Source organism: Coptis chinensis, chromosome 4, assembly GCF_015680905.1.
Source record: "Coptis chinensis isolate HL-2020 chromosome 4, ASM1568090v1, whole genome shotgun sequence".
Lineage (NCBI taxonomy): Eukaryota > Viridiplantae > Streptophyta > Magnoliopsida > Ranunculales > Ranunculaceae > Coptis > Coptis chinensis.
The window spans coordinates 24,285,988-24,358,076 of record NC_141459.1 but is presented as its reverse complement, the minus strand read 5'-3'; the positions used below and the strand labels follow the sequence as shown (position 1 = coordinate 24,358,076).

Below are 72,089 nucleotides of genomic sequence, written 5' to 3'. Positions count from 1 at the left end.
GCGGGATGCCGCACACCAGGTAAATCCTCACACGGAAGCCATTATGTAAGTAATGCCACTATTCGGCATAAAATATCATAGCGTCATCGTTCTATTTTGCGAACGGAATAATCAAGCCACTATTTATTCGCCCGGCCAGAGGCCATTCAGCCTTTTATTGAAACGCCGGGGAGGGCTAATCACATTACTTTACGCCGAAGGCCATTGGATTAACTCAAACGCCGGAAGGGCCAATCACATTACTTACGCCCGAAGGCCATTCGGATTAATCAAACGCCCGGAAAGGGCCAATCACATGAGTTGTGGTAGCTAGGTTTTAGGATTTTCGTTACGTAATTTATTCAAGTGTCATACATCTATGACTCATAATCATTCCACTATATCACGTGCAGGTCAATTACCTTATTGCACTAAGCCACAATATTCAGAAAACATCTCAATTATATCTCATAACTACTTTCATTCTGTCACGTGCCAATATATTATTGCACTAAGCCATAATCTCGTGGGAAAATATCCACACATATTATACTATCTCATAGTAACATCTCACATATAAAATAATGGAGCGTTTATATAAATCTATGTCTCCAAAACTATTGCATTCAATATATATATCCCACATATTACATAGTGTCACAATATCCACGTCAAATCTTAATTAGATAAATGATAACCAAATTTATACAAGCTTTCACAGCATTTTAGCATTGGATTTGTCCATACAATTTACAACATAAAATGTAGTACAATTAAACAATCCACAGTCCACAATCAAAGCCCAATATATATATATGTTTTACACACTACTCACGTCAAATCATAATTAGATAATGACAAACAACGTTATATAATGTTCGACAATATTTTATTACTATATTTGTCCATATTCTTAAATATGAGAAAAACTGAAAAAAAAAGTCAACATTCTACATTCTACAGTCAATGGTCAAAGTAAAAGTAAAAGTCAACATGTCATGGTCAAAGTCAACGGTCAATGGTCAAAGTCAACACATCATAGTCGAAGTCAACATGTAATGGTCAAAGTCAACATGCCATGGTCAAAGTCAAACTGTCGTTTCCATGTTCGACAGGTTCAGGGTCATAGCCATGGTTCATGGCTAAGGGCAAAGGTGCATGGCTCATGGGCTCATGACCAAGGTCATAGTTCGGACCCAACTGGCCAAGCCCAAACCTTAGAACCCGAAAGTCTAAAACCAACTCATTTATTCCACGACCCCATTGGGATCTATATTAAGTCCTATGGATCGCCCTAAGCAATATTAGAAACCGCCCAAAAAGGTTAAAGTGGGTTCGGTCCAAAATTGAACTCAAACCGCCCAAAACTTTAAATTAAACTGGTCCATAAATTAAACAAAACAAATAGAAAAGGGCCCAAACAAAACCAAAAAGAACTGGCCCAAAACTTAATATAAAAAAACCGGCCCAAACTAAAATAGATTTTTGGGCCCAACCAAACAAATTATACCGGCCCAAAAACTGAAACCGACTCAGGCCCAAGCCCAAGCCCAAGCCGTCATCTTCTCCAACTGTTTCTCTCCTCCACCACCAGCACCAAACCGACCACCACACCTACTACACGACCACCCAATTAAACTAAGCGGTTTTACTCCAAATGAAAATCCCCACATCTTTAATTCATGGCAAAGTCGAGTTCCTCTCCCTCTCACCAGCGCACCAGCGCGACTTCAAGCCAAATCGCGCCGCCATTGATGGCTTCAACCACCTCCGACAGCCCTCACACAAATCCAACCTTTAATCCGACACCACAACCTAACCTCAACCCAACCAAGCAAAACAACACAACCAATTAAACCAAACACAGCCCAACCACCGGCGCCATTAACGCCTCCCACCAAGCTTTGGCAGTTCAAAAGCACAATATCACAGTATTACAGTACAACATAATAATAAAGGTTTAAATAGAAATACTGGCGATTTCTTGCTGTTGAACTCGCGACTCCGCCATTGACGAATTTTTCCGAGTTCCAACAGTTCGGACAGTTTCAATATAAAAAATTCAGAGTTTTCAAGCTTTAACAACACGACAGAAAAATAGACAGTAACAAGGATTTTATAAAATAAAAATCTATACAATATCTACTCACTTGACGTAACCGCTCGACGAATCCTCCGAGTCCGAGTCGTCGCGCTCCAACGCTCTAGCCTCCATTTTTAATATTTTATTTTTCTTAGAACCCTATTCTCCAGAACAATATGTTTATATACTTGGGTCTGAAACCCAAGCCCAACACATACTCGGGCCCATAAATCCAGCCCGCGTATCCGAAATCCAATCCAGCCGATTTTTAAATAAATAATTAAATTAATTAATTAATAAATAAATAAATCCGTATTTTAAATAGGGGCGTTACAATTATGCTTGTACAAAATTTGGTTGGATGTATTAGGCATTGTGAGGGAGTAATATTCACATCCAATGAATATCACACACGTGTCCAATATATCCAAAACTACCAACCAACCTAGTATCCTCGTCCTCAGAGCTCGCTTTATAGTGACTCCACTCAAGCAAGTAACTTATTCAACTCGCACCCAGAGCAATATCACCACCAACCGATCTCACGTACTCGACCTGTGAGCTCGCTTCAAAGTGACTCAAGTCAAGTAGACGATCTCACCCCGAAGCGACCTCCATAGCGCTCATTCCTCTCGTTCCATAACGGCTGGTAACGTATGTCTTTATTACAACCATCAAAACCGAAGTTTCAAGCCCGCAGCTCATTGATTCTTCATAACTCGCCATCATGACTCATAAGTGACCTGAAGACCTGGATTTGACCTGAAGCAAGAAAGCAGAGGTGCGGGATCCTTGCCTATATAAAGAGGATGAGGAACTACGTCTTACCTGATTCAAGTACCCCCCCCCCCTAAGAGAGAGAACTTGATACGTAGGTAGTTCGTCCATACGAACTCAGTCAAACCTAATTAACCAGTCTATCTTATCCGAATTACCCACACCTGTAAGGTTAGCCGAAATATAACCTTTACATTGGCGCCGTCTGTGGCTTGATTTCTTGAGTTCACAAACCTTTAAACAAAAAACTTTTGAGCAAAATCTCAAGCCCACGAAGCATGGAAAACCTACAAGGTCAACTGAAGGCTATGGCTACCCAGATGGAAGCCATGAACGGTATCATCACCCAACTCCGATAGGAGAACGGCGCTCTCAAAACCTAGGTCAAATCCCAGAGCCCGAACAGGGTTGCCACTGAGGATGGGATCAATGAAGTTAACCGGCTGACCTCTCCCAAATGGATCTAACAGAAAGACCGGGAAGAAGGACGCTTTACCGTGTCGATCCACAAGATCTTCGAAGACGATCGGGCATCACCTTTCATGCTCAAAGTACTAAATAAATCCTCCCCTTAAGATTTCATTCAGCCTCGATTCTCAATGTACGATGGCAGCATGTGCCCTAGTCAGCACGTAGCTCGCTACATTCAGAGCCTTGCACTCTACAATGAGCAGGAGTTCAACCACTTGCAATATCGCTTGTTCCCAGCAAGCTTAAAAGACGGAGCTCTCGACTGGTTCTACTCGCTAGGACCAAACTCAATCAACAGCTTCGAAAAGCTCACTGACCAGTTTGCCAGCCAGTACGTCCACAACAGACGTAAGATAGCCGACCTCAATTCACTCTTCCAATTATCTCAAAAGAGTGACGAACCAATTCGCACCTTCCTGGGACGTTTCAAGACAGAGCTACTGTCCATGGAGAGCGGCCTCAAAGAGTCGTTCGCCACAGTGGCCTTCTCCAATGCGATCCGGAAAAACACTGACATATCCAGGTCACTCATGAAAGAGCACCCTGAAACACTGGCTAAACTATATGTACGCGTAGAGAAGTACATCAAGCTTACGGAAGGCATCGAAAAAGAAAGGCTGAAGGCAGCAGGCGAGGTCGCTGCAATCTCAGATAACGCCCCGTCCTCTAATAAGCGACCCAGGCAATAGGGTCAGCAGACCAGCAACCAAAACCAAACCAAAAGAGAGTTCACTGTGCTTACAAGGTCTCCAAGTTACATACTGGAGAAAATAAAAAACACGACCTATTACCAACCTGAGGTAAAACGGCCAGAGGACACATCAGGAAAGTCGTACTGCACTTTCCATAAAGCAAAGTGCCATGAGACCGACGAATGCCGGGGGCTCAAGTACTACCTTCAATACCTCATCGAGGTAGGGCATATCAAACGCTACACTGATATACCTGATGGCGACCTACGCCATAAACTCATGGCTAGTAGAGAGCGGAGCCGAACTCCACCGCGAACAAGCACCAGAGCTCGCTCTCACGCTAGAGGACGTTCAAACGAGCAATCGCATCACGAGCGTCGCTAGCACTCCTCTGACAGAGACACCAACAGAACCATCAACATGATCTCCTTCCAGGACGACTCGGTCACGTCCTCCAGAGAGAAAAGGAGACGAGTAGGTGCCCTCCAGGAAGTCTAACAGTTCTCCTCACAAGCGGCTCTCATCCTACGCATAAATGGACGTAACTTAGGAGATATCACCTTCACTGAGGCTGACCTCAACAAGGTGTGCCTCCCACATAATGATGCCTTGGTCGTCCACGTCAAAATCAGCGACTAGACTGTCAAACACGTCCTGATCGACCCAGGTAGTTCATGCGATATCTTATTCTATCAAACACTGAAGGAGATGAATATGCCCAAGTCAGTCATGGTAGATCCAATAGCCCCCCTCTATGGCTTTAACGGCTCACGAGCCGATCTAATAGGTGACATAATTCTACCTGTCTCAATGGGATCACACGAAGACAAGGTCAACATCAACACACGCTTCAGCGTTCTGGATGTCAACTCGTCCTACACTACTATACTAGGATGTCGTTGGATCCACAAGATGCAAGCAGTCCCATTAACACTTCAACAAGTGTTGCATTTCCCCAGCCCCAGAGGCATGATGGAGCTCCGAAGCAACCAGCTCGACGCTCACAACTATAATCAAGTCCACTCAATTAGCAAGCCCGCTGGGGCTTCACACAAAAATAAAGAAGAGATCACCAAAACCAAGCTGGCAGAAGACTTCATTTCTAAGGTCAAGACCTCGACCAATACCCCTCGTAGCGAGCTCTCTAAAGATAATATTGGGGGATTGGTCAAAAGTGTCCCTTCAAAATTCCAGGACCCAGAGGTCGCCCCACCTTTCCAAGCGAAAGAGACACCACAATAGACCAAGACCCCATAGGTTGCTCACCCCACTAATTAAGATGGCTACTCAAACCGAGATGAAGGAAAATGTCAACCTAGGAACTGAAGATGACCCCAAGTTCGTTTATATAGGAGCTAACCTTGATCCTACTCTCAAGGCATAACTTGTAAGCTTTTTATCATTAAGTAAAGATGTTTTTACTTGGTTGTATATTGATGTGCCTGGAATTGATCTCAATATTATATGCCATAAGTTAAACGTTAACCCTAATGCTAAGCTAGTTCGCCAACGATCTAGGAAACTATCTCTTAGGTTCATAAAAGCAATAAACGACGAGATCGACAATCTTAAAAAAGTAGGCTTCATTACAGAGGTGGAGTACCCTGAATGGATTGCCAACATAGTAACAGTTCGCCAACAACCTAGGAAACTATCTCTTAGCTTCATAAAAGCAATAAACGACGAGATCGAAAATCTTAAAAAAGTAGGCTTCATTAGAGAGGTGGAATACCCTGAATGGATTGCCAACATAGTAGCACTACCAAAAAAGAATGGCACAGTTTGCCTATGTGTCGACTTCACCAATGTCAACCAAGAAACCTCTAAAGATGACTTCCCCTTACCAAGAATCGACCAACTCGTAGACCAAACCGCTGGCCACGAACTGATATTATTCATGGACACCTACAGTGGCTACAACCAGATCCCACTAGCCGAAGAAGACCAAGAGAAAACATCGTTTGTAATATACCAAGGCATCTATTGTTACAACGTCTTCCCGTTCGGCCTAATTGCTAGAGCGACCTACCAACAATCGATCACCGAAATGTTCCAGGACATGTTAGGAGACACCATGGAAGGCTACATAGACAACATGGTTGTAAAAAGCAAGAAATCTGGATATCACTTAGATCATCTCGAACAAGTGTTCTCCAGACTCAGGCGAACTCAGATGAAGCTTCACCCAGAGAAATGCCTCTTCGGCGTCTCCTCTGGGAAATTTTGGGGTATCAAGTATCTCAGCGAGGGATAGAAGCGAACCCAGATCAGATTCGAGTGTTCTTGGATATGCCAGAAACTATCAGGAATGGTGGCAGCTCTAAACCGATTCATATCGAGAGCGTCAGGCAAATGCCGACCCTTCCTACAGATTCTCAAGAAGGGCGAACAGTTCTCATGGAATGAATAATTCCACCAGGCATTCTCTACCCTCAAAGACTACCTCACAACACCACCTGTGATGGCAAAACCAATTAATGGTGAAACGTTGGGGCTGTACCTAGCTGTTTCTGAGTTCGTTATTAGTTCAGTTCTCTTCAAAGAGGAACGGAACGCAGAGAAACCGATCTACTTCACCAGCAAAATGCTATTGCCAGCCGAGAAGAACTACTCACATATTGAAAAAATAGTACTGGCACTACTTTATTTAACAAGAAAGTTCAGGCCTTACTTCCAAGCACACCCAATCAAAGTGCTCACCGACCTGCCACTAAAGAAGATACTTCTCAAAGCCAACAAGACGACTCGCATGGTAGTATGGGCAGAAGAACTCGGTGAACACCACATTTAATTCACCCCAAGAACCTCCCAGAAGGGTCAGGTCGTTGCTGATTTCTTAGCAGATTTCCCAGTTGACGACCTGAACTGGGAACCAGAAGAGAACGCCCTGACTTCTAAACAACTAGACCCATCGGTATGGTCGCTATTTGTGGATGGAGCTAGCAATCCAGGGGGCAGTGGAGTCGGCATAGTCCTAGTATCAACAGATGGCTCTATGGTGGAAAAGTCAGTTCGCATCAATTTCACGACCTCCAATAATAAAGCAGAGTACGAAGCCCTGATCATGGGACTCCGTATGGCGTTAAAGCTCGATGTTCAGGAGCTTAAGGTCTTTAGCGATTCACAACTGGTCGTTCGCTAGGTCGCTCATGAGCATACCACCAATGAAGGTAACCTTTCTAAGTACCTTTAAGTTGTAGATCAATTATTACCGTCATTCAAAAGAGTCACCATACAACATTTTCTACGGGACAAGAATCGCCACGCTGACAGCTTGGCATACCTCGCGACCCAAACACCAAACTGTGACCCTAGGAAACTACTTATCGAGGTAGTCGACCGAACTGCTTACCAAAATGAGCACGTCCTAGAAGTTACCGACATATGCCCACTCTCTGACATTCATATGAGTCAAACATTGATGCAACTTCTTATAGATTACATCCAACTTGGCAAAGTATCAAAAGATCACACAAAAGCCAGACAGGTTCAATATCAGTCAAGTCGCTACTACCTCATCAACGACAAACTTTTCATGAAATCGGCCGGAGGACCCATCTGAGGTGTATAAGCCCAGAACAAGGTCAAACGATTTTCGCAGAAATCCACGAGGGAGAATGCGGAAACCACACAGGAGGTCGCTCTCTGGCTTACAAAGCGATCTCACAAAGATACTTCTGGCCGCGAATGCAGATCAATGCCAAGAAGTATGTACTCAAATGCATTAAGTGCTAAACATTTTGCCACAACATTATCAACATTGCCAGCCCGTGGCCATTCCACATGTGAGGCTTGGACATCATGGGTCTATTCATTCCACAAAAGAGCACAGGCTTTTGGTTCGTCCTAGCTGCAACATACTACTTCACCAAATGGGTGTAAGCGATTCCTTGGCACACGTCAAAGAGGCTAATGTCAGAAACTTCATTTGGACCAACATCATTACCATATTTGGCCTCCCCCACACATTGGTGATGGACAATGATTCTCAGTTCAAAGGAAAAATAGTTAAAGAATTCTTGGCTAAGTGGAAGATCGTTCACACATTCTCCACTCCCCAGTACACCTAGAGTAATGGTCAAGCGGAAGCTAGTAACAAAGTAATCCTGGAAAACTTGAAAAAGAAGATCGAAGAGAACAAAAGCCAGTGGCCAATGCAACTAGAAAACATTCTATGGGCTCATAGAATGACAACTCGTTCTAGTATAGGCGAGTCACCATTCTCATTATGCTACGGTACTGAGGCCGTCATCCCTGCTGAGCTGACAATTACAACGACTCGATCAGAGATCGTCGAATCTGGTCAGAGGGATTCCATTCTCGCTCGTGAGGTCGATTTATTTGAAGAACGATACAACCTAGCAGCCATTCGAGTGGCATCCTACAAGCAAACCCTGAGGAAGACATACAACAAGTTGGTTCACCCTCAAAGTTTCCAACCTGGCAACCTAGTCTTGAAAAAGACTAAGGATGACTCGAAATTGGCACCAACTTGGGAAGGCCCTTATATAGTGGAGCGAGTAATTGGCAATGGAGCATATTGGATTAAAACCCAAGAGGGACAGGCCCTTCCACGTCCTTGGAATACTTTCTTGTTAAAGAAATTTTATAAATAAAAAGTTTCATTTCATGAGTTCTTACTCTTAGTATTTATACATATAGTTTTTATTTTTTGCATCAATGCGCTACAATCTCTCAATATTGTCAAGTCAACACACATCTCGCTCTCTAAGAGCAGAACGCGCACTCGAACTTAAATGCTCTCCACAGCTTAAACGTTCTCCACATTAAAACGCTCACTCGAGCTCAGGGCCACATAGCTGACAGGCTACTTAGCCTTAACACTTCTCGCTGGTTGGATGCCTATATTTCTAGGGTAAACTAAGTGCAGAACGCTCTCTAATATCAAAGCATTCAAACAAACTCAAACACTCTCCAAAGCTCTAACGTTCTAAATGACTAAACACTTACTCGAGCTCAAGGCTACATAGCCCACAGGCTACTTAGCCTTAACACTTCTCGCTGGTTGGAGACCTATATTTCTAGGGTCAACTAAGTGCAGAACGCTCTCTAAGAGCAAAACATTCAAACGAACTCAAACGCTCTCCAAAGCTCAAACGTTCTGAATGATTACACACTCACTCGAGCTCAGGGCTACATAGCCCACAGACTACTTAGCCATAACGCTTCTCGGTAGTTGGAGACCTATACTTCTAGGATCAACTAAGTGTAAAACACTCTCTACGAGCAACACGCTTACTTAAGCTACAATGCTCACACAAGCTCAAACGCTTCACAGTATCCTATGTCTTCCTAGACAACGGGATATACATTTCTAGGTAAAATTCCTACGGAAGTATATGCAATAAACATTCAGACAAAAGTAAGATCATACTTCAAAGTACACATGCATTTCATAAGTGCGTGCAAATACGAACTGCCTGAACACACTCAGGAAACATTAAAGTTGCCGAACTGCCACTTATGTGGAAACCAGTTCATCCCGATCTCAAAACTAAAGCGATAGATAAAGCGAACTTCCCAGGTTTTCGTTTCCCCAGGTTATCAGCTATTAATGTATTTAGGTCGAGCCCTAACCATTTCAAGAAGCAAACTGCCCAGGCAGGCCTAGGAAACCAGTTATATTGTTTTACAACCACTTACAAACTCTAAAATTAGAGAAACATTTAAAGAAACCTCACCAAGGAAGAAGAAATGCGGAAGTGATGGTCAAGCATCAAGAGTAACATGCTTATCTTCAGCAGGCACGATAGCTCGATCAGCAGGAGTAGTACTGGTAGACGCGTTGTTACTATCATCTCCAAGTATGACAAGCACACTCGTACCTAGAGCCCCACGTTCATGCTCTCCTTTCAATTCAAAGTACGTCTCCTCCAGCAGTGCATAATCTTGGCACACTCTGTCATATGCCTGCTGAGCATGACGAGCAATCGACTTGCATTACTTGGCATACTCAGTTACTGCTCTCAGTCTTTCTTGCACGTCAACCATCGAACTGACCAGCAACAACCTCTCGGACACAGCGTCCTGATGTAGCTTCCTCAATTCAACTAGTTCCTTCCTCTCAGCATCTCGAGCGAGATGCAAGCTCAACAGGTCCTGCTTTATCTTTCTCACGTCATTTTCCACACCTTCCATAATTTGGGTCGTGTGCTTCAGTTTATGATACCCAGCAAGAAACTACAAATGGAATAACGATGTTATTTTCACTGATAAGAGAGAAAAGACTAGAGAATGTTAAAAGCTTACCAAACAGCATGCCATATCCATGGTCTCCAAAGTCTTGTCCAAATCTTGGCCGTCCAGCTCTTCCTTGTCACCTTATAAGATAATCCCTTCTAGGAGACAATTAGCTATGGGTGCCGACCCGAAGCTGCAGTCAGTTCGTTTCACTACACGCTTTCTCCCCGTCTTCCTAGTATAGACGAAGTCGCATCCCAGATCGCCACCTCGCCTCCCCAACGCCCCAGCCTCAGAGCTTTCTCCAATAATAGCTTTTTTCCTTACCCACCACAGCACGATCATGACTGCCCAAGTCGACCACACCACTAGAGTTCAGGCACTTGAACATTACTCCTCCAGTTCGCTTGCGCGAACCAGAAGTAGAGAGACCCACAGTTTTAGAATGCTTCTTGGCCCTCGTGTCAGAAACGACCACCGTCCGTTTACCCAGATCACGCGAAAGGCGTGGAGCAAACTCAATCTCTTCCAAAACAAGTGGAGAGGCCTCTCTCACCCCTCCCATCGACAAACACAACTTTCAGCAAAAGAAACACACAAAGTTTACATATCACAAAAAAGAGCAATGAAAAGAGGTCGAAAACTAACCTGAAGCACTCTACAACTTTGGCAAGAGCTTTGGCAAGAACTATGACAAATAGCTTGAGAAAAGTGGCAAGCCTTTACCCCTAAACCCCTCACAAAAAGTCTTTTAGGGTAAACCGTTTCACTTCCCAAGAAATACCATTAATACATCAAAACCCTAACCAGCGTCCCACATAACCCGCCACCTTTTCAAATTCCACAACACAAGGCGGTTACTATTTCTGCTCACAAGCGATTCGCCTCTTCACACGTACAAACACGTGCTAATGTCCTCTCTTAGGAGGACGCTCTCTACAGTCAGGATGCTCACTAGAGCCCACAGGCTGTACAGCTTTAACGATCTTTACTAATGGGAACCTACAATGTTAGGACCGACCCAGTGAAGGACGCTCACTCGAACTCACAGGCTACATAGCCTTAGCACCCCCCCCCCCCAACTGGTTGAAGCTTACAGCGCTAGAAGTAATTGAGCGAAGAACGCTCTCCGAAAGCATGACGCTCGATCAAGCTCAAAGGCTACATAGCCTGGACACTCCTTACCAATTGGAACACACAACGCTATACAAGTACAACAATATCAGGCAAAATACATTCAAGACATCAAGAAAAAGAGCAAGAAAAATAAACATGCATTTCATAAATGTAAAAGAGCGAACTGCCTGAATAGACTCAGGAAACCAGTTCTCTATAATTACCGAATTGTCACTCAGGTGGAAGCCAGTTCATTTTGAAATAAAGCAGGTAATAAAGGTTAACTGCCTTGGCAAGCCCAGGTTATCAGCTCTTAATGTATCAAGCCATAGGCCATACAACAATAAATAAAGGCGAACTGCTCAAGCAAGCCTAGGAAACCAACTCTATTGTATCACAACAACAGTCACAAGTAAAGACAAACAAGAAAACATTCGCTCACAGCTGACAAGATTCAAGAAACAGTCGACAAATTCTCAGTGGCTAAGGGCTCCAGCATGTCCTCCATAGCAGCTCCATCTAGGACGGGGTACGAGACAACATCAGCCACAAAAATAGGACCTTCAAGTACAGGAGGAACGGTACTAGCATCTCCTGGTGCGTCTAACACTGTTGCACCTAGAGCCCCACATTCTGGTTCCTCATGTAAGGCAAGGTACTTCTGCTCCAGATCGTTGTATTCCTTGGCCAGCTCGGTCGCCTTTCCGAACAAAGTCACATAAGCGTCCGCCCTTGGTCAGCTTTGGTCGCCTTCTCCGCCTTCTCCACGCATTAATGCAGTGCTGCCACTCATCATTTGCCTCCTCCAGGGCCCCTGCCATGACCATTTTCTCTAGAGCGATTTGAACGTGCTACTTATTCAGTTCGTCATAATTTGTTTGAAGAGAAACTTGAACATAACGCACATTCTCTAGTTCTTCCTTCATCTTCTCTCGCTCACCCTTTTCAGCATCAACAATCATGGCCAGCTCTTTCAACTTTTGATAACTAGACAGTACCTACAAAACAGCAATACGTCCTCAAACCAATAAATCATCCTACGCAACACACAGCAAAAGGCCAAGTTATACAAGCACATACCAAGTAATATCCCAGATCCATGGCCCTCACTTTCACAGCAAGGTCGCCCATAGCATCCAAGTTCCGACGATCTCCATCGAAAACGATGCTATCTAGCAAGTAACTCACAATTGGAGCCGACTGAAAGCTACAGTCAGACCTCATCACGTACTGGGTTTCTCCAGTATCGGGGTGAACATAGGTGACACCCGTCTCAAGAGCGGCACCCTTACCCTTGCCAGGGCCAGCCTTTGCACTACCCTTACCAGAAAACTTCTCTATTATAGCAGGAGGAATAACAATCACAGCAGCAATACCCTTATCCTTCTCAAGTGAGTTTAGGTCATCATCTCCCAGATTGACCCTCTGGAATGACCTCACTAGAGAGTTCGAACCACCTTCTGAACGACCAGCTTTCTTTCCTACAGAACGGTGACCAGACTCCACTCCCATTATGTTCTCCAAACGAGCTACCTTAGCCGCCATATCGTCATCAGCAACAGCCTTTCTTTTTAACAAACTTCTAGGTTCACGAGCTACAACTCTCAATTCATCTACATCCACCAGAGCAGGCGCCCGCCTCTTGGTTTGCTCCCGGGGAGTAGGATCAGAACCAGAATGGTGACCCTTCTCACCACTAAGCCTGGGCATCCCACCATCACCCCCAGAAGGCCCAACACCTCCCAAAGGCCTTAGCGGCCCACTCCAGCTCTTATTCCTTTGCTCCCTGGTCAAAACGCCACTATCTTCCCTATTCATGACGAACTCGCTAGAAGATTCACTATCGACCTGACCACAAGCTCTTTTCTTTTGACTCCTCCACTTGAGCCTTATCCCACGACCTCCCCTTTCCACAAAGAAAGCAACTACCTCATGAAGTTTCTCTTGCTTCTTAGCTCGGCTAAGCTTAGCGAATCTCTCGATCACGCCACGTTCAGTACGACTGGCAACAACGACCTCTGCAAAATAACCAGTTCCAAGGTCAGTTCAAAACAAATAAGTACTGCTCAGTATACAACAAAGGACACAAAAACATACCAGAAAAATTGCAAACCCTAGTATGAATTGCAAAACCCACTAGCACAGTAATTTCCAATTAACAACAACAACCTTCTATCCTAATGCTCGTTGCTCATACCGTCCAGAACGCTCGACTTCCTCGTCAGCGTCTGCAAACTAAAATTATTAGCACGAGATCGCTTCACAGCGAAGTGCTAAATAATATCAGCAACCTCAACATGATACCCCAACCTCTCATTCAACAGGTCAAATACCATCAACAAACGCCAAGTATTGCCAACGAACTGGCAAGGCGACTTGATACAGAAGTTTAAAAAATTACAAACAAGTAGTGAGAACGGTATTCTCATACCAGCTCGCAATTGCCCCTCACAAACTACCACTCCATATCCCCGTCGGATGTACGCATTACTTAAAGCGTCAGCGTCATCTCCTACTTCATGTATCTCCAGGTTGCTAACATCTATACCACAAGCGTCCTTCAATTCACCAAAACTTTCCAGAGCACGCTTATCTATATTTCTAGGGGGCAACCCACTAGTAGAGGAACCTTCACAACATCCAGAGCTGCTCACCATCGCGACCACAGACTCAGAATCAACCTCTTTAACTTTCTCACTCAATGAAACCTCTCGAATCTTATCAGATCGAGTATCATCTGAGTTAGACATACTTCCTCTCCTTTCACAAGTTAACACCAACAAGTGACAACCACCAAAGACCTCACAAACCAACAGAAAAACTAGCAAAGAAAAAAATCGCAAAGCAAAAATGGCAGAGAAAAGAAACTAATTGGGGCTATGTGAGGGAATAATATTCACATCCAATGAATATCACACACGTGTCCAACATATACAGAATTACCAACCAACCTAGTATCCTCGTCCTCAGAGCTCGCTTCATAGTGACTCCACTCAGGCAAGTAACTTATTCAACTCGCACCCAGAGTGGTATCACCACCAACCAATCTCACGTACTCGACCTATGAGCTCGCTTCAAAGTGACTCAAGTCAAGTAGACGATCTCACCCCGAAGCGACCTCCATAGCGCTCGCTCCTCTCGCTCCATAACAGCTGGTAATACATGTCTTTATTACAACCATCAAGACCGAAGCTTCAGGCTCACAACTCATTGATTCTTCATAACTCGCTATCATGGCTCATAAGTGACTTGAAGACCTGGATCTGACTTGAAGCAAGAAACCACGAGGCGCGGGCTCCTTGCCTATATAAAGAGGATGAGGAACTATGTCTGACCTGATTCAAGTTCTCCCCCAAGAGAGAGAACTTGATACGTAGGCAGTTCGTCCATACGAACTCGGTCAAACCTAATCAACCAGTCTATCTCCTCCAAATTACCCACACCTGTAAGGTTAGACGAAATATAGCCTTTACAGGCATTAAGGGTAGGGCATATGTTTTCAAGGCTGCACAAAATGGCCTCAAGGTTGATACCAAATTAAAGTTGATGGTGAACAATTTATATTTTCCTTGCTGGTGTTGCAAAGATTTGCAATTAATTTCCATTTTTGTTTTTTCAGACAGTGCGCGTCCTAAGTATTCTAAAATTTCAATAATATCGAAGTCCATCGATATTTAGCTTTTTCGTGTTTTATATAAGAAATGTTTTTACAAAATCAAAATTCCAATATAGACACACCTCTCACGTGACTCATAGTCTCCCTGACAGACATAACCCAAAAATTCACTTTTGGATTCCACTTTAAAAAATTTGGTTGTCTAGATTTCATTCTTCTGGAAAAAAATGATGAAAGCCCACCTTCTTCTCCATCTTTTATTATTACCACTATTTTTCCTAATTTTATTTGCTGATTCCAAAGACCCACTTGGAGTTTCTCCTGATGGTAAGAAATTTTTTATACAAATTTTTTGTTTGTTTGTTTTTTTTTATCTGATGGTTGTGTTTGAATGGTTTGATTTTGTAGATATTAAGTATTTCAACTCAGAGATAATAAAATGTAAACAACATATGTTTACATTCTTCTAGATTCTTTTGTACCGAGGTACTTCTTTGGTGATTCCACAAATTATTGAGAAGAGAAAGACACAAAAGCAACACAATCCTGGTTTGTTGACCGCTGCTTCCATCGGTGGGTCGATGTTTCCAATTTTACTTGAAAAAGTGACCTTTCTTAAGATGTTGTGGGTTAATAGGCAAAAAGGTAAAGAAATAACTCTTGTTTATGTATGTTTTGTAAATTGCTAATTTTTTGGGGGATATATGGGATTGAATGTTGTTTGTAAGAAGAGAAGTGCGTGTTTATAAATGTAGAGTTTCCATGCTGATGACCACCTTACACTTTCAACATTTTTAGTGTTGTGACCATTTCACACTTGGGCCAAGTACTTATACGTTAAAATTTCCCCCTACTCTTGTGACCTCCATCCTTTGATAATTGTGTATAAATTTCCATAAACCATCTTATTAGTTTATTTTACTTCTGTGCCAGATGTAAACCATTTCCTTCCTAGTGTTGTTATAAGGTGGTGCATACTTTACACTCACCTAGAATGATAGGGATGTTGTGCCCAAAAAAATATGGAGCACACCAATCTAATGCAATGGAAACGAATAACCTTTATCAAACGCGGTAAAAGCAACAATCCACAATTACGGTATATAAAATCAACTAAATAACTCCTAAACAATATAAACTACTCACCAATTCAAACAAACAACTACGAGAAGAGAGACAAAGATTTACGTGGTTTAGCTTGCGCCTAATCCACAGCCAAATAAAGAAATTTCTAATATAGAGAATATTCAAAATAATACAATAAGCTCTCACCTTGATTCCAAAGAATCCCCAAAGTTTCCCAAAAAGAAACTCACAAATCTCTCTTTTTCTCTCTTCACAACAATATTCTCTCAACTCTACAACTTTCAATGGTATAGACAACTACCAAAGAGTTTGGGCATAAACAAATGAAGAGAAGACTCAAGTCTTTCTTCTTCCAAAGCTTTCTCAAGAGAGGCACCAAATCCCAAACCCTAGCAACCAATTTTATCTCCCACTCTACTCTTCTAAACCCAAACTTTGTTTTAATAGTGTAGCCAAAATTTTGGAGGAATACGAAGTTTTGGCTCATTTCGGCATATCGCTACCAAAGGCCTATTCGGCCCATCATCCCAACAATTCTCCACCTTGGCGAGAATTTTCCCAAACTCGAGCCGACCAATCCGCTACACCATACCAAACCGACCAAAGCGCTACACCCAACCAACCAACAAACATCAAAGAGAGAACCACCAATCCAACCATCAATGGCCTTAAGGACCCAACAATGACTGCACCACGAAGTGGTTACCTACGTACCCGGTAAAGGGATCAAGCTTTCGTAGTTCTTCCATACCCCAAAAAAGGGGTCAATCAACAATCATGCCCATATCAATGCCCGGAAGGGCGTGAGTCCCTCAAGGGATCACCAACAAACTTCAACACAAAGGGGTCAAAAGTACCAAATATAATCTCAACTCCATGTCAACTAGAGAAGTTCCAATACCATCTCTCGGATCATAAGATGTTTTAAATCCATCTCTAGGATTTGGAGATATTCCAATACCCCAAAACCTCATATGGTTTCTAACAACAACAAGTGGCTTCGCAGCTACAGTATACTCATGGACTTGAGTATTTTTAATGACAACGATGGCTTCTTTACTTTTACTAGCTGTGAACCCATCCAATTTCTCATAACAAGGAGCGGCATTAATCTCCACCTTTTTCGATATCTTTTCCACATCCGAATCAAAATGCCCAAATGAAACAATCTTCTATTTCTTACCAAAGCCACAACTTTTTCTCCTGGTAGCATTTCTAACAACCAAACAGCAAGGAGAATGATCTCCACCTGCCCCAACCAAACTTCCATTTAGGAAGTACAAGCTCTCGCGTCTTGTGCCTCTCATTACCACATGTGCGCCAGCAACAACCTTTAGAGTTTCGTCAGACAAAACAATTTTCAAACCACTAGACTCTAAAACACCCAATGAGATGAGATTCTTTTTCAAATCAGGAACATGCCTGACATCAACCAAATTTCTAATTGTTCCATCTTCTAACTTCAACCGAATTGTTCCAACTCCACCAATTTTGCAGACATGGCCATTGCCTAACAAAACATCACCATCTAACTTCTAGAAGTTAGCAAACCAATCCCTATTAGGACACATATGGTAGGAGCTACCCCAATCCAAAATCCACTCTGACGTGGAGCAACCAATAGAAGATGTAACTCACAACGACAAATTTTCAACCATAATCTTATCTTTACAACAACGTGCACGATTCAACTTTTTCTTCAATTTGGGGCACTTATTTTTCCAATGTCCCCAACGACGACAATAGGCACATTCATTCTTCGCAAGAGCTCTTCCACTTCTCGACTTACGACGAGAACCAACCAAACTACCAATGTTAAAATAGAGGCAGTCCTCTACATATCCTTCATAGAGGTTTCCAAAGAGACAAAGTATTTCTAATCATTTAAGAGATAATACTGGACAACATCACAAGCTTTTATGTTCATCATCTCCCAAACGTCTACTTTCATATCTCTTGGCTTGCTGTCAAGAGCATCATCCAAACCAAACCATTTACAGTTAACAACTTAACAACCTCATTTTTCCACATATCGAAGTCGATGTTTCCATCTGAACTCTCGATATCAACCACCACAATAGGAGTCACAACCATAAAATTTGACATACTTGTTACATTCTCAATTTCCATAACACCCAAACACCAACAACCAAAGAAACACACTCTCGGGAATTTCTTCGAATACTACCAATGCGGAAACAACCAATGAAACCAAAATATTTGATTTCAACCAAACTTCCACCACAAACAATCACCAACTATGCCAAGGTAGAACCTTTGGCTCTGATACTAATTTGTTGTGCCCCAAAAAATATGGAGCACACCAACCCAATACAATGGAAGTAAACAACCTTTATCCAACGCGGTAGAAGCAACAACCCATAACTATGGTGTATGAAATCAACTAAATAACTCCTAAACAATGTAGTAAACAATGTAAACTACTCACCAATTCAAACAAACAACCAAGAGAAGAGAGACAAAGATTTATGTGGTTTAGCTTACGCCTAATCCACAACCAAATAGAGAAATTTCCAATAAAGAGAATATTCAAAATAGTACAATAAGCTCTCACCTTGATTCCAAAGAATCCCCAAAGTTTTCCAAGAAGAAACTCACAGATCTCTCTTTTCTCTCCTCACAACAATGTTCTCTCAACTCTACAATTTTCAATGGTGTAGACAACTACATACCAAAGAGTTTGGGCATAAACAAATGAAGAGAAGACTCAAGTCTTTCTTCTTCTAAAGCTATCTCAAGAGAGGCACCAAATCCCAAACCCTAGCAACCAATTTTGTCTCTCACAATACTCTTCTAAACCCTAACTTTGTTTTAATAGTGTACCTAAAATTTTGAAAGAATACAAAATTTTGGCTCATTTCGGCATATGGCTACCAAAGGTCCATTCGGCCCATCATCCCAACAAGGGATGTAGCTAGCTCCCACTGAACTCAATCGGCAAACTCTAGAAATAAACTTTAAAGTTGAGTTTGATACATTAGCTACTTAATTTGAGATCCTTCGACTATTGCACTTGTATCAAGTAATGAAATGTTGTTCATTACAGTCCTACTTTTTCCTGCTCATGTTCAACTTAAAAGTTCTCGGATAGTTTTAATCGAAATCGGGGATACATCGACTTTCAAGTGAGCATTTAACAAATGATAATATGTGCATTTTCCGTATGCAAATCTTCTCACATATGTATTTGCCGCGTGTTCGTAGTTCTTACAGGTGTAGTAATTACTATGAGGGAATAATATTCACATCCAATGAATACCACACACGTGTCCAGCATATACAGAACTAACAACCGACCTCGTATCCTCGTTCTCTGAGCTCGCTTCATAGTGACTCGACTCAAGCAAGCAACCTATTCAACTGGCGCCCAGAGTGATGTCACCACCAACCGATCTCCCGTACTCGACCTTCGACCTCGCTTCAAAGTGACTCGAGTTGAGTAGGCGATCTCACCAAGAAGCGACCTATATAGCACTCACTCCTCTCGCTCCACAATGGATCGTAACATAAACCTTTATTACAACCATCAAGATCGAAGCTTCAGGCACGCAACTCATTGATTCTCCATAACTCGCCATCATGGCTCATAAGTGACCTAAAGACTTGGACCTAACCAGAAGCGGGAGAGCAAGAGGCGCGGGCATACGTAGGCAGTTCCTCATCCTATATAAAGAGGATGAGGAACTATGTCTAACCTGATTCAAGTTCCCCCCCAGAGAGAGAACTTGATACGTAGGCACTTCGTCCATACGAACTCAGTCAATTCAATCCAGTCGTCCCAATCCCTTGATCGAACCTACATTTGTAAAGATCACCAAAAACATCCTTTACATTGGCACCATTTGTGGCTCGATTTCTTGAGTTCACAACCATTCAACAAGAAAAACTTTCAAACAAATCTCAAGCCTACGAAGCATAGATAACCTACAAGAATAAATGAGGAACATGGCCGCTCAGATAGGAGCCATGAACGACATCATCAACCTCCTACGACAGGAAAACACCGCACTCAAAACTCAGATGGCATCCCAAAATCCAAATGGAGTCACCGTTGAGGACGACATTAATGAAGTGAATCAGCAAATTAACGAGTTGTCCCAACAAATTGACCAGAGTACTGCGAAGAAGGACGCCACTCAGATCGTCCAGAAAATGCTGAAAACTTATCGAGCATTCCCATTCACACCAGAGATACTCAGTAAACCCTCCCCTCACAATTTCATACAGCTGCACTTCGCGATGTATGATGGAAGTTCGTGTCCTGGTCAACACGTAGCTCGCTATATCCAGAGTCTAGCACTCTATAGTGCGCAAGAGTTCGACTACTTGCAGTGCCGCCTATTTCCTACAAGTCTGAAAGAAGGAGCTCTCGACTGGTTCTACTCATAAGAACCGAACTTCGTCAATAGCTCTGAAAAGCTAACTGATCAGTTCGCTAACCAATTCTCCTCCTAAGCGGCTCCTGCCCCAAACGTAATAGCCTGCAACTCAGGAGATATCACTTTCACTAAGGCCGATCTCAACAAGGTGTGTCTCCCACACAATAACGCCCTAGTGGCCCACGTCAAGATCATTGACTGGATTGTCAAGCACGTCCTAATCGACCCAGGTAGTTCATATGACATCTTATTCTACTGAACTCTGAAAGAGATGAACATGCCCAAGTCAGTCATGATCGATCCAATAAGCCCCCTCTATGGCTTCAACAGATCACGAGCCGACCCAATAGGAGACATCATTCTACCTGTCTCAGTTGGGTTGCACGAAGACAAGGTTATCATCAACACGCGCTTCAGCATTCTGGATATCAACTCGTCCTATATGTTATTTTAGGACGACGTTGGATCCATAAGATGCAAGCAGTTCCATCAACACTCCATTAGGTTTTAAAGTTCCCTGGCCCTAGAGGCATGATGGAGCTCAGAAGCAACCAGCTTGATGCCCACAATTGCAACCAAATCCTCTCAGTCAACAAGCCTACTGGGGCTTCACTCAAAAACAAGGGAGAGATCGCTAAAGCTAAGCTGGCAGAAGACTTCATCTCTGAGGTCAAGACTCTGACCAAGGCCCCCCGAAGCGAACAGACAAAAGAGAACACTGGGGGGCTCAGTCCAAAATGCCCCTCCAGAAGCTCAGACCCCAGAGGTCGCCTCACCCTTCTAGTCAAGGAGACACCGCTAGAGACTAAGAGAGGTCACTCAACCCACTGAGGTGGCTGCTGAGACCAAGTTGTAGGAAAAAGTCAACCTCCAAATTCATTTATGTAGGAGCTAATCTTGATCCTACTCTCAAGGCACAACTTGTAAGTTTTTTATCATTAAATAAAGATGTTTTTGCTTGGTCGTACACCAATGTGCCTGGAATTAACCATGTCATAAGTTGAATGTTAACCCAAATACTAAACCAGTTCACCAATGGCCTAGGAAACTATCTCTTAGGTTCAAAAAAACAATAAACGATGAGATCGACAATCTCAAAAAAGTAGGCTTCATTAGAAAAGTGGAATACCCCGAGGGGATTGTTAACATTGTAGCAGTCCCAAAAAAGAACATCATAGTTCGTCTATGTATCGACTTCACCAATGTCAACAAAAAACCCCTAAAGATGGCTTCCCCTTACCAAGAATCGACCAACTCGTGGACCAAACCGTTGGCCACGAACTCCTGTCATTCATGGACGCCTACAGTGGCTACAACCAGATCCCATTGGTAGAAGAAGACCAAGAAAAAACCTCATTCGTAACAGAGCAAGGCATCTACTGTTACAATGTCCTCCCGTTCGGCTTAAAGAACACTGGAGCGACCTACCAACAATTTGTCACTGATATGTTCCAAGACATGTTACATAACACCCCGTTTATTTTCTTTGTTTTCCCTATTTATTAGGGTTTAAAAAAAATATATAATAATATAAAAAAAAAATAAAAGGATAAAGATAAAATAAGATAAGGTAAAAACGTTGGAGAGTTAGAGGGGTTTGGTTACAACCGAACTCTCCTTTTTGTTGGTTTTTCTGGTTTTTGAAAAAAGGAAAAAAAATAGAGAGAGAAGAACAGAGAGAGACGTACAAGAGAAAAGGAAAATGAGTGTTTACTGGGGCAGAGTGCTTGAGTGGAGAGAGAGAGAGAGAGAGAGAGAGAGAGAGAGAGTTTTACTCAAAGAAGAAATGGATGTTTCTTGCTGGAGGATTTGCTGGCAACAGAAGCGTATCACGAGTGAGTAGTCTAAACATGTTCTTTAAAAATTTATTTGATTGATAATCATATGATTCTATTAGTTATTTACTTATTTTATATATTGGAACCTTGTAATGAAAATATTGATGTGGTCAAAAAGATTTAATTGGCATTCTTGCGAACTCAAGCCTTACTTTGGTTATGCAGAAATAGTCATGGTTATGTTCTCTATAGTCAATGGTGGCTGGCATATATATAAATATTTGGAAGTAGGTTTGCGTGGTGCCTTCCTTTTTGTTTTTGAGCGTCACAGCCACAGTGTTAAAATTGAACCATCATATTGTATATAATGGAAACTTTGGAGAGAGTGGAAATTAAGCTATGGGATGCACATTTTTATATGAATACAACCCACCGTCTGGGATTATCAAGGCATTTTTTTATCTCACCATTGATTATGTACAGCCCTTCTAAGGTGGTGTGGCCTACTGAGCTATATATTTAAAACTTATATGTAATTTGCTTAGAAGGCCGCACATCTAGATTTAGCTTACCGTATTTGTATTGTATGGCAGCTTCAAACATTTTTTCGGCCCCTAGATTTAATTGATAGAGGGTGTATAGTGGTAAGCCCACTACCTTGTTTTGCTACACGTATAAACTTAAGGTATTTAGTGAAGGTTTCCCAATATACTGCATGGGATGTATTAGCTAAGCAAACTTCAGTTTTCTTTGCTGTTTAACAACAATTTCTTAGCTATCTGGGTATCCCTTTCCTTTCTGTTTTGTCTTTCCTTGGGAGAACTTGAGGTGGAGGTCCATTTATATTTTGGAAATGGGAACTGTACTCGTGAGAAACAGAAACATAAAGGCGGTACATACCTCACCTACCTGAGAAATCTACTTGTCTAATATATAAGAAGTACATGCTGAATTTGCTAAAGAAATGTTTGACTATAGTTACTGTGCACCTCTTTATGTTATTAGATGTGCGTCTACTGGGAATTTCCATGTTTGATTTCTACACACAGCTACAGAGTGAAGTAAATTCATATACAATTGAATGATATGTGGTCAAAAGTAGAAATGTTTGACTGAGATACATGAATATATTTTTCTCTGTTCCATGATTAAATACCGAGTGTTGTCGCTGGTCTGATTTCGAACTAAATTTTGATTTAGTTATAGTTTGAACTAGAATTTTAGGAAAACATAAAAATATAAGGTCTGGAAGTCTGCTTTCCAACCCAATCGACCTCTTTGCATTCCGAGGTTTGTGGATATGGTTACGGTGTTCGGAAGTTAGCACATCAGAATTTTCTGACTGCAGAAATCCAGATCTGTACCTGTTTTCGAACTACGTTTTCACATAGTTAGGTTCAGATTCAAACTCTCGCCAAAACATGAAAAAATAATTTTTATGTGTCTGCTTTCCAACCCAATTGGCCTCGTCGCATTCCGAGGTCTGTGGTGATAGATATAAGGTCTAGAAGTTTGGTTGACAGAAAACAGTGCGTCAGAAATCAGTTTCTGGCACTGTGCTCAAGTCCAGTTTTAAAATAGTTAGGGTGAGAATTAGAATTTTTATAAAACATAAAAAAGTAAGATTTAGAAGTCTGCTTTCTATTCCAATTGGCCTTATCATATTCCGAGACCCGTGAAATTAATTATGGTGTTTGGAAGTTTGACTGGCAGAAAATAGTGCGTCAGAAATCAGTTTCTGCGCACTGTGTTCGAGCTTAGTTATCGAACATTTAGAATGAGATTGGGTATTTTTGTAAAACATAAGAAAGTAAGTTCTGTGTGTTATCTTTTCAACGCAAAAAGCCTCGATGCATTTGGACACCTGTGGAAAGTGTTGTGTCATTCGAAAGATAGTCCGTCAGAAATCTAGTTTGCTAAAAAAATTAGGATTTTTACCGTTTTCAACTTAAGTTTTCTTCTAGATGGGCTGAGGTTGGGACTTCGAGTTCTACATGAAAAAGTATGTCTACATACCCTAGTTTCTAAATAATTAAGTTACATGTCCTTTGGATGAATGTAGGAAAAACTATAGCATTGACTATGTGGCTGGTAAGAACTACGAATGCTTGATTCCAATCTTAAAAGATTTGGATACGTAGGCAGCTTTGAGCAAAAGTGCAGCCACTGCACTACACTACACTATATCTATAATATATATATTAGTTTGTGTGATAACTATGTGATTGTGTTAGAAATTATTGTTGTTTTGAGACTACATAAATATATATGTGTGAGATAGAAGTTGTATATGAATATAAACTTTAGTATATGTGGATCTATTTTGAACATTAGTGTGTGTGGACTTGAATTTAGGCTAATGAACTATTTGTTTACGATATTGTGTATATGAGTGTGGTTATGTAAATTGTATTTGTTTGATTATAAGTCTGTTTACATTCAATGATATTTAAGTGTTTGATTTACCTTGACGCGCGAAAATGACTCTCTACATGTGTGGTCTGTTTTGACATGAGTAATGCTAGTATAATTATAAGTGATAATAATGTTTTAATGTGTCGCCCACATCTTTAGAACTCTCCACGCCTCAAGATTTGGTAATGAGATATTATGACTTGTGATGTCATGTGATAGATGGGTATTCATTGAATGTGCCATGAATGACCCAATAGTTTGGACTGCCCTAGAGAGGAACTAAGGTATTCGCCTTGCAGGTTGGTCATATTCCTTGAATGTACGGGAATGTAGGTTTGGGTATTCCTTGAATGTGGCGAGAATGACTCAGGGCATTTATTGAATGTGCCATGAATGTCTCGTTAGTGTTATGATGGGTATTCCTTGAATGTGGCGGGAATGACCCAAGGTATTCATTGAATGTGTCATGAATGACCTTATATTTTGTTATGCCCAAAAGAGGCTTTGTGATTATGTGTATGGAAAGCCCAGAGATGGCTGTGACTCACAAGTTACGAGTTTACAAGATGAAAGTATGTTTCCTGGAGGCGATATCCCGCTTGAGACATATGTCTTGTAGTGGTACTCGGTGTGATTGAGGCACACGGATATGTGTGATTTGGCAAATGTGTGTAGTGCAAATCGTGGAGTAGGAACTAAAGGTTGGGATGTGTCTTCGAATAAATGAGTCAACAAGATAATTAATAAGCAAAGTAAAAATATTGATTTTACGTGTGATAGAGTTATTGCATATGATGTCTATGATTTCTTATGAGAAATGTTTACGTGGTTTGTATGAGTTGATACTCACAAGGGATGAATGTACTCCTTGGGTGGGATATTTCCCCATTCTCATAAGTAGATGAGTGGTTTTTAAGTAAAATTATATGAATTGTGTGAGGTATGGATGTGAGGTGTGACTGTGAATAATATTAGTAAATGATTGTGATTTCTATGTGACTACGAAATGACTATAACTTGATATGTTATTACGAAAATATTAATGACTTGTAATAGTCTGAGATATATAGTTATGCACTTGGAAACTTTATGACGTAATGATGTCATGTGAATGACTACCCTTGATATAGGTGGTATGATAAGTAGTATTCTCCTAATATACGGGACGAACCAGGTCATATCAATTAGACTTAAATGTCTTAAATGAGGTTTGGTTATGAATGGAAATTGGACTGGCTGAGATAAATCAGTTTATTGTGATGTCTAACTCTGTTTTGTAGGAGGGTAGGATCTATTAATCTTTTCTGCAGGGACGTAAATATCCTACCCTAAGACGATGTGTTGGCTTAAAGATAAGGTATATCAAACTCATATTTAATTAGGTTATCATAAGTGCATTTAATAAATGGAATGTAAGTGGTATTTATGTTGTGAGTTATTTTGAAAAGTGGGAATGATGAGTACTATTATATGAGATTCTTAGAATTTGTATATTGGGGGTGAAATCTTACTTGGGAAGAAACTACACGCCGTTTTGGAAAACGGAACTATATTGTCTTCCAAGTTGAAATGGTTGGTAATGTTATATTTATTAATTTGAAAGATTGTTATATATATTTTGTTGTTAGTCTACTCATACCAAAAATTCAATTTGTCAACCCATGTTTGCTTTGTTTTGCAACGTGGGTGTGTTCTTGGGAACATAGATGGTGGAGTGCAGTGGATAAGGATACGTGATTTGGAGTTGCTCTTGGAGTCTTCCTCGATTTAAGATTTTTCAAGAGTTGGTTAGTTTCTTTATAGTTTAATAATGTGATTTAAGGATTTTTTTTTTTTTTCGTTTCTTTTTGATTTCAGTTTTTTGTATATATCGTGGTTTGATAACAGGGTTTTGGGTTTTGTTTCACCCCGGGTTTCCAGATAATTAAATATAATTGTTTTAAATATTGTCTGGAAATTTGGGGTGTGACATGTTAGGAGATATCATGGAGGTCTATATAGAACACATGGTGGTAAAAAGCAAGAAAGCTGGAGATTACTTGGGTCATCTCGAACAAGCATTTTCCAGATTGAAGCGAACTCAGATGAAGCTCAACCCTGAGAAATGCCTCTTTGGAGCGTCCTCTGGGAAATTTCTTGGATATCAGGTATCTCAACGAGGGATAGAAGAAAACCTAGATCAGATTCGAGCGTTCTTGGATATGCCAGATCCAAAAACAAATAAGCAGATACAGAAATTGTCTGGGATGGTGGAAGCTCTAAACCGATTCATATCGAGAGCATCTGACAAATGTCGACCCTTCCTACAGATTCTCAAAAAGGGTGAACAGTTCTCATGGAATGAGCAATGCTACCAGGCGTTCTTCACTCTCAAAGACTACCTCATAACACCACCCGTTCTAGCAAAACCAATTGATGGAGAGATGCTGGGGCAATACTTGGCCGTCTCTGACTTCGCCATCAGTTCGGTTCTTTTCAAAGAGGAACAGAACGCTGAAAAGTCGATTTACTTCACTAGCAAGACGCTATTACCAGCTGAAAAAAAACTATTCCACAATTAAAAAGGCAGTACTGACGCTACTTTATTCCACAAGAAAGTTCAGGTCATACTTCCAAGTGCATCTAATCAAAGTTCTGACTGATCTACCTCTGAAGAAGATCTTTCTCAAAGCCAATAAAACAACTCGCATGGCAATATGGGTAGAAAAACTCGGGAAACACCACATAGAGTTCACCCCAAGAACCTCACAGAAGGGACAGGTCGTTGTAGATTTCTTAGCCGATTTCCCAGTCGACGATCTCAACTGGGAACCACTGGCCGACATCCCGACCTCTACACAATAGGATGCATCTATATGGTCACTTTTTGTATATGAAGCAAGCAATCTAGGTGGTAGCAGAGTGGGTGTATTCCTAGTGTCACCAGATTGCAACATAGTGGAAAAATCAGTTCGCATTGATTTTGCAACCTCAAACAATGAAGCTGAATACGAAGCCCTGATTATGGTTTCGCACGGCGTTGGAACTCGATGTCCAGGAGTTGAAGGTCTTTAGCGATTCACAACTGGTCGTTCTCCAGGTCGCCAACGAGTACACCACCAATGAAGGTAACCTTTCTAAATATCTTCAAATTGTGAATCAAATGCTGCCTTCTTTTAAGAAAGTCACCATATACCATTTCCTACAGGAAGAGAATCGCCACGCAGATAGCCTGGCAAACCTAGCGACCCAAACACCTTATTGTGACCCTAGGAAGCTACTCATTGAAGTAATCGATAGACCCGCTTACCAAAATAAGCACATCCTGGAAGTCAGTGACCTATGCCCACTCTCTAAAACTCAGATAAGCCAAACATGGATGCAACCTATCATAAACTATGTCAAACTAGGCAAAGCACTAGAAGATCGACTCAAGGCCAGACAAGTTCGCTACCAGTTAGGTTGCTACTGCCTAGTAAATGACAAACTGTTCAGAAAGTCTATCGGATGACCTCACCTAAGGTGCATAAAGCCTAAAACAAGGTCAGATGATTTTCGCAGAGATCCACGAGAGAGAATGTGGCAATCACGCAGGAGGTCGCTCTCTGGCTCACAAAGCTATCTCACAAGAATACTTTTGGCCAAGAATGCAAATCGATGCCAAGAAGTATGTCCTCAAATGCATTAAGTGTCAAACATTTGGCCACAACATCATCCAGCCAGCTCGTGAACTGATCAACATTGCCAGCCCTTGGCCATTTCACATGTGGGGTTTGGACATCATGGGTCCATTCATTCCACAGAAAAGCACAGGCTTTCTGTTCATCCTAGCCGCAACAAACTACTTCACCAAATGGATGGAAGCCATTCCCTTGGCTCATGTCAAAGAATCTAATATCAGAAGCTTCATTTGGACCAACATCATTACCATATTAGGCCTCCCCCACACACTGGTGATGGATAATGGCCCCACACACTGGTGATGGATAATGGCTCCCAGTTCAAAGGGAAAACAATTAAAGAATTCATGACTAAGTGGAAGTTCATTCAAGCATTCTCCACTCCCCAGTACGCTTAGAGCAATGGTCAAGCAGAAGTTAGTAACAAAGCAATTTTGGAAAACTTGAAAAAGAAGATCGAAAAGAACAAGAGCCAGTGGCCAATGCAGCTAAAAAATATTCTATTGGCCCATAGAACGACAACTCGTTCTAGTACAGGCGAGTCACCGTTCTCACTATGCTACGACACTGAGGTCGTCATCCCTACCGAGCTGACAGTTATAACAACCCACTCAGAGATCGTTGAAACTGGTCAGAACGATGCCATTCTCGCAAGAGAAGTCGACCTACTGGAAGAACGCCGCGACCTAGCAGCCATTCAAGTGGCATCCTACCAGCAAACTCTGAGGAAGACATACAACAAGCGAGTTAACCCTCGAAGTTTTCAACCTGGCGACCTAGTCTTGAAAAAGACTAAGAATGACTCAAAACTGGCACCAACATGGGAAGGCCCTTATATAGTAGAACGAGTCATTGGCAATGGAGCATATTGGATCAAAATCTAAGATGGACAGGCACTTCCACATCCTTGAAATACTTTCTTGTTAAAGAAATTTTATCAATAAAAAATTCCATTTCCATAAGTTCTTACTCTTAGTATTTATACACATAGTTTTTATTATTGCATCAATGCACTGCAATCCCCCAATGTTATCAAGTCGACGCAAAGCTCGTTCTCTGAGAGCAAAACACTCTACAAGGCTTAAACGTTCTCCGCATCAAAACGCTCACTCGAGCTCAGGGCTACATAGCTCACAGGCTACTTAGCCTTAACACTACTCGTTAGTTGGAGACCTATACTTCTATGGTCAACTAAGTGCAGAACGCTCTCTAAGAGCAAAACATTCAAACGAACTTAAACGCTCTCCAAAGCTCAAACGTTCTGAATGACCAAACACTCACTCGAGCTCAGGGCTACATAGCTCACACACTTCTCACTAGTTTAGAACCTACATTTCTAGGATTAACTTAGTGTAGAATGCTCTCTAAGAGCAGCACGCTTACTTAAGCTACAATGCTCACTCGAGCTTAAGAGCTTCATAGCTCCAACACTTCTTACTAGTTGAATACATAGAACTTTAGAACGTTCTCAGGAACAGTCAAACCGCTCTCATGAGCAGTATGCTCAATCGAGCTCAAACGCTTCATAACATCCTATGTCTTCCTAGACAACGGGATATATATTTCCAGGTTAAATTCCTACGAAAATGTCAAAACAATATGCAACAAGCATTCAGATGAAAGTAAACATCATGTGTTCCATAACGTGCAAAACAAACGAACTGCCTGAACACACTCAGTAAACCAGTTCTTCAAAATAACTGAACGACCACTTATGTGGACACCAGTTTGCTACGTTATCAATAACACGAATTGCCTAGGTTTCCCCCAGGTTGTCAGCTCTTAACGTATCTGGGCGTGGCCCCAACCATTTCAAAAGCAAACTGCCCAAGCAAGCCCAGGAAACTAGTTATATTGTTTTACAACCGCTTACAAATCGGAAATTAGAGAGAAATATTCAAAACCTCACAACTTATGCAAAGGAAGAAGAAATCCAGAAGCAATGGTCAAGCACCATGAGTAACATGCTTATCATCAGCAGACACGTCAGCTTGCTCAACAGGAACAGTACTGGTAGACGGAGCGTTACCAGCATCTCCAGGTACGACAAGCACACTAGTACTTAGAGCCCCACATTCACGCTCTTCTTTCAATTCAAATTATGTCTCCTCCAGCAACACATAATCTTGACACACTCAGTCATATGCCCGCTGAGCCTTTCGTGCAACCGACTTGCAATGCTTGGCGTACTCAGTTACTGCACCCAGTCTTTCCTGCAAGTCAAGCATTGAACTGACCATCGATGACCTCTCAGATACAGTGTCTTGATGCATTTTTCTCAAATCCTCCAGTTCCTTCTTGTCAGCCTTGATCTAGCTGTAAAACTGCGGTCGGGTTTGTCATTTCGTTCACATTTCAATAAAATTGCAAAATATTTCATCTCAATGATTTTAATAAGTTTTGTTGTTTGATAGTTCATTTTATTCTTCCTAGAACTCATAGACAAGTCTAATGGAAGAAAACATGATCCCTAACATGTATGGCTCATCTCTAAGCTCATACATGCTAGCAAGTGGAACCAAAGTAATGACTTATCTCTAAGCTCATCACTTTGATCCCTAACTAGACACTACACCAACTATCATTTTGGGATAGGATGTAGGTCTAGTTGTTCTTCCTAAACAACTTACCAAACCAACAATGAAGATTTTCCCTCACATGAGTTTTATTAACTCCCCAAATGGATATAATTCTCACTCGGGCAGAGTTTCTGCTCTGAGATCACATAACTAAAGTTTCATTCTAATTAACAGAAAATAAAACTGGATTAAAAACATTTTAATTAAAAACTGGAAATTAAATTCTTCATTACACTAGGAAAGCAGTAAACTACTCTACTCCTATTGATGGAATGCTAACCATTCCATGAGAAAAACTAAAACTAGACCCTTCTATTTATAGTTGAATGGACGGTCGTGATCGAATCTCAGAAATCTGATCCAACGACTGAGATTTTATCACTATCCGACTTTTTGACTTTAAGGAATAGTAATCACTATTTGACATTATTCAACATTATTTGACACTATTTGAAACTATTCATCTTTTGACTTTACAAAAAGTTAAATAATAAAAAATCTAAAATATCTACGTCGTCTTCAATGAATAGTGACGTGCTTGGCTTTATCTCTGATTACAAACCATACGTCCATTTTGTAAAAGCAATATACCGTTGTGTAGAGTTTTCTACGCTGATCATTTTGACAGGTCATATGCTTCAATCGGAGTTAGGAGACGGAAGATGTCACCATTTGAACTTTCTCCCGATTTTCGGACTGTTACAAGTCAGTTTGACCAAGTCTTGACCCAAACATGACTCCTTTGGCTAGCTCAGGAACTCAAGTTTGGATTCTTCAACTTGTTTCATGGTTCTTTGAGTCCATGAGCTTTGCTGGCAGATTGGAGCTTTAAATGAGCCGAGCATCTTGAAGATTTCAAGTCCAAGCTTTTTATTCGGGTCAGTATTTCATCTTTGAAACACAGATTCTATGTGTATTTTATCGCTGACTGTCGAAACCTGTGAAAACATGAAAATACAATTAATTTACATTTATTAAACACATAATTGACCCAAATATAATGTCTCTGCGGGGTTTAAAACACAATTTTGGGTACTTATCAAGCCTCTCGAGCGAGCTGCAAGCTCAATAGCTCCTTCTTTACCTTGTCCACATCGTTTTCCTCATATTCCATAAATTGAGCCGGGTGCTTCAATTTCTGATACCCAGCAAGAAACTACAAATAGAAACATCAATGTTACTCTCGCCAATAAGACAGAAAGGGACCAGAGAAGATTAAAAGATTACCAATTAAACAACAAGCCATATCCATGGTCTCCAAAGTCTTGTCTAAATTTTGGTCTTTCAGCTCTTCCTTATCACCTTCCAAGACAATCCCTTCCAAGAGACAATTAGCTATGGGTACCGACCCGAAGCTGCAGTCAGATCGCTTCACTGCACGCTTCTTCCCCGTCTTCTCAGTATAGACGAAGTCGCTTCCCAAGTTGCCACTGGCCCCGCCTCCCCAACGAACCAGTTTCAGAACTTTCTCCAGCAGCAACCTTTCCCTTGCCAGCCACACCACGGTGGTGAGCGATCAGGTCGACCCTACCCCTCTAACTTCGGGCACCTAAACACCACCGTCGGTTATTTGTGAACGCGAATGCAATTAGAAGCGACCCATAGTATAACACCCCGTGTTTTATTTCGTTTATTTTCCTAATAATAATAATAATAGATAATAGATTAAATAAAAAATAGGATAAGTGTTAGTGGAAATAGGAGACGTGGGTTTATGGGATAAACCTTCTTCCCTATTTCGGGGGTTTTGTTTTTAACAGAAAAGAAAACAGAAAAGAAAACAGAATAGAGTTTTCTCACGAGAGTTTCTGGGGGAAAAACTCAGCGAGAGTTTTACACAGAAAAACGGGATCTTGCCGAAAGAAGAAAAAGAAGAGTTTTATTTTGAGATCTAGCTGGTTCGGAGCGCGCTAAAGGTGAGTAGATATTTTGTATACATGTAAATTTCAACGTGATGAGTAACATGATATTTAAAGTTTGTCCTGAATATATATGTTAATGACAGTCTTGTTCTTTGGTGTGTGTTTTCGCAAGTATCTGATCTTTCTAATCGGTATTAAAGTAGTTTCTAGTATTTCCAGAAACGGACTGCTTTGCCTGCCACAGTAAATCATACGGCTTGAAGAAACTCTTGTACTTGTGTATTGTTTATCTACCAACAGTAACTAACCTCTGCCTGTGAAACCATACGGCTTCAAGTTCTGCTCTAGATTTAACCAGCGTGTGCTAACTTTATTGAGTCTTAGCTATAGCTTAAAGCATAAGTTTTCTATCATGTTGATCATCATCTATGGCGTGTACGATATGCAGTATTGGCATTGCCAAACCTCTGCCTGGAGTAAGCGTCATTTCAGACCTCTCATGGGTGTGGTATGTTGAGGAAGATGAACCGTGCGATTTTAGATGTTTGGTTTGATATGGGCGATGGAGAGTGTGAGGTGAAGCTATGCGTTAATGGAGGCGCGATCTGGAATCGATACTATTTAATTTTGTTGTGTGTTTTGATAGGTTATACTGTGGTTCTAGTATAGAACTGTGTTGGTGAGATGAGAATTGATTTCATAGGGGGTTGGGGGCTGTTGAAGCTCCAGAGAAGCCATTAATGGCGTAGAACGCGATTTTCGCAGTATAATGGAATTGAGATTTGAGGGTATCGGTGGATTGGGTTTTTTGTGAGGAATCCAACCGTGGGTTTTAAATTGGAGATAGGTTGGTGGGTTGTGGTGGTCGGCTGGTGAAAGTTTTGGAAGTTTTGGTGAGGAAGGAGATGAACAGTGCCTTCCGATTTGGGCTTGGGCCAAATGGGGGTGGGCTTTTATGTTTTTAACTTTTGGATTTTCAAATTTGACTTTTAAGTTAGACTTTGGGCCTTTGACTTTGGGCTTTTGGGTTAGATAAGTTTGGACTGGTTGACTCCTGTTGACCCTTGGCAGGTCGACGTTGACTTTGACCAGAGTTGATTTTGACTTTGACTTTGACCAGGGTTGACTTTGACCAATTGACCCAAAAATTTGACTTTTTCCTAAAATTATGATTAGGTCAAATAGGATAAGTCTAGGACTATTAACGTGTTTGGCCTTAGGCTAGGACCTTTATATATACGTGTGTACGTGTATTAAATATTATGTGATTTTGCAGTATTTTATGATATGCAACGTTATGACACTTGGACATCAATATAATTAATAACGCGTAAACCAAAAATACATGAATCAAGATACACCTTCGTTCTCAGAAATGATATATATACAATAATGTTCAATAATACGTAAACAAAATTTACTGCACTCTTTTAGAACTCTCCACGTCTAAAGTTTTGGAATTTAGTTTTATGACTGTTGATGTCATATGTTAGGTGGGCATTTATTGAATGTGTCATAAATGGCCCGTTAGCGTTATATATGGGTATTCATTGAATGTGCCATGAATGACCAGATTGTTTGGACGGCCCTAGAGAGGAACTAAGGTATTCGCCTTGCGGGTTAGTTGTATTCTTTGATTATGCGAGTATTTGGGTTTACTTTTGAATACATATAGGATATCTACATAGGTTATATACAAGTTCTAACTTTCTTTTGCAGGAGGGTAGGACTTAATAATATTTTGTGCAGGGACGCGGTCCTACCCTTATACAGCAGCGGATATCGGTAAGTGAAATGCAATTATTTAGATATTAAAAAGAGTTATTTGAATGAGTTAATAAAAATGGAAGTTAATAAAATGGAAGTTTTGCTTGGGAAGAAACTATGCCGGTTGAGATAACGGAACTACCTGTCTTCCAAGCTGAGAATGATTAAGTTATGGGAAGATATAACGTGATTGTTTGGATAATTAAAGTATGATAATGTTATATGTGATTAGTCTACTCATACCAAAGAAATTCAATTTCTTGACCCCATGTTTGCTTTGTTTTGGTAGCGTGGGTGTGTTCTTAGGAACATAGGTGGAAGGCGATGGAACCATGGCGTGTGATTTTGGATTCTTGGAGCGGTCACAGGAGTTTAATTTATTAGGTCCGATCTTTTGGAAGGATGTAATAACGTAGGTTACATTTTTTATATGACATGAGAATACGATGTTGGAAATTGTTATTCTTAAAGTTTGTTTATGTTTGTATTGGGATGGAAGAAAGTTTTTAATAAAGTGATAGTTGAGGAATTTGGAGATTTTTTTGTTGTTAAGTTGATCCCATTTGTGATGTGGGTTTTAGGTTTTGACATGTGTTGTATCCCCCCGTCATAGCCTGGGTTTTTAGACAATTGAACCAAGTGATGGTTGAGATATTTATATTTCAATTATTCATTTTTTTTAATTGTTTAGAAATTCGGGCTGTGACACATAGTTTTGGACCGCTTGGTGGGCCTCAAGTCAGAAGCAACAGCCTTCTGCTTACCCAGATCGGCCCTACGATGCGGCAAGAAATCGATCTCATCCAAAATGAGGGGAGAGCCTTCCCTCACTCTACCCATTGGAGAGACCAAAATTCCATCGTCATCACCATTTAGCCTAGCCATCTTACACTCCATTGATAATGTAACATTCTGCAAAATAAGCATACAAAACTTACGTATCTGAAAAGAAGAGAAAGGAAAAGAAGTTGGAAACTAACCTGAAGCGCTCTAGAACTTTGGTAAGAACTTTGGAAAATAGCTTAAGGGAAATAACGAACCAGTACCCCTAAACCTCTCACGAAAAGTTTTTTAAGGCAAACCGTTTCACTTCCCAAGACATACTATTAATACATCGAAACCCTAACCGATGTGCCGTATGACCCCGCCATCTTTTCAAATTCCACAACACAAGGCGGTTACTATTCCTGCTCACAAACATTTCGCCTCCTCACACGTGCCAAATACGTGATAAAGACCTCTCTCAGTAGAACGCTCTAACATGGAGAACGCTCTTTATGAGCAAGACGCTCACTCGAGCCTACAGACTACATAGCCTTACCACTTCTCACTAGTTAAAGCCTACAACGCTAGACGCGACTCAGTGAAGAACGCTCTCTAAGAGTAGGACGCTCACTCGAGCCCACATGTTACATAGCCTACAACGCTAGACGCGACTCAGTGAAGAACGCTATTTAAGAGCAGGACGCTCACTCGAGCCCACAGGCTACATAGCCTTACCACTTCTCACTAGATGAAGCCTACAATGTTAGACGCGACTCAGTGAAGAACGCTCTCTAAAAGCAAGACGCTCAGTCAAGCTCGCGGGCTATATAGCCTGGACACTTCTTACCAGTTGGAACCTACAACGCTAGACAAGTGCAACAACATTAGGCAAATTGCATTCAAGACATCAAGAAAGAGAGCAAGGAGAATAAACATGCATTTCATAAATATAAGATAACGAACTGCCTGAACAGGCTCAGGAAACTAGTTCTTTATAACAACCGAATTGCCACTCAGGTGGAAACCAGTTCGTTCCGAACTCAAAATAAAGCAGATAATAGAGGCGAACTGCCCAGGCAAGCCCAAATTATCAACTCTTAATGTATTGGGTCATAGGCCATGCAGCAATAAATAAAGGTGAACTACCCAGGCAAGCCCAGAAAACCAGCTCTATTGTATCATAACAACCAATCACAAATAAGATAAACAAAAACGTATAAGGGGACATTCTTCCACAGCTGACAAGATTCAAGAAACATTCGGCAAATTCTCAGTGGCTAGGGGCTCTAACACGTCCTCCACAGCAACTCCATCCAGGGCGGGATCTTAGGCAACATTAGCCACAAGAGCAGGACCTTCAAATACAGGAAGAACGGTACTAGCATCTCCAGATGCGTCTGACACTGTTGCACCTCGAGCCCCACGTTCTGGTTCCTCCTGTAAGGCAAGGTATTTATGCTCCAGATCGTTGTACTCCTTGACAAAAATACAGTGATATGCTTTGATATATTGATCCTTGAGATTTGAGCAAACATAGTTACAAATTTGAAACATTTTTTTCAGAAATAGGGAAGCCCCCATCTATGGTCAGAAGTTGTTATGTGAATAATCGGGAATTATAAGAAAGTTTCGACTATTTTGGAGGAATGAATTGGGAGGGAAGGTGCCTATCTCTATACGGAATCTTGTTTGTGATTTCGAATGGAAACTTGCAAATCCATTTGATATTTCGGTTTGCCGTAATGATATAGGGCCGAAATGTATAAATTACGAAATTTGATCATAATATATCAGAACTTACCGGGTTTCAGCCAGAATTCCGTTTTTGCAGCTGTTGAAATTCCGTTAGTTCTGGTTTAAGTTTGAGTCATTAGTCATACTTAAAATAAACAAATTTCAAAACTAATTAATTCAAATAACAAGAATAAAAAGATCACCTGAAGTTGATATCCCATGAACCTACAAACCCATGCAAGTTTAACTCAAAATGAAGGAAAATGCCTCACCTGAAGTTGATATCCCATGAACCTACAAACCCATGCAAGTTTAACTCAAGATGAAGGAAAATGCAATCCTTAATGCATGTAATCTTTTAGGATTCTATAAATATTTCAAGCTCTTAATTACTTAATTACGAAATAATGCTACCAGAAAAAGAAGATCTTAGGAAATAATACCCATTAACTTTTAAGAGTATTTGGGATTGTATTTAATAAACTGATCAAGAGTGTTCTTTACTTCTTTGTCTTCAATTATCTGCTATGGCGTCTACAAGCAATGTTCTATTCGCTCTATTTTTTGTTCTGGCTACCCTCTGTGCTCTTCGTGACTGTATGTTTTATGATCTCCTTCAAAGCTTATTTTATCTTGAAGCATTGGATATATGCAATGTTGTACTTTTAATTCGAAATATCTCTTCAATAATATTTTTTGAAAAAATTTGATCTAACAGTTGGCTCGCTAAGTATAAAATGAGTTTTACAACCTTATTAACTAAACAAAATTGTTTTTAAAATGGTCTAATATCACACTCCTAATTTTGTTTGGATAAACAGGCAGAGAGACTTCGACGATCAAGTTTGGCAATGAACTGAAGCCTAGAGGGATTAATGACAACAAAATTCACATTAACACATGTATGAGTAGTTCGTGTGTCGACCCGAATGGTGGAAAGATGGATTGTTGGTGTTGCAGGACCAATGATATAGAAAAACGACATTGTTATTCTGACAGAGACTCTTGCATAGCCAGGTGTACTATATAATGGTATTGTTCCAACATTTTACTCATGTAATTTTTGCACCTGGATGAGTTACATGATTAGCACAATAATAGAATGAATAAATTGGGGAAAACATTATTTAAAAGCTTGGTATGGAGTATGGACTATGGAGCAGTATATAACCGCGTGTTGTAGTGTTTAACTTGGGATCCCTCTAATCTTTAGCAATAATTACTTCAAGCAATATTGTATTGTTTTACCAACCGTGTCTATAACAACCGGGAAAATCTATAGTGCAATTAGCAGCCAGCCAGCCAGTCAGCCACAATATTTGATCTGTGCAACCATGGAATGCCCGACCATGGGTCACGGATGACCGACCGATCAATGTTCTTTTTTCGGACACGCTCATAATCATAGTACAAAATATCAGGATATGGGTATTTATCAATATTCAATTTCTGGATATCTATCGTGGATATATCCTCCTCTTTGGGGATATTTGACATTGTTTCACATGCAAATATCGTGGATATATCTAAAATATCGACAAATATCATAGATATTGTGGATATTTCTTAATATATCATGATACACTATTTATATTTATTTGAAATATAATGGTAAATATTAAATAAAATTGTTATATATACAAAATATCACCAAATATCTCCAAATATCATAAATATCACAAATATCATTGAAATGTCACCGATATTTGCAGTCGTATATATCTATGACATATCGTGATATTTATATATCTTTTTTTGAAATCTAGATAGATATCCCCAAATATCGCGATATATCGGGATATTTTGTATTATGCTCATAATGACTGTAACATTTGGGCACATTAACTCGGAGCCAGAGTTTCTAACTTTATACGAAAATACTAAGAGGACAACATTGTCACCTAAATGGCTAACAACCCAATTAACAGTTGTCACGTAAAAAAAAATCCAAAGAGAAAAAATCACGGACTAACTTATAGGTTTTACATTTTACTTCTCTTCGTTTATGTATAAAGAAATCGGATTCTCTAACTGATATAGTAGAAAATAACAGATTAAAAACTGTTTGACGATTAAAATTTGAAAATAAAATAATCATTTTATTTTAAAGCAATTGAAAAAAAAAAAACAATCAAAATAACATCTCCATAACAACCCCTAATTAGATTGTGTTATTGGCATGTATAAAGTCTTCCTTAGTATTATGGTTTCTTATTTTAATCCAGATCCAAATACCCAAACAAAGCCATCAAAATCTATAACTCATCCAAATACCCAAAACCAGTGAAATTAAAAGGGCCAATCTCTTAGTTATATTGTTTTTTATATGAAAAATAAAAAGCCAACTGCCAGAAAAGAGAGGGTAAATTGGGAGGACAAAGTCATGTATGAGAATCCATGAACACATTAAAAAAAATCATCATCTTTCGGCCATTTTTCTGTTTCATGTGTTTTGTTTCATTTTTTTATTTCAATAAATAATTAATTTTGGTAACTGGTTGAAGGAGTTCCCAGTTTTAGCAAAGCGACGTGGCCATAGATGATTGGGCTGTTAGCCAGGTAAAAGACAGTAGTTGTCCCCGTAGCATCACTACTCAACTTTATATGCATACGGGCCATGGTGTTTTGCATGCACCCCATCTACCTTTGTGTTGCATAATATTCGGAGAATGAATTTTGGAGTTCATCATAAAAAAAAATAGTCGCCTTTTGCAATTTGCATGCAACCGTCTAGATTTTTTACTTGTATAAAGGTTTAAATATTAAACATCCGAATTGGTTTCCTCCCGTGGTAAATGTGATTCAGGCTAGTACATTTTCGTTCCATTTGAGGCTTGTACAAAGATTACGAAGTTTATTCTTGTAGCATTTTATTTTTAATTTAATACATGGATTGCCAAGTACATATCTGTTGGAAAATCTAAGTGTGAATCAAAAGTAGTCCCATATATGAAAGATGGTGTATTTAAACAACTTTAAGTGGTACATATTTTGGAGGGGTCTTGGACTTGTATGGTTGGGACCTAGTTTTTATTTTGGGGGTCTTGTACTTGTATGGTTGCGACCTAGTTTTTATTTTCGGATGTCACAAAGAGTTATCAAGAAGTTATTTTTTTTTTATAACTATCATTCTCTTTTATGTTTGTTATAAAACTTTGTAAACATTATTTTGGAGAGACACGCTTGAAGAGACAAAGTGACTCTTGGAACAGACATGGTTGTTGTTTGAAGTGGCACTTTCGTTTTATTTAAACCCTTGTTTTGTTATTTCAAAAAACACTTGAGAAAGATCTCTGAAGAAGAGAAAAGAACTTTTGAGAGTAACAAAAATGTTCATATCTTTTCTCCTTGTCGATTTATGAAGTTTCATTGAGAGTACAAAAATCCATTAAAAGTTCGCTAGGGCTTCGAAGTTGTGGTGCTATGATTTCGAATTAACTGATTGTTGTATCCTGGGAAGACGACACCTAAAGAACTGTGAGCACTCGGACAATAGTGAAATTCGTCTTTAGGACATTGCATTTGCAATCCTTAATCATCAATTGTAATTTATTTTAGGGTGAACTAATTATTACCCCACTAGATGAGCCAATTAGGATTTCCCCCCCACTAGATGGGAAATTAGGGTCTCCCCCCTAAATACACACAAAAAAAAAGTCAAAATGGGTTGACCGAATTTTTTTTGTGTGTATTTAGGGGAGAGACCCTAATTTCCCATCTAATGGGGGGGAAATCCTAATTGGCTCATTTAGTGGGGGTACTAGTTAACCCTTTATTTTATTGTTATTTGTTTTATTCTATAAAACATCGTCTTCTTTTTCATATTGTTATCTATAAAGTTTTGTTCAATTATTCCATATTGGTAAAGTGTGGTTCCAACAGTATCTTCATTTATATATTTATAATTTATATATATTATTTTTGGTAAAGATGAATTTTGCTCCATTTCAGGTTTACAAAGGTTGCAAAGTATATAGTACAGTTTCATTTTATTTTCACCATTAAAAATAAAGGTTTCATTTTATTTATAAAAATAAATTTAATAGTAGCATAGATTGGCAGAGTATATATCAATATATTTTCTTTGAAGTTTTTGAGAATGTAAATACTACTCTTTGGTCGATCGATTTCTGGCCTCGTTCATCAGCAGTTCCGCATAGCATTCTCGTTATCACCTATATATGGCACCTACTAAGTTGTTCCCTATTTTAAGGTGTCTTCTTATTGCTCTAACTCCTCCTCACTGTATGAAGGGCCGGCTCTACCCTATAGCCAAATAAGCAACTGCTTAGGCCCCGCAGTTCAAGGGCCCCCAATATAATTTAGCCCATTATTTTAACGGTTTCTAACGTTTTAAATTGGAAATTATAAAATTAAAATAGTTCTAAAACCCTTCGTTTCCTCGCTCTATTTTACATTTTCCTCGCCTTTCTCCAACAAAAAAACTCTTCGCATTCATTAGTATTCGGATGTTGCTTAGGGCCCCCAACTGTCTTGAGCCGCCCATGACTGTATGTTGTCTTATACCCTTATCTTAAGCTGTTGTTTCCAGTTGTGAATAGTCTTTTGGTTAACATCTACTACTAGGGTAACTGACCTTGACCTTCGTGAACCAATGACATGTAACTTTTTTTGGTTATCTATACACATTTTCGTATTAACAGCCAACAAAATAACATTTTGAAAGTTTAACACAATGTCTGAATTGATCTTACTTTTGGGGTTTTTTCCTACGATAACAGCTCAAAACTTCAAAAGGGATTTTTCGTTTTTAGACAAGTATGGGATTCTGGTTATGTATTCTGTTTGTACAAAATTTGGTAGGATGTATTAAGCATTCAGGGCAGGGCATATGTTTTCAAGGCTGCACAAAATGGTCTCACACTCTCACCGCCTAATATATATATATATATATATATATATATATATATATATATATATATATATATATATATATATATATATATATATATATCGGGCCGATGGCAAGGATCGATGACTATATCTTTCGACATACTATTCTAACATACTATCTTGACATACCTAACCAACCATCAGATCAAACAGAATCTGACGTCCAGATCTATTTCTAAAAAACCAAACAAATAAATTGAAAAAATTGAAAAAGGGCGAAAATGTCATTTTGTTTTGCTAAAGAAAAAATCCCTTTTTCTTGCTTTTTCCCCCAAAAAAGAACTCGTTCTTCTTCTTCTCGAGTCTGATTAGTTTGGAGATTCTACCTATTGCTTGCTAAGCTCATCCTTTCAAGAGCCTTGCATTTTGCAACACTTTCTGGTACAGTTCCTGATAAACTATTCATGTCCAGTTCAATAACTTCAATAGATTTGCAAGACGTGAATGGTGGCAGATTAATAAACATAACTTGAATTTCTGCCCCACTCTTAGGTTCAAGACTAGTATGTACGTAATACATAACAAGGAAATTACATTACCTGGAGTTTGACTGATTCTCCAAACTTATTCACCGAAGCACGTTGTAGTTGAATGCATAGAATCTGTAAGTAGATGGTCATATTGATGGTATGATTGGGGATCAAATTACACATTCACAAATCACAGCTTATCCACTCCTTGGGAAAAACTAGCAAAAGAAAACACTATCAAGATAACATCGAGTCCAGTAGGGTAGGCCACCTGTGAAATTATTGTACATGGTATATGTGTTATTTTACATCATTCTGCCTTCTCTAGAACTCATCGAGTCTAGTAGGGTAGTTAGCCATTCAATCCAATGAGGTTTTTAGGCTATAAAAATCGTGTCCTTGATGAACTGATTGTATGTTTTTTTCTAAGTTATACTCGTCTCCATTTCTCTATTTAATTATTTTTTTTTTTTTTTGGGTACCGAAATGACTTTGAATGGAGCTCCGATGTTCCCCGATTCAAGATTATTGGATTCTTCTCCGGTTGAAGCCACAAACTAAGACATACAATTGTTAGAAGCACCGTATGTAGGGATGTCGTTTTTTTTAATCATTTTCAAAAGTTTTCGAGGAAGCGAAGAAATACTACAAAGAGTATGGTCGACAACAGGGATTTGAAACGCGTGTTAGGAGTGCAGTTAAGAGACAGTCACATGTTGACGTACCTTCTAGTGGTCTCTTGGTCTGTTCACGTGAGGGGATCCATAACAAGAAAGAAGATGTGTCTATTGGAGTGTCAGGAACATCAAGAAACACATCGACTGTCAGGTGTGATTGTAGAGCAAGAATGAGATTGGCAAAGAAAAAACTCGACAATATATACACAGTTACATTGGTTGAAAACAACCATAGTCATGGCTTGGTTTCTCCGTATAAGAGGGGTTCAATGAGGTCGAATAAATCTATGCCGTAAGGAAAAGACAAAGAACCCGATGAGATTTTTGATAATGAGGGTTTACCCGGTGGCAAAAGTTGCATCGGTTTTCTCGGGGATGCAATTGGGCTTATTTCAAAGATGTGTCAAAACTATTTCGCCACAAGAAAAAACCAAAAGAAAATGACGCTGACGGCCGCGTGCTTGATTACTTTAAGCAAAAGAGTGCAGAAAATCCTCAATTCTACTATGCCGTTCAACTAGATCCAAGTGGTACCGCAGCTTAATTTTTTGGATTGAAGGACGGTCTGCCGAATGCGCGATTTAATACTTTGAGACGTTGTATCTTCGATACAACTTTACCGGACTAATATTTATGAAATGCCTTTTGCTCCTTTTATCGGTGTCAACCACCATTTGCAATCCATTCAATTTGGGTGTGCATTATTGCTTGATGAGACCGAGGAAACATTTGTGTGGTTATTTCGCACATGGCTTGCAGCTATGGGTGGTCGCCTCCAACTTCGATTCTCACCGTCGGGACGATTGTGGCAATGACCGGAGCGATTGCTAAGGTATTCCCCTACACAACATCGTCATTGTTTTGGCATGTTTCAAATAAATTTTCGTGAGAAGTTGGGGCATGTGTACCATAAAAACAACACCTTTGCTACAGAGCTAAATTTCGTTCTTAAATCCTATAGGATAGATGATTTTGAAAGCAAGTGGCATGCACTAATGGTAAAATACGATTTGGTGGAGCATAGTTGGTTGAATGATATGTATGAGTTAAGAAGAAATTGGGTTCGGGTTTATCACTTAGACACCTTCTTTGCTGGAATGAACACAACTGGACGAAGTGAATCAATGAACTCTTATTATGATAACTTTGTTAGTTCGACGACTACTCTCATGCAGTTTGTTCATGGTAAGGAAAGAAGTTTGGGATTGATTGCCAAGCATGAAAGATATTTTGATTACAACACTGAACATAAATGTCGCAATGTGGGTAGAAACGAGTTCCTTTTGAAGCATGCTGGCAAAGTGTACACAATAAATGTTTTTAATAAATTTAAGTCTCAGGTGGAAAATGCAAGAAACTACTACAAAATTGTTGAAGAGGTGGTTGATAGGAACGGAAATGGAACTTATTTCTTGAAATCAAGAAAGCCTCGTAATACCAATGTTTGGAAAGTGAGTTTTGATAGAACAACCCCCGAGGCCGAGTGTGAAATGTAAGTATTTCAAGTTTATGGGTATACTTTGCTTCATCTTTTGAATTTTTTTCAGGGTATGACGCGTTGAAGAAATTCCAGCTCACTTTATTTTGAAGAGGTGGACACAAAAGGCAAACACTTACAGGGTCGTGTTTGATGGTGGATTAGTGAACGGTCATGGAAACCAAGAGGCTTTAAGAGTTTCCCATTGCATTAAGGTTGCTACTCAATTGGCATATGATACAACAACTAATGTTGATAGTTACACATTTTTCATAGAGAAAATGAGTGAACTGTCAATCGGAGTTGCCAAGTGCAAGGAAACTCTCATTGAAGGAGCTACTAAAGAAGGAGTTACTAAAGAGGTGGCTTCAACTAACGAGAAGCGCAAAGTTGATGTAGCAGAGGTATTTTATTATCACTTGTTTTTACCTTGATTAAATTTAATTTTAAGCTTAACCCCTTAACCTTTGTTTCACAGGTTTTAATTTTGAACCCCAACATTTCTCAAACAAAGGGGAGAAATAAGAGAATAAAGTCTGGCAGAGAGATAGCCCAAGAAGAAAAGAATGGAAGGTTGTGTAAAACGTGCCAAAAGTTTGTAAAACATGACTCAAGAAATTGTCCGGACAAGATTCAAAACGTAATAACGTGTTATATTTTTTTTGTAAATTTAATATTGGATACTTGTTGTCAACTTTTAACATGTATTTTATTTGCAGGCTACTTTTAGCGAGCAAAATGACTAATTAGCAATGGGATGAGATACTGGATTTTGATAGCTGCGGTGTTGAACTTTGATAGGGGTGTGCTGATTTTTTCGCATGGAGAGGATGCCGAACAATAATAAGTGTTGTTATTGGTTTTTTTTTAGTGCTGAATCATTCAATTATTTTTGGTCATGTGAAACAATGTGGTAGACAAAGTGTGTTCAGATCAGAGACACCGCTAAGCATCGCGAATGGAGATATTCCCGAGCATTATGAACCCGATTTATTAATTTGAAGGGCTCCCTGTTTATTGTTCTAAAGTATTCTTTTAATTGTTGTCACAAGAATCATCCGTTACGAATCGTATACGTAACCTAGAGAGTGGACAGAGGTCAATTGCTATTATTTCAGGTTGACACAAGTGTACACAAACACCTAATCGATTTGAGAGTTTGGGTGTCATTTTTATGTTTAACCGAAGTTGTTCTTCTGGATAGACCCGAGAGAGACGGGGAGAAAATCCGTTCTCTGGCAAGATGACCTTCACCAAAGATAACATGGAGATGCAAATGGAGCAGAAAATACAAAGGCCGAAACCATGGTCATGTAAATAAATAAACTTTTAACATTACTCATGTACCTTAAGGCATTGAGGGTTAAAAGAGGGATATAGAGAATGAATGCAGATTTTAGTTTCCTTTTCAATCCCCTAGACATCTGTTGTTCCTTCGGAGCATATAAGTATTTTCTGTGAGTCTGCATCTGTGTTTTGATTGTTTTTGTCTTTTTTTCGCATAAAAAGTTTAAGCTGGTGGTACAAAAGTTGTTTGAGTAGGATATAAGGTCCTCCTGCTTCAGTTATTATGGGCTACTGTATTTACGCAGGTGTGTAACATGTCAGGTCTTCACATCACACCTATTCCCAAGAGGAAGCCACAGCACACTAGAAACAATCGCAACATTTGGTGTCATGTTTTTTCTATTTCAAGTTGGAGTAAAGACAGATCCAGGCATGATAAAGCAATGTGGGAAAAAGAGCATAGTTATAGGTGTTTTAGTGTTTTTACTTCCATTGGCTTTTGCAACATCAATGACATTTATCCTAAAGGCTTTTGTCACCATGGACAAAAGTCTATCGACGCTTCTTCCTATATGATCGCCGTCGCGATCCCTAACAGGGTTCATTGTTATAGCTTGTCACCTGATCGAGCTCAAGATCATCAATACCGATCTTGGTCGCCTAGCAATATCTTCATCAATGATCGGTGACGATCTTGGGTATTTCCTTAACCGCGAGTTTCTCTAGCCTTACAACAAGGCAGAATTGACCCTCTTGATGCGGTGCTAGGAATAGTAACGATTATAGCAATGGTCGGATTTATAGTATATGTTGTCCGACCATTGGCAATTGATGATTAAACTTACTCGGTAGGAGAGCCCTGTGAAAGAGATTCATATCTTTGTGCTTTTCGTAGGAATCCTAGCTATGTTACCTTGTCTTTATACCAACATGCCTTGGCGTGAATCTTTTGTTCTTGGCCTCACGCTAAAACACGAAAGGAATAGTTGAGCTTCTCCTATATAACATCCGGAAGGATACCGGGTACGCACACTTTGATAACTCTAAACCTACTTCATTGATGTATTTATCACTCTTTTTCGACACCACATTACAAACTTGCGGTATATACTGAACTCATATTTGTTGTTACTTGTGGTGACGAGGGTTTTGAAGGAGCAAGAGTTTTCCCTCCTTTTTGTCGGTGTTGTTTTCGACAACAATCATATCACCATTGATGAGAATCCTTTATGATCCTTCAAAAAGATTTGTATCCTCAAAGAAGAACACCATACAACATGCCAAACGAATGCGAACTTCGCGATACTAGTCTGCGTTCACAAACAACAAAAAAATGTCCCTAGTATCATCAATATTCTTGAAATCTCTCATCCCTCGGTAGAGACTCCCATTGGTGTTGTTGTACTCCAACTCGTCAAGCTTGTTGGTCGCTCGCACCAATGCTCATGTCCCACCAACCCCAACATAATTTTATGATTGGCGGTTCCCTTTTCGAACGTTGTCAATGCTTTCGGACAATTTGAGATGCGAGAATCAAGGGCTAACCAGTGGTGTTGAACCCTACACAAAGAATTGCACATTTGGCGACCATGCACGATGATATCTCGCAACCTTGCAATTGATAAGAAGGTGAACTTTGTTATCACCCCATTTCACAAGGAATGGGCTATTGATGGTAAGATCGGTCAGAAAATCGTTCCATTAGAACAATGAATCGCAACATCCTAGAGAAGGCACCTTGCTCTGTAGGAATCTTTGTTGACGAACTATACTAAATGGATCGTTGTCAATACTTGCAAGTCGTTCATTTTATCGTGTTGCGCTTATCTTCATGGGTGGGATTGATGATGTAGAAGCACTAGCCTCACGGCATACGCATGGTTGAACATCCGCAAGTAAAACCTCACAATACTTCGGTTCCTTGCTTTTGGTTGTGACAATGCAAGGAATAGGAAACCTGACAATGATCTTATAGACGAATTCAGGGCCAATACTGCATATAACAGAAAAATTGAGTATAGAGAAGAGGTCGTGAAGGATGGCGAAGGGCTTTCCGCGGTGATCAAGGACATAGGTAAAATCTTTGACCTTGTGATGGTGGGGAGACATCATATAAAGGAGACACGGCTCTTAAGTGGCCTCACCGAATGGAATGAGTGCCCGGAGCTGGGTATCGTTGGAGCATTCCATTCAATTCTGGTCAGCTAGACATTATTTCGTACTACCTCTCAACCTCGACTTTTCTCGTATTACATCTCACCCGTGATGTTTCATAACAGCATTCTAGCAACCTGATTATTTGGTCCAAGCAAACCATAGAATCTTAACCCTAATCTCCAAACTAATCAGACTCGAGAAGAAGAAGAACGAGTTCTTTTTTGGGGGAAAAAGCTACGATGGAGAAAAAGGGGTTTTTTCTTTAGCAAGCCAAAATAACATTTTCGCCCTTTTTCAATTTTTTCAATTTATTTGTTTGGTTTTTTAGAAATAGATCTGGACGTCAGATTCTGTTTGATCTGATGGTTGGTTAGGTATGTCAAGATAGTATGTTAGAATAGTATGTCGACGTAGCCGGCCCGTATATATATATATATATATATATATATATATATATATATATATATATATATTCTATAGTCTATACTATTAATTTCCTTGTTTATATTTATATTACTGCAGGCAGAGAAAATCATGTTGTTCTCAAGGTTAGTTGATACCAAAGTGAAGCCGATGGTGAACCATTTATATTTTCCTTGCTGGCGTTGCAAAGATTTGCAATGAATTTCCTTTTTTGTTTTTTGTTTTTTGTTTTTTTCAGACAGTGCGCGTCCTAAGTATGCCAAAATTTCAATAATATCGAAATCCATCGATATATAGCTTTTTTTTTTCGTGTTTTATATAATAAATGTTTTTACAAAATCAAAATTCCAATATAGGCACACCTCTCACGTGACTCATAGTCTCCCTGACAGACAATTTTGGATTCCACTTAAAAAAATTTGGCTGTCTAGATTTCATTCTTCTGAAAAAATGATGAAAGCCCACCTTCTTCTCCATCTTTTATTATTACCACTATTTTTCCTAATTTTATTTGCTGATTCCAAAGACCCACTTGGAGTTTCTCCTGATGGTAAGAAATTTTTTGTTTGTTTGTTTGTGTTTTTTATCTGATGGTTGTGTTTGAATGGTTTGATTTTGTAGATATTAAGTATTTCAACTCAGAGATAATAAAATGTAAAGATGGATCAAAGAAATTTACTAAAGCTCAGCTCAATGATAATTTCTGTGACTGCCCAGATGGAACTGATGAACCAGGTTTGGAAATTTTGTTCCTTTTTGGTGAATTTTGAGTTAATGTGTGTGTAATTTGTTTCTTTGTTTTGAGATTTTATGAAGTTTTTTTTTGTAGTAAATTGTATTGAACTGTTTATGTTATTGTAGCTTTTGGTGGATTACAATGTTAGAAACTAGATTTATGTATGAACTGAGATAAATGTTATTGATGCAATGACGGTACGAGGGGTGTTTTATGTTATTGGGCATGGGCCGGATATGATATGAGATTCTGTAATTAGTTGTATGTTCTGAGTTTGACCAGTGGGGATAGACATTGCATTGGTATGACACTGTACTCTATGTCTCTATCATTCAGGAGGTAGTCTGAGTAGTTCCCCAGTCGGTGAAGGAGTTGTTGGTTTGCTACCTTTTGCTCTTGCACTTGTAGATAATGCATATCTTGTTCACTTTCTTTGACTATATAGATAAAGCATCTACACATTATCGGTGGTGGGGAAGAGAAATATAAAGCATCAACACTTTTACCGTTGAGAAATATAAACTTACATACTCAAGTATTTTAATTTTTCTCCTATGTTTCTTGCAGGAACATCTGCCTGTCCAGGAGGAAAATTCTATTGCCGTAATGCTGGGCATGCCCCTGTTTTGCTATTTTCTTCTCGAGTCAATGATGGCATATGTGGTAAGAATCTTGTCTCTCATGCTAGTTTTTCCTGCTTCTTTCTGCGGTTCTCACTAATAGAAATGGAGATGTATGTGGTGGTCTTGATATCCTTATAATTAAGTTTTTTTTTAAAAAAAAGGGGGGAAAACTGTAAGTTTCGTCGTGTAGAAGAACAAACTCTTGAAACAACTAAAATGGTTATTCTGAAGAATATTGACTCTTAACAGAATAAAGTCAACCTCAATTTATATATGTTGTGTCTGTTTAATTGATACCCTAAAATTGAAGACCTAGTTGACCATTTGGTATAGTGCACTGGAAATATGATGGCTTTGGGAGCAAAAGAAGTACCTCCCATAATAATTATATATACGGATATGTGTCTAGTCATCAGCTACTATATTATGATGTTGAAGTAGTAGTTACTTTATTTCTTCTACACAGAGTACATGTCTTTACTTACTGTACCAATATTATGTCAAGGAACAAGATGTATTGTATGAGACAATTTGTTCTCTGCTTCTATTCAAGCACAAGGCAGATTTGAGCACCTGATTCTTTTTCAAGTACTCTTTCATGTCTAATGATGTTTTACTTATTCTTTATGTTTACTTTCTTTTTCTACCAACAATGTGTAGACTGCTGTGATGGGAGTGATGAGTACGATGGTAGAACGAACTGTACAAATACATGTTGGGATGCTGGCAAAAAGGCTCGTGACAAATTGAAGAAGAAGATTGCAACATATCAAGAGGGAGTGACCATACGGAATCGTGATGTAGAGCAAGCAAAACATGCAATAGCTAAAGATGAAGCAGAGTTATCAAAGCTAAAAGAAGAGGAGAAGATTCTGAAAAAACTAGTGCAACAACTCAAAGGTATGATCTGTTTATTCTGGTACATAATCATCCACAATTAGATGGCATCTGATATAAGTCCAATGACCAGTCCTTGGGAGTTTGATCAATCAAGAATCAACTGTCGTGTTTTTTCTTGTTTAAAAGATAATTTAAATGCGTATGTTAGCGTTTATAGAATATGTAGTGACTGGATGAGTGAGTGCTGAGTGCTTACTTCAAATTCAAAATTTGATGTTTGGCCTACCCTATGTGAGCCCTGCAATAAAACCAAGAGATAATCACCGCTCGTACTTACCATTTTGCACTCAGAACGCAACTCATAATTTTGATAGGAATTATAATTTGCAAAATATAAATAAATAATTATCGCTTTGTTATGACCAGTCTTCAATTAATTCTATCTGATTTGATTAGTGACGTATTGCTCTTGACTGAACGGTAGATGGGTCAATCTTGAAATGGCACATGTTAATAGTTCTGAGAAAAATCACTCGTCTGTATAAGACAGACTAACATATGTCCAGTGTTACTCAATTCAAAAAAGTAGTTTGTGACAGTCTTGTTTGGTTAGCTGTCACCAAAAGGAAAACACTATTAGTCTATTACAGAAAAAAGGTGAGAATGCAAAAAATATCCAAGCAAAAATGGTTAATCAGCAAGATGACACTTTGTCTCCTAATTATGATTTTGTTGACCTCTCATGTAGAGCGCAAAGAGCAAATTGAAAAGGCTGAGGAAAAAGAGCGGTTAGAGCAAGAAAAGGAAGAGAAGAGGAAACATGAATCTGAGGAGAAAGGTGATGTGGAAACAAAACATACGACAGAAAAGAAACACGAGGAAGGTGATGACAGCATTGGGGTTTTGGATGATCCACCAGTGGAACAGGTCAGAGTGTTAGCTCTTTACTATCGATGCATAAATTCCAAACACCTATTGAACATATATAATGTTCTTATGTGATCGATCTTCGTCTCAAGCTCATCAAGTAAAGTTGATGTATTCTGCACTCTGCAGCCACTTCCACTTGTAAATATCTGTGTTTAGTCATGTTATTATTTACTTCAATTGAAGCATCTCATAGTCGTGGAGTAGATGAGGTAAGGAAGTTTGTATTTATGGAAATGATGTCAGAGACTGCTGTATCCCATCTGTTGGACATGTGGATATTTTTAGTGACCTTGCCTACCTGGTAGCCATAATGCAGCTTGTGTAAACATTCATAGCCTTGTTTGTGACATTTTCTGTTTTTATACAGGAACCAGATGACAAAGACAACATCATTGTTGAAGCTGAAACTGGTCATGATGATGAAAGCAAATTATCATCCAGTGATTCAGTAAAACAGGTAGCAAAAAGCTTGCTTCAAGGCTTTCATCCATATATTGTTCCTGAATCTATCTGTGCTTAAATTAATGTATATATATATATAAGTTTTTTTACTTCTATACAGGAATCAGATGACAAAGACAACATCATGGTTGAAGCTGAGACTGGTCATGATGATGAAAGCAAATCTTCATCCGGTGATTCAGGAAAACAGGTACCAAAAACGGGCTTCTACGCTTTCCTACCTATACGCTTTCCTTCAACTCTTTCCTATATGGGGAAGGATCAGTATGTCATGGTTTATACTATGCCCCTTTACAAGATTAGTTAAGAGCTAATTTTTCGTGGATATGATCTACTAACTATGGAGAGTTACTCCACAAAAATTCAGCTCATTTCGAAACCTTTAACCTAGGTAAAAATTGTAATAACTTTGAAGTGTTTTTTCACGGCCCAGAAACTTTGATTTTGCAATCGTCTTTTGGCATTGTTAAACACTATCAAATGAGCTGAAATTTTTTGGAGCTGATCTTCATGGTTTGTTGGACATATCCGCAAAAAGTAGGTTTTAGTTCCTCTTGTAGGTGAAGTTGTGGGGAATGGTATAAACCATGGTATACTGAAAAAGAAAAAGATCCTATAAATTTACATCCTCATATTCTTCTCCATGGATACTTCCTTGTTATAGATCATATAAAGGACTCTAAATTGAGTTTAGCAATACAGCTGCTTCCATGGAGTGTGTTGCATGAAGATTACTTTTTTAATTTAACTTAGAATAGTTTTATCTTGCCCACTGCATTGTTATTTCTGGAAACGTTTAGAGAAGTGTGTTTTTATATCCTACTCTTTTCTGTGTGCAGTTAGTGCCGTGAGCTTATTGCCAGTGTTTAATTATTTTTTGCATAGCCCCATAGAGAACAATTCCTTTGGGAAATCGAAGTTTCAAGGAAACATTTGGTCCCAATAGAATTTGGGGCGTATGATACATCACAGAGCAACAATGTTGGAAAAAGTACAGAGAAGTTCCTAAAAAAGCCTAAATTTAAAATTACAGGTTTTGGATCTGTCAGAATTTTAGAAATTCCAGAACTGATGACTATGGAAAGCACACATTTGATATTTGGAGATGTTCTCATAGTTATTTTCACAAATTATGTACTGGGAAAAATCTCATGATGCAGGTCTTAGGTGTGTCCATTTCCGACAGGGATACAAAGTGTCTGATGCGGCGAAATATAAAAAATTGAGGTATATCTCATACAACTGTCCAATATGTGTTCGACACGGTCACATGGATATGTATCCGACATGGACTATGTTCAAAATATGACGTTGCCATGTAACGTAGCTTTTAAGGTGAGAAGCATGAAGTTGTGAGAAATGTATGGGTAGTAAGGTATCTCTCAAGAATCTGTACTTAGTAAGGTGTACACATCACGAGCTTATAACCGCATATGCACGAACCCACATGCTTTGTATGTGATAAGCATAAAGGCATTTGTAGTAAGGTTTTCTGTTCCATTTCCTGTATGCAGGTTAGAGTGTTTAATTTTTCCCTTACAATGTTTAGCAAATGTTTCTGAATCCTTGACATGAAGTGGCTTAAAGCATAGCTGGATTAATGATATCTAATACCTTTTGTGTTGGATTCTTCAGGAGAAAGATGAGTCTGAAAGCACTGCAGAATTATCAAAAGAAGAGTTGGGTCGACTGGTTGCTTCACGTTGGACAGGAGAAAATGTGGAACAGAAAACCAAGGACGTTAATGATGCAAAATTGGAAGAGCATGAAGAGACTTCGAGTACACAAAGTGCTCAAGAAGAGGACAATGCAGGCTACAGTTCAGAAATGGACGGAGAGGTTTCAAAATATGATGACCATAAATACAATGAGGACCATAAATATGATGAGGATGAGGCTGATGATGATGATGCGGAAGACACATATGAAGAAGAGGATCATGATGATTCCGGTGCTTCGTATAAACCTGATTCGGAAGATCCAATTGATTTTTCAGGTTTGGGGCCCTATTTTGTCTTTCAATCTTTTCTTGGTGTTTACCTGCGTAGATTCTAGCAATTTTAAGATATAGAAATTCATCTTGGGCTAATTCAGTTCATCTTACTACTTTTGTAGATACGACTACCGCAAGTAACCCATCTTGGTTGGATAAGATACAAGATACTGTTCGGAACATTTTCCAGTCAGTCAATATCTTTCAAACGCCTATTGATAAATCAGGTTTGTAGTAGAAATGAACTCTTCACTCTTTAGCACTTGGCGTCAGATATTAACTTATTATAATGTATTTTCTATTTCTTGTGTTCTGGTTCTGCAGAAGCTTCTCATATTAAAAAGGAATATGAAGACTCCAGCTCAAAGCTGTCTAAAATACAGTCAAGAATATCTAGTCTAAAGGAAAAGCTAAAACATGATGTTGGTAAAGTATCTGAACATTTGGATACAATTTAGTGTACTGTAATGAAAATCTTATGTTATTTGTTTAACTAGATCTGTTTGTTTTTCAATCACATGCAAACCTAATTTTTTTATTTTTTTATATATAATTCAAGGAACGGAGAAGGAATTCTATTCATTTTATGACCGTTGCTTTGAGAACAAGCAGAACAAGTATGCATACATTCCTATTGTCTCACTCTCATAATGTTCTTGAGCATTTCTGTGGGTGGACTGATAATCTTGCTTTCAGGTATGTTTACAAAGTGTGCCCATTTAAGCAAGCTTCTCAGGTGGAAGGCCACAGTAAAACTCAACTAGGGTAAGTTTCCATGACCCTCAGTTTGCTCCCTATTGTTAATTTGCAGCCCAAGTTCTTGCGGTGTTGATGAAAGTTTGGTCTATTAAAGTAAAACCAGGTAAGTACCTGGAGTTAGTTGTTTGCATCTCAACTGATGTGTCCACTAGGCCACCAAAAATATAGTTGTAAAATATGGCCTACCAAGAGAGTCTCAAGATCTGAGTTAGTTGACCTTGTCATAGGACATCTATCATATAATGTTTACATTTTAGAAGACATTATAACACCAATCAAAGAATGAAAATATTTCAACGTGTATTAGTCTTCATGGATGTGGCCATTGCCGGTGGCTCCCACCCATCTGCAATATAACATGACACAATTGGTTTCACGTCCTTTTTTTTCTCTGTGAATTTGTTTAAGAACCACTTCATGTTGTTAGAATAACAGAGTAGTAAGTTTAGTTTCGTTTTTTAGCCACACAGTTAAAAAAACCTGAGAAGTTAAGAGTAACACTATAACAGGCAGTGTCTTGACATTTCTGTTGTAATTAAGGAATGTGTTGCTGTAAGTATAGTACAAAATATCGCGATATATCGTGATATATATCGAGATTTCAGCAAAGAATAAGTAAATATTGCGATATGTTTAGAGATATTTACAACTGTAAATATCGGCGATGTTTTGACGATATTATCGATATTTGGCGATATTTTGTATATGTAACAATTTTATTTAATATTTACTATTATATTTCAAATAAATATAAATTATATATCATGTTATATCAAGAAATATCTACGATATTTGTCGATATTTTGAATATATCAACGATATTTGCATATAAAACAATGTCAAATATCCCCACAGAGGGATATATCCATGATACATATCCATAAATTAGAGATCGATATTTTGCCATATCCTGATATTTTGTACTATGGCTGTAACTCTGTAAGCATCTTTTACTTCACCACAGTTGAGAAACCCTGAAAAGTTAAAGTTCGTGATCTTGAGAAAAATAAGCTTTATACTTGGTGACTCGCATCCACCAAATTGAGCCTGAAGCGTGGTTTTACCAACCGGCTTTTGAACCGGATCGGGTCAGACCGGTCCCAGTTCAGACCACTGGTTCAATTAAAACCCGGCCGGTTTTTTGTTAAGTAAAGTTTTAAATAACATTATATATTTAAATTAATTAATAAAAGTATTTAATGTTTAGGTTAAGTCAACTTGGCCGGGTGGACTAAAAACCACCGAGTTGAACCGGTTTTTTAACCGATTTTTCAACCAAGTTATGCTTGAACCACTGAGTTTACCGGTTTATAATTTGAATCGGATGGTTAAAACCGGTTCTATACTGAACCATTTCATCATATAAATATCGACCTGGGGAGCTCCGACTCCGGTTCAAACTTGAACCGGCCGAGTCGTAAAACCATGGCCTGAAGAGTATGTGTTTCTGTTGGCTTGCTTGAAGTTCAACACTAACTTTTTATTCTCTTTTCTGGTAATAGGCACTGGGAGAAATTCGAAGACTCATACAGATTCATGGTATTTTCCAATGGTGACAAGTGTTGGAATGGCCCTGATAGAAGTTTGAAGGTACGGAATAAGAGAATACTTTTTCATTGAAGCTGAGATGTGGTTGTACTGTTTGCAGCATTTAATGAATCACATCACCATATAATCTTGCAGTGAATCACATCACCACAATGTATATTAAACTAGTAATTATATGTTTATTTCTTTTGTACTGTTCACAATAGTTTGATTCAGTGGAAGGGGAGCATCTGACTCAAGAAATGGTCCCTTGAACTAGGAGTGTGTTTGTTATGATGGAAACACTATAGAAAAGAAAGGAAAATAAGAGTGGTCCACCTTTTCCATAGTTTTTAAGGCGTTTGTTTACCTATGGAAAGGAAATGAGCTTTTCCATATGGAAACAAAATCATGGAAATGGAAAAAGTTTTGTGTCCTTAGCTAACCCTTGAAAATTTTGTGGAAAGAAAAGGAAAGGAAATAGATAGCTAGGGACTTACTACTAACACACCTATGACCCAACAATACAATTATTCATTTCCATAGCTTTTGCAAACAAACATGATTATTCATTTTCCCAGTTTTTACTTTCCTTTCCCCAGTTTACCAAATACATACCATTTAAAATTATTTCCTTTCCATTCCATTCCATTCCATAGTGGACCACCCATTTTATTTCATTTTCTTTCCATGAGTTAAAATTTAACAAACACACCCTAGGATAACCTGAATAAAAAGACGACCTTTCAATTGGAGTGGATATTACAGATATGATAATGTACAACTAGCTCCTGTGAGATGCTTACAATGCATGTTTTGTTGCAGGTGAAACTTAGGTGTGGATTGACCAATGAGCTAACTGATGTTGATGAACCAAGCCGTTGCGAGTAAGAATCTCCCTTTTAGCATTCATATTCATAAACTTGGTCTCTTCTCACGTTTGTACTCGCCATGTCCAGATATGTAGCTTTATTATCAACCCCTGCTCTGTGCCTAGATGAAAGACTAAAGGTAACTATTTCTAGTAATCTTATGCCGCCAGTTGTTGGCTTTTTTTCTTACACTAAATTACTAATGGGCGTTTAAAACCGGTGAATGTAGGAGCTACAACATAAACTTGACCTCATGAACTTAGAGCAACCTCAGAGTCATGATGAACTTTAAATACTTCTCGGAGAACTCCTGGACTTACTCTTTTAGAAGAAAGAATAAGGCAAAAGCTGAACTGCTCAGAAGAGATCTTGGATATGACTGAGGCGATCACAAGTCTTCCTGTGGTCGCAATTTTTTCCTCTCCTGAAAGTATAGAGTTATTCAATGCAGCTTTGTCGAGCATGTTCTTCGTGATCGGCCGACTGGTATTTTTGCCCCATGTACGTCACATTATTAATGTTTTCTTGACACTTAACTGTTTGTGGCAAATTTGTTGACCTGCCCACTATATAGATCAGACAGCAAGGCATTAATTTATATTAACTAATGCTTATGACTGTTCGTTATTATTAATTATATTTCAGCCTGTCACTTCTGGAATTTGGCAATTCATGGCGTATGCTTGAAGTCATTTTTGCCAGTCAAAGAGTATAGCCCATTTTACTGTCATTCTGAAATTACATAGATCAGCACCCGGATATCTCCACCTTGAATATCAACTCAATTTACCCTATTACTTTTGAATCACAACTAACTGTAGATAGATATTGTGGTATTATCATGTGAAGGTTGATTGGTTTATTATCCAAATCTTCAGTCTCTATTATTACAAAGAAATTCAGCTAGGTAGAATTTGACGTGTACGAGGGTTTATGTATTTTATGCCATGTCAATCCATCGGAAGGAGTTTTCCAATGCAGGTGACTTTGAGGAGAAATAACAATTCTTATTAGCCAAAACAATGGCCCAATACAAGGGTGACTATGGAGGTAGCTCTTCACTAGGTAACAATGAGGGTAGTATTTGCTATCTTTATTGTTATTGAGTTGTAAATTTCAGACGGAATTTTTTATTCTGTCTCGTGTTTTTTCGTTTTCGTGCGTTCTTTTGGTTTTTTTAGACAGGATGTTTCATTCCGTCTAACGAGTGTTTTTTTTACTTTTTTTGTTTTTTTTAGGACGGGATGTGTCATTCTATCCGGCGTGTTTTTTTCAATATTTTTTCATTTTTTACATTGACGGAATAAAGCATTCCATTCGAATGTTAAAATCATATTTGCATTGGGCAATCCTAAGGCTGAGTCCAATGGCTCTCTATCCCTTTAAAAGTAGAGCTAAAGTCAACAGATTTTACTCTCTATCATTAATTTTCTCTTTATATATACAAAAGAAAATAATGATATATATCATTAAAATAGAGATAGAGAGTAAAATCTTTTGTATATATACATATAAAAATAATGATAGAGAGTAAAATATGTTGACTTTAGCTCTATTTTGTTGACTTTAGCTCTATTTTATTGACTTTAACACTACTTTTAAAGGGATAGGGAGCCATTGGACTCAGCCTAATAGTTTTTTTTTTTATTGGCAAGTCTGTTTTAAATGCTAGCGGGTTCGAACCCCATACCTTTGGTATTATCATTTCTCACCAAGAAAATAATTATGAGGGAAAATAGTCTTATGTGACGCCTGTGTGAAGGTAACAAATTGTTACTTGCAACAACTTGCATTGGGAATGCTCTTGAGACGGGAATAGGAGTCTTGGACCTTGAATGAGTGTCCCTTGTAGTAATATCTACTACTAAACAATAAACACAGAAAGGAGAATGTCATTGTTTTTCTTTGTTTGCGAGGAAGTAATGTAGGCTACCAAAGGAATACAAGACTACCGGAATATATTTTTAGTACATGATAGGTGCTCGTACCCATTTGTTGGTTCGTCACAACATGAATTAGTGGTCACATGTCTCTGAAAACGGGTTGGGAGAGTTGGGTATACATTTACATAGGGAGCCTAATTTGAAGATAAACCCCTATGCCTTTGTCCAGCTTCGGCTTGGACATATCCACCCAGCCAACAAAAAATCGCCATGTGAACATGAAATCTCACTTGTACTCTCAAATGAAGTAGCACTGGATCATTGGGCTTCACAGGCCGAAATAAGCACCAAAGACCAAGGCCCAAAATATCGAATTCGGTTAATATTTTGATGTAACTAAAAACCGATATATATTGGATATATCGGAAATATCTATTTTTTTTGTTGACCAGTCAAAATTTTGTTTTGTATGTCGATATATCAGAAATAACGTCAATATATCGGTCAAAGTCAACAATTTATATCGGATATATCGTATATATCAGTCGATATATATCGTTATATCAAAAATTGTGATATATATTGAGAAAAAAAATCTAATATTCGGTTGAGATATATTGAATATATCCATGTCGGTGTACAAAAAAAACGATATATATCGGATATATCGGTGATATTTTGGGGCATGCCCAAGACTGTCAAGAGGCAAAACGGCAAAACAAGAAGCATGCATCCGAATAACAGGTTGGTACAATAAAATAGGGGTCTTGGATTGGGCACTCATCAAATTGGATTGGGCAACCCAAAAAAGAAGAAATATTACAAGTTTGCCATATTACAAGTTTGCCATCAAAGTTCAAGCCCAACAACCAATCCAACCGGTCTCGCCATGTCGTTTGAGTACATATCGTTTGAGTGTACACTCAAACAATCTCACCATATAGTTTGAGCGTACACTCAAACGACCTCACCATATAGTTTGAGTGTACACTCAAGTGGTCTGCGCGTATCGTTTGAGACAAAACTCTTGGTTTTTTGTTAGACGGCATGGTATCGTCGTTTGGGGACACTCTTGGGCGACATGGTGGGGTCGTTTGGGGACTCTCTTGGGCGACATGGATGGGTCGTTTGGACTTAAAAAATTCGGTTTGTTTGTCACGATGTTCATTTTAAAAATCAACTTCCACTTAATCAACCCAAACTCGAACTCAAACTCGAAAACAACTTCATCAAACTTGGGCAAACTCGAACTCAAGTTTAATCAACCCAATCTTCCACCCAAACTCCAAAAAAACATCAAGTTTGAAATCATCAAGTTTAATCAACTCAATCTTGCACCCCAATCAAGTTTAATCAACCCAATCAAGTTTAATCAACCCAACCAAGTTTGAGTATATACTCAAACGGGACACGACTCGAATTGGGTGAAATCGCCAACTTCAATTCCCATTGTTCATTCACAACTCAACATTCGAAGTATAAACACGATGTAAACTTGAAGTTTTTTTTTTTGTGTTTGGGGTTCAGTCTTGCGAGAGAGATGATACTGGCTACAAAAGGTTTGAAAAAAATGGTAGCTGATATATGTTGGGGGGGGTGTATTGAGCTATTGTTGTTGGACTTAGTTGTCGGATTTAGACCAGAGGCTGCCTAATGCAATTTGATGAGTGGAGAGGGGGAGAGTGTATTGGACTTAGTCGTCGGATTTGGGCCGGAAGCTGCCCAATGCAATTTGATGAGTGCCCGTTCCAGAAAATTATATTGAGATCAAACTATCAACTAAACAACTATGTGGCATGTTTTCACAACCAGATGCTGCCAATCTTAAAAAGAGTAGAACCTCATGTACATATATTTGCACTGCATCAAATCAATGGATCTATTTTGGCTTATTTTTTCAGCTAAACTAAGAAATAAGAATACTAATTCCAAAATGCATTCATTATCTAAAAAAAATACAAAATACAGAAATTAAAAATGTAGCCAGAAAAATCCATAATCCTAGTTGAGTAGACTGCTTGGCCTTATGTACAGTGGTGGAAGTCAACAGAGTGGACTAACCTGGGGGCCATTTATAACGACTCATTTGTTCAAATGTCCACTGAACTGATTTAACGTCACCATTCTGCCGACTTGCTTGAACACGGCGCACACGATAACACCACCTCAATACGAAACTGATTCGCCGCGTAACACCATTTCATGGCAGTTTCTCCGTTGAAGAAGACTTCAACGAGTGGGTAGAGCGAAATGGAAACGAGTATGTCGTGTGGCCAACTGTCAAAAAGTGTGTCCACGAAATAATTTTCAGTGTGGGCACCCATTATTTACAGACGTCACATTTGACGGACAACCGTAAAACGAGGAAGACATTTAGGAATTTTTTGGAAGATTATATAGTGTAAGTAGGCCCTTCATTCTCTAGTCTCTATATCTTCGTGTCTTCTCCATCTGAGAGTGACCTTATACATACATTTTTACTCTCGGAGGAAAGGTTTTGTTTTGAATAACTAGAATTGTTGTGTAAATCAAACAACTGCATGAACAAACGATTTGTCATGGTGTTCACAGGTCTCGACCAGTCCGATATGGTGAGACTTCATTCTTTTTTTTCTCTCGCAATAGGTCTTTCTTTTTCCTATAGCACGACATTTTAACTAAAAAGTTCTAGTAGTCCACTAGATAGTATTTCTTCTTCCCTACCGTATGTGTCTCTCTTTCGATTTTGGTACACATACGCAAAACCTTTTCCCTAATAATGCAACAGCTATAACTTCATAGTTGGACATTGACAAAAAAATTTAGATTTTCATATCCTTCTTGGTAACTACTAGAAGCATCCTAGAAATCTAAATTTTACAGGTACGTAAAGAAGCACAACCTACATTCCACGATCCATACCTAAGCAGCACCTATTTGGGGGTACCTACCACAGTCCACAGTACCGCTTGCCCAAATGGAGAGTGACACGAAAAAATCATGTGTTACCAAAGTACCAACCATCTTAACTATCTAAAGCAGCGCCTATTAACTCTCTACTGCCACTTGCAGCCCTTCCATATATCTTCACTCTATCTTGGTGGACCCTTATGGCCTTATTAGCTTTACCAAGCTCTATTTTCCTGTTTTTTTTAATGGTAAAAGCTCTCTTTTCCTACCAAATCTTCCTTTCGCGATATGTTCCGATCAATTGAACTGCACAATAAAACTTTCCTTTTCGTTCGGTAGGTCAAACCGTCAAAGGGCACGAGGCCCTTAAATTCAATGCTTGGGGGTTGACTTAAATACTTAATCATTCTGTTCATCTATCATCCTTGAGAATTGTGCCTTTTACTCAAAGATTCCTTTCACAATCCAAGTTTCCAACATTCGTGATTTGTCATTTGTAGATAGAATGACAGAGAAACATAGACATATATACCAACCAAGTTTTTTTTTTAGATAATAGCCAACCAAGTTCTACGTTCTCGATATTCATATTTTAAATACCATGACAAATTAAAGTCGGACATATAAGCGTATGAGACTATGAGCAACGGGTTGGCCGTGAAAAAAAAACATAAATAAAAATAAACGCATGAAATACTATGTATGTACTTATATCACCATAATTCCAATGTGTATGAGCAAAAAAAATTCCAGTCTAAGGATTGCTAACAGACTAAATATACTTTATCTCAATTTTAACCTAATAATACGAATTAGATTGTTAACAGACTAAATCTACGTTGAGTCAAATTTATTTGAAGCAGATATGGTTTCACCGATTATAATCTCAATCCTATATGATATGATATCACTACAGAATCACTAACAAACACAACGTCAACCCATTTTGTCACTCAAGAAATCAAGATACATAATTATTTGAATTTCTTCTCGTGGACCTAAAGACAGCCCATGAACAAGTAGCCAGTGGCGGGGAAGAAAGGAGAAAGTCATCCTATGGGATAAAGTGACATAAATCACGAATCGGCTCAATTATTTTGCTGCGAAGTCAACAACATTGTTCTGCACATTTGCTCCAAGGTACACATAACTGGACCTGGCGATAACCGTAAATGACATCAAAATGCCAAACGTATAGGGTTTCTATGTGGAGTCACTTCTAGGTCATCTCAAAATCGCATCACTATTTATTGTTCCCACACTATAAACAAATTATAATATTAACTGCTGAATATTTTTGGTATTTTCTTAATCTCTACCACTTTCAATTCGTAAATAGTATAGCAGCACTCTTTAAGTCTTTGTCAGAGAGATTGAGAAGTCTGTGATAAAGAACAGTTGCTATATGGATATGAACTTTCTGCAACCGGACTTATAGTCCATATATATGCCAAAGGAAGTTATACGTTACGTATATTTGTTTTCTTATTTGGGATAAATATACGCACATCACTGTTATGCAGTGGCAATATTAATTTGTTTGATTTCGTGGCAACACTAGCTACGAAAACATATCGATTAATGATTGAGCATAATTACTTCTAAGCATATGATTCTTTTTGATAACGGTTCAAATTAGGAATCAAGAAAATTTTATGAACTCTTGTTTTGAATTGCTCTTTATCTCTAAAATATTTTGTCGTCTATTTCACTTTAGAACCTTTGAAAGAGAGTGAGGTATTTATCATTTAAACCCTCCTTTTTGCAATTTGAGCTCTTTACGACTACATACACAGAAAAGATTTGAAGCTCATCCGATAACTAAAAGATTGGTTCAAATGAGTCACACACACTGATGCCCATTTTAGAGTGATAAAGACAAAGGACAACAGTCTTTATCAATAAAAATCATAAAGCAGTAATTTATCTATAGCAGAAGTAATACATATATGCTTAGAGCATCCGTCGTTATAGTCTGTAACTCTATATCCATAATTTAACCGTGCACGTATCATATTTCACACAAGAATAAGTCCTATTAGATTTTTCGGACTTATGTAAGTTGCATTTTATCTTTTTATGGAATTCCTATTGTTAGAGTTCTAGAAGGGACATCTCCCATTATTAGGGGTGGTTTCGGATTGGATAAAAGGCTTTCGGAAAAAAAATTAATTTTTTTCGTACGACAATTTCTTTTCCGAATTCGGAAAGTTCAGAAAAACAGAAAATTTTCCGAAATTTCGGAATCAACAAAATATATAATCGGATTCTCTTATAGGGTAACCATTTTTATCCAGTTAATACATTTATTTAGCAATCATTTTGAAATGTATTAATTTAGTATACAATTTAGACCTTTTAACACGCTTATTCAGCAAGTTTTCTCTCCATGTTAATGTATTAATTCTATAAATAGGAAGATGAGAGAAAGAGAGACAATGTTTTAATTATATATCTAGGATTTTTATTTGGTTTGTAAACTATATGTAGTTTTAACTTAGTAACTATATGACGTAGCGGAAGCGATATTAAAAGTTCATTAGAACATAGAAGAGATAAATTGAAACATAAGTTTATTGATAATATTAAAAAGTTGATTCCAATTTTCGTCAATAAAACTCTTTATATAGAAAATTTCATCAAATCATCTTAGAAATCTACTAAAACACTAAGAAATATTTTCCTACTATATTTATATCATAATAGTAACCTTTTAAGACTACTATAATTCATAAATTAGACTTCTAGACACTTTTAAATTAGGCTTAAATAATAAAAAAGAAAATAATTTGTTTTTAGTAAATTTGGATTTACTAAAAACAATTAGACAATAACCATAGGCTCTATGTTCTACATCATTCTCCCCTTCTTTAAAATAACTTGCCCTCGAATTATGCATAAGAACGACAAATTCTTCGATTGGAGCAAGGCGAAGTAGACATAAAAGCTTGATTTTTCAATCTTTTCTTTTGACAATCCGATACAAAATTCTTGAGGCAAGTACAAATGTCAATCAATTTTTCACAAAACTTCAAGTATGGGTCTTCATAAATAAATTTCTCCCTTGGTCCTACTTATTATGGGGTATTTAGGTTTTAGTTCTAAAATTATCGATTATTAGGTTTTAGTCATACTTCCATTTATTGACCGTGAGTCGTCTCAGTTGACCGTAGTCAAACCGTTTTCTAATAATATATTTTTCGATTTTTTTGCAAATGGCCAAACTACCCTTGAGCGTGCTTGACACTACTTTATATTGAATTGTTAGAACACCAAGTTAAACAATGGATACGTGTCAAAAATCTGAAGCATTGATCCAATGGCCAAAATTAGAATTTGAAACAATGGGCACGTGGCATACCATATTCTCCTTCTCTTTAACATGAACATCAATCAATTTTTCACAAAACTTCAAGTATGGATCTTCACAAATAAATTTCTTTGGAAAACTGTGATATACCATATTCGATCTCCCTCTCTTTAACAATTAACTCGTCCTCGAATTTTTGCTCAAGATTAGAAACATTAACAACTTCTTTAGCAGCAAGTGACATTATCTCATGCAAATCAACATCATCTCCTAAAACTTTAGAAACATTAACCTACTCTTCAATATTTTTCTCCTCCTCAAAACAAATATCTACTACTTGTTCTTTCTCCACAATTTGATGGGATATTGGAACAATTGTAAGCACTTGAGTTTCATTTTTCTGAGGAGTAGAAAACACAATACAATCTTCAAGAGTGGATGTAGAAATTATCTTTTCACATAGTGGTAAAGATGGAGATGACTTTTTAGTAACAGAAGGTCGACTTTTAAAAATCACTATTTTACTCATGTCAGAAAGTCATTGTCTTTGTTTCTCTTGTCGTTTTTTTTTTATTTTTATTTTTTTATTTTTTTTTTTTTTTCTTGTTGCAATCTATAATAATTCTCTTCATTTTCTTGTTGCACTCGACGATATATAATTCTCTTCAGCAATTTGTTGAGCATACATGTCACACCCCGAATTTCGACAGAATTCGGAAAAACATTATTTGTTCCCGACTCTTCGATCTCCGAGGTGTGACGCACTCTCCACTTCCCAAAAACCCATAAATAGTTTAAATATGCGGATAATTAAAAACCAATAAAAATTTTAACTTAAACAAAAGTCCTCTTCATTACAAAAATTTACAAATAAAAATACAAATAACCTTGCCTCAACTGAAAATCTATATCACCTCAAAGGAAAACAAAGCCTATCTTGAAATGCGACGCTAACGCAAACCACAAGCAGCAACCAATCTTCTTCAACACTAAACCTGTCAAGACTTATCAACTATGTTCATTTAATAAACACATCCGATAAGCAAATATGCAAATCGGTCAAGATTATAAAATCTTTGGTGTGAGTAGCTCTAAAATACAACATATTCTTATACAAATATATACACAATCCATAAGGCGTTAGTTCCTCCACGGAAGCCTTTAACTTTCAACGACTAATACAACATCCTTAAGTACAATAATTAAAGCAGGTAGTTCCTCCACTGAGGCGCCTTAACTTCCCACTAACCACACAACAAACTATACGCATAATAAATAAGGCATGTAGTTCCTCCATCGAGGCGTCTTAGGTTCTAACTAAACAAATAACCAACATATTACCATAATTATATTATTTAAGGCTTTCTTTGCGTGTCCCTAAAATCACGTCATATCTATGTCTTACCTAGTTTTCCTGGCTACCACAATCGCTTCCCAACGCCGAACATGTACATCCACATGCCTCCCCTCACATAATGAACAACTCCGTGCGTAACTACCCTGAGCGGGATGCCGCACACCAGGTAACCCTCACACGAAAGTCATTATGCAAGTACTGCCACTATTCGGCATAAAATATCGCGCGTCTCGTTCTATTTTGCGAATGGAATAATCAAACCACTATTCGGCTACGCCAGAAGGGCCATTCAGCTTTACTGAAACGCCAGAAGGGCCAATCACATTACTTACGCCAGAAGAGCCATTCAGATTCACTGAAACGCCAGAAGGGCCAATCAAATTGCACACGCCCACACAGGGAAAATCACATGAGTTGTGGTAGCTAGGTTCTAGGATTTTCGTTACATAATTTATTCAGGTGTCATACATCTATGACTCATAATAATTCCACTATATCACGTGCAGGTCAAATACCTTATTGCACTAAGCCACAATATTTAGAAAATATCTCAATTATATCTCATAACTACTTTCATTCTGTCACGTGCTAATATATTATTGCACTACGCCACACTCCCATGAGAAATATCCACAAATACTCTACTAGCATCTCACAGATAAAATAATAGAGTGTTTATACATTTATTCTTCTAAAACTATTGCATTTAATATATATATCCCAACATATTATATAATGTCACAATATCAACGTCAAATCTTAATTAGATAATGACAACCAAATTTATACAAGCTTCCACAGCATTTTAGCATTTGATTTGTCCATACAATTTACAACATAAAATGTAGCACAATAAAAATTAAAATCCAATCAATCAAAACCAAATATATATATATATATATATATATATATATATATATATATATATATATATATATATATATATATATATGTTTTACACACTACTCACGTCAAATCTTAATTAGATAATGACAAACAACGTTATATAATTTTCGATAATATTTTATTACTATATTTGTCCATATTCTTAAATATGTGAAAAACTGGAAAAAGTCAATGTTCCACAGTCAACGGTCAAATGTCAAAGTCAACGGGCAAAGTCAATAGTCAATGGTCAACAGTCAAAGTCAATAGTCAACGGTCAAAGTCAAACTGTCGTTCTATGTTCAACATGTTCAGGGTCATAGCCATGGTTCGTGGCTAAGGTTAATGTGCATGGCTCATGGGCTCATGACTAAGGTAATGGTTCGGACCCAACTGGCCAAGCCCAAACCTTAAAACCCGGCCCCAAAAGTCTAAACCAACTTATTATTCAACCTGACCCAATTGGGGTCATAATGACCCGCCCACATAAATTAGAAACCGGCCCAAAGAAAACTAATAGAACTGGCCCAAAACAAAACAAACTAAAATCGGGCCTAAAACCAACTACGGCCCAAGACAAAACCAACTAGTTTTAGCCCAAACAACTTAACCTAAACTGGGCCCAAACTAAACCAAATAAAATCGGTCCCAACAACTAAAATATAATCGGGCCTAAACCAAAACCGACCCACTTGGTCCCGACCCAAGCCCAAGCCCAAGTCGTCATCTCCTTCCTCCAACAGCTCCACCAGCCACCAAAATTTTCCGACCACCAACTCTCCTCTTCATCAAATCGGTTTTGACCCAAATAAAAAACCCTACAACTTTAATGAAAGCTCCACCTCGATTTGCTACCTCAATCTCACTCCTACAAAGTAGATTTGGACCGTCCCCCATTAATGGCTTCTTGGAGCTTTCAACAGCCCCACCCAATCTAACGTTCAACCCTCCCACTACAACCAACATCAAACCAAGAAATACAAAGTCATAGCACAAGAGTTCAACCACCAATCCGGACAGGCGACACCATAAAAACTGTTTCTCACTTTCGACAGCCTCCACCAAATTCAAACCCGACCTCGCCCATCATCTACCAACAATCCACATTCAATACAAATACCCAACACTTCATAACACTAGGAGTTTAAAACCCACACAAAACAAAGAGTTAAAACTATGCAGGACGATTTCTGTGAGGCTGACGCCATTAACGCCTCCAAGCTCTGACAGAGCTTCGAGGGTTTAAGTTCAGAGTTTCAAAACCACAAACAAAAAGAGTCTAAGCGAAACACAAGCCGAAATCTTGCTGTGAGGTTTGCGCCGCCATTAACAGCTTCTCGAAGCTTCGACAGTTTAAGGCACAATATCACAGTTCAACAGTTCAAATAAAATTTCCAGAGTTTCAAGTTTAATAACACACAGATTTCAACCGAAAAGAAACCGACAGTAACGAGACTTTAATAAAAAAATTCTATAAAATATCTACTCACAATAATGAACAGCTCGACGAAATTCCTCCGAGTCCGAGTCGTCGCGCTCCACGCTCTAGCAAACGAGTTTCTAGCTCTGCCTCCATTTTTATTATTTTATTTTTCTTAGAACCCTATTCTCCAGAACAATACGAATATATACTTGGGTTTGAAACCCAAGCCCAACGCAGACTCGGGCCCAGAAACCAGGCCCACGTATCCCAAATCCAATCCAACAGATTTTAAATAAATAATTAAATTAAATAATTAATAAATAAATATGTATTTTAAAATATGGGCGTTACAATACATCTGTTCTTCAGTAACTCTTTGTGCATATATCTGTTCTTCAGTAATTCTTTGTGCATAAAGTTATTGTTGTCTAATACTTTCTTGACAACGAAATTCATAATCTTAAAGTGCTTGAGAATATCTTTTATGAGCAGTTTGTAAGCGAAATAAATTGTAAGAATAATCAAGATAGTCTTTTTCATGCCATAAACGAGTATAGTAATTATGGTGAGGTGATTTATAATACTCAAAATCAATATCTCGAAGACCGTTTTGTAGCTCACATATTTTTGTTTTGATAGGATAAATTCGAGCATAAAATTGTTGTGAAATTTAATTGAGAAATTTTCATTTAGGTGGTGGTGGTTTAATTAAAACAATGGTAGGTAAAGATCGTTGGTGGTAGGGTGATTGGGGTGGAAGATGAAAACGTGGATGGATATAGAGGGTGCACTATGGTTGGTGCGTTGAAATTGATTGCAAATTCCTATCTTTGACTGCTTGTTGTGATCTTCAATGGGGAAATATTGTATCAACACTATGGGTGGTGAGACACAAATCTTTCAATAAAAATCTTCTATCCAAAGATACTCTAAACAAAAGAAAACCAGTATTTACGTCCTGGGAACATCCTTCAACTTCGAACTGGATATCAACCTTAGAACACCGTCAGAATCTGATACCAATTAACGTAGCGGAAGTGATATTAAAAGTTCATTAAATAAATTGAAACATAAGTTTATTGATAATATTGAAAAGTTGATTCCAATTTTCGTCCATAAAGCTCTTTATATAGAGAATTTCATCAAATCATCTTAGAAATCTACTAAAACACTAAGAAACATTTTCCTAGTATATTTATATCATAATAGTAACCTTCTAAGACTACTATAACTCATAAATTAAACTTCTAGACACTTCTAAAATAGGTTTAAATAATAAAAACGGAAATAATTTATTTTTAGTAAATTTGGATTTACTAAAAACAACTATACAATAACCATAGGCTCTATGTTCTACATCATTACTGTATGAAATAGACAATTAATATATCTTAAAAATTTAGAAATTAATCAGAAATCAAATCAAATCGGATTTTGAAAACACATCCAATTCCGATCCAATTATTTTTCGAAAAAATCAAATATCGGAATTTCAGAACACAGATATCCTTGCCAAATCCAGAAAAATATCGGACCGAAATTCAGAAAAATTGGGTTTTCGAAAAAAATAAATAAATGGCCACCCTATATATCCATAATACTAAGTTCGTTGTGTGCGGATGGCCCAGGCCCATTATGGGTTTGGGGGCAACGCCTTGGACCCGAATATTTTAGTCATTTTCTATTATCGTTAACCAGGATTTTTCATAAATATGGTTATTAACTTCCATCTCTAAAAAGTAGCTACTTAGAGCATCTCTAGGTGGTGGTAGCATACTCTTCATATTTGAAGAATGCGAATGAAGAAACTGGTTGCAAATTTCGACCAACTCTAGGTGGTCACAAATTTCATTCGCAAATTTGGAATAAGGTACCTTGCGCGACATTCATACTGTCGCGCGACATTACCAATGTCGCCCCCAAGTTGAAAAAAAAACTCACGCAACATTCCCACTGTCGCACCAAATTGAAAATGTAAAAAAAAATAACTCACGCGACATTAGTAGTGGCGCGCGACAGTACTACTGGCGCGTGGTGCTGGTCAAAGTAAAAAAAAAAAAATTGGGGCGATATTTGCAATGGTGCGCGACATTACCAATGTCGCTCCGCATCCGCATCCAAATTGCCAAATTTGCGAACAAGAATGCGAACAAGTAGGTGATGCGACCACGAATGCTACCACCTAGAGATGGAATTTCGGCAAATTCCAACGCATTCCTTCAAATTTGAAGGATGCGACTGAATTTACTACCACTTAGAGATGCTCTTAAGTTAACTTAAAATAAATATGTAAGTAAAACTTCACCTAGAAAATGAATCCAATCATAATATTTTGTAGATATGATATATATATCTATCATATGATACCTCTACAAAATTTCAGCTAATTTGGAAACCTCTAACATTAGCAAAAAATGATTGCAAAAACTTAACATTTATGGACCATTAGATTTCTCTTTAAAGATGACAACAATTTTAATCTATATTATAATTTTCCAAATGAGCTGAAATTGTGTGGAGATGATCTTCATAGTGAGTGCTTCATAATCACAAAAAATTATATTTAAATTCATTTTCTAGCTGAAGTTTTACTTACGTCCATTGTCACCAAGTACGGTACGGGTTTAAAACATTATATTTGAAAAAAAAACTTAGTTCGTGTTTTAAACAGAACGTATCAAGAAAAAAAAAATGTAAAAAAACGTGGGGCATAAAAAACGAGCTTAAAACGTATAATACGTAAAAGAATGGCAAAAACCGATGATAAATTAAAGAATACGATAGATATGGAGTTTGATTTTTTTTATAAGAATGGAAAAAAGAATAGGCACAGAAAATAAAAATAATAATAATACAAATAAAAGAAAATTCAAATACATGAATGTATCAAATTATCAATTACTCATCCAAATACTAGAAGTTTTAGATTCAGTACCAAAACACGACCCTAAATAAGATACCATGGCCGTCCCTTAGTTTTGAACCCTGTGCAAACGGCGAAATGTGGCCCTCTTCCAGTCTTCCATCAACACAAATTGGATCATCGAAATATTTCCCTTCTTGCATTTTTTGCTAGCAAAGTTAATTTTATTTAAAAATTCATTTTCAATAGATATTAACGCTAGCCCATTTAGACTTTCTTGTGACATAGTCGATCTAAGGTATGATTTCAATAATTTTAATTTTAAAAAACTTCTTTCTGCATACGCGACAGT

General features: G+C 38.4%; 2 protein-coding genes and 1 long non-coding RNA gene across 3 annotated transcripts; all 3 read left to right on the top strand.

Moving 5' to 3' along the window:
* Positions 1-3,438: 3,438 nt before the first annotated feature.
* Positions 3,439-3,999, top strand: LOC147502813 (uncharacterized). Its single transcript, XM_086604616.1, has one exon. The coding sequence runs from the start codon at positions 3,439-3,441 to the stop codon at positions 3,997-3,999; it is 561 nt and encodes a 186-aa protein (XP_086460742.1).
* An 11,059-nt stretch (positions 4,000-15,058) lies between these two features.
* LOC147502812 (uncharacterized) lies at positions 15,059-15,724 on the top strand. Its single transcript, XR_015220063.1, has 2 exons — positions 15,059-15,262; positions 15,344-15,724. It is a non-coding gene; the product is annotated as an uncharacterized LOC147502812 (long non-coding RNA).
* A 33,015-nt stretch (positions 15,725-48,739) lies between these two features.
* PSL4 (calmodulin-binding protein) lies at positions 48,740-57,796 on the top strand. Its single transcript, XM_086607666.1, has 16 exons — positions 48,740-48,935; positions 49,007-49,120; positions 49,689-49,784; positions 50,405-50,644; positions 51,333-51,511; positions 51,882-51,971; positions 52,077-52,166; positions 53,612-53,972; positions 54,092-54,196; positions 54,294-54,395; positions 54,529-54,586; positions 54,666-54,734; positions 56,231-56,318; positions 57,081-57,142; positions 57,215-57,266; positions 57,357-57,796. The coding sequence occupies exons 1-16, from the start codon at positions 48,836-48,838 to the stop codon at positions 57,417-57,419; spliced, it is 1,869 nt and encodes a 622-aa protein (XP_086463792.1). The 5' UTR covers positions 48,740-48,835; the 3' UTR covers positions 57,420-57,796.
* The last annotated feature ends 14,293 nt before the right edge of the window (positions 57,797-72,089 follow it).

Excerpts from the sequence above, each read along its gene's own strand:
- LOC147502813 (XM_086604616.1), top strand. The coding sequence starts at position 3,439 with ATGTACGATGGCAGCATGTGCCCTAGTCAGCACGTAGCTCGCTACATT.
- PSL4 (XM_086607666.1), top strand. The coding sequence starts at position 48,836 with ATGATGAAAGCCCACCTTCTTCTCCATCTTTTATTATTACCACTATTT. Across the intron at positions 48,936-49,006 it reads ACTTGGAGTTTCTCCTGATG|ATATTAAGTATTTCAACTCA; the intron begins GTAAGAAATTTT and ends TTGATTTTGTAG. Across the intron at positions 49,785-50,404 it reads AGTCAATGATGGCATATGTG|ACTGCTGTGATGGGAGTGAT; the intron begins GTAAGAATCTTG and ends AACAATGTGTAG.